Here is a 69,222-nt window from a genome sequence, read left to right on the forward strand (position 1 = left end):
GTTCCCGATGGAAGCTCCTGCTCCCGATGGAAGCTCCTGCTCCCGATGGAAGCTCCCTGTTCCAAATGGAAGCTCCTGCTCCCAATGGAAGCTCCTGTTCCCGATGGAAGCTCCTGTTCCCGATGGAAGCTCCTGCTCCCGATGGAAGCTCCCGGCTCCTGGCGCTGCTGTCACCGGGAATCAGGGCCCAGCCCTAATCTGTCATTAGCGCATTCAGCACTAATTGCTGGCAGGGTGCCACGCGCCTATTTTCCCGTTTTAACAAAACATTTATGCATGGAAGATTTAATGCCAGGTATCAAGCATATCATTGTAAATTTACCACTAATTAAGCCTAATTAAAATAATTAAATGGCTGCCGAGTCACAATGTGAATGGAAATCACATTTCCTCTCGTGCGCTCACCCCTCTCCTCGCTGGCCTCGCTCCGCCTTCCCAACACAAATATTTTCCCGTTTGGATGCGGGAAGAGAGGAGTTTCATCCCGACCATAACGCTGGGATCTGGGGGGAAGTTCTTCAATTCCAGGACCTCTGGAGACTTTCCTTTCTGGGGATGAAGGACGGACAATCTGACAAATGTGTTCCTCCTCGGAGCTTTTGCATATTCATCACTGCTCGGATTTTTAATCAAAGCCTGGGCCATGAATAATGGATGGGGCTGGGATGGGCTGGGATGGGATCCAGGAGCTCCAGAGGATGCTCTGGGCAGAGGCTCCGGGCAAAGCTCTGGCTGGAGATCCAGGAACTCCAGGGAATGCTCTTGGAAGGGCCTCCAGGAGAGACAGGGATTCCAGGGGATGCTCTGGCTGCAGGCTCCAGGAAATCCAGGGGATGCTCTGGGCAGGGATTCCAGGAGCTCCAAGGGAGGGAAGGAGGGAGGGAGGAGGGAGGGAGGAGGGAGGGAGGGAAGGAGGAGCCCACGGCCGGGCCGGTCCCCGTTCCCCGCCGTCCCCTGTGTGGTCCCAGCCCGGGCTCACAATGGCCTCAAAGCCCCTTTGTGCTCCGGCCGCGGCCGAGCTGCATTTCAGGCTCGGCTCATTCAAGGCCGGCCTGGCAAAGCTCCGATTAACCTCTGCTTTCCCAGGCGCGGCCTCATTCTCCCTCGCGGCGGGGTCCCGGCACCCTCAGCCCTCCGGGAAGGGGCTGGGAATGGGAGTGTGGGAATGGGAAGTGTGGGATTTCCTCTCCGTGCCCGCTGGGATCGCAGGAATAGCGGATTGCTGCCTGTTCCTCTCCTCCTCTGTGGATCCCGAGCTGAGGGGACATTCATGCTTCGTTATCCCGGGAGCTAACATCCTCCCACCATGGCACCATCATCATCATCATCATCATCATCATCGTCGTCGTCGTCGTCGTCATCATCATCCTGCTGTGACATCATCATTATCATCATCATCATCATCATCATTATCATCATCATCATTATCATCATCATCATCATCATCTAGCTGTGACATCATCATTATCATCATCATCATCATCATCATCATCATCCTGCTGTGACATCATCATCATCAACATCATCACCATGCTGTGACATCATCATCATCATTGTCATCACTGTCATCATTGTCATCATCATCTTCTTGTTGTGACATCATGACCCTGCCATGACATCATCACCATCATCCTGCCATGAAATCATCCTCCTGCTGTGACATCATCTTCTCACCATGACATCACCCCAACGACATCATTGTATTGTGACATCATCCTCCACATGACATCATCCACTCATCATGACATCATCCTCCCATGACATTCTCTTGCTGTGACATCATCCTCCCACCATGACGTAATCCTACACCACATCATCCTGCCTCTGTGACATCATCCTCCTTCTGTGACATCATCTTTCTGCCATGACATCATCCTACAACACCATCGTAGTGCAACGACATCATCCTCCTGCCATGATGCAATCTGCCCACCATGACATCATCCTCCTGTGACATCATCCTCCTGTGACATCATCCTCCTGCCATGACGCCATCCTTCTGTAACATCATGATCCTGTGACATCATCATCCTGTGATGTCATCCCCTGTGATGTCATCCTTCTGTGACGTCATCCTCCTGCCATGATGTAATCTCCCTGCCATGACATCATCTTTCTGTGACATCATCCTCCTGTGACGTCATCCTCCTGTGTCATCATCCTCCTGCCATGATGCAATCTCCCTGCCATTACATCATCTTTCTGTGACATCATCCTCCTGTGATGTCATCCTCCCACCATGACATCATCGCCGCTTTCCCATCCCTGATTTTCCGGGAATCCCGTCCTTCCCCAGGGGACGCCAGCGCGGGAGCCCCTGCCCGGCCGTGCCCCCTCTTTGTCCTCGTGCCCCCCCGGACCAAACACTGGTTTTTCCAGGGAGGACCATTTTTTTTCTGGGAATTGACCCCCTTGGCATTCCCAGATCCCTGGGCAAACGGAGCTGTTTGTCTCCGTGTTTGCTCATTGCATCCCAAATATTTGCCTGCCAAGCGAACGCCGTCTCCAGGGATGTGCTATTAATGGGATAATTAGGCAGCCGCTAATGAAAAGGATTCCTGGGAATTATGGCAGGATTTGTTTTGGCATTCAGAGGCTGGAGTGCTCCAATCTACCTGAGAGTTAATTAGTTAATTAGTGCTGGTGGAACACACCTGGAAAAACAGGGCAGCCAACGAGCGCTCCGGTTTATTTCCCGGGAGCTGGTGGAATGCCTTTTTCCATGGGACACTGGGGAAGAAAACAAAATCCTCTTTCTTCCAGACATCGGGATCTCTAGGAAAAGCTCAAATCCCGGTGATTTGGGGTGTCCTGATCCTTTTGGGGTTTCTCCGGTGTCGCTTTGCGGGTTTGGCCGAGAGCGGTGGGAATGGCCATGGATTTTCCGGATCTTTCCCGGTTATGTAACCCCTCCCTGGCTCCCGCCGAGCTCCGGGTGCCGCCGCCGGTGACAAACCCGGCGTGGGGCTGGCCCCGCGCTGATTAATTAGGAAATTACATTTATATAACCCCTAATCCCCGGCTGGGCCTCGCCGGGGGCTCGGGAATTACATCCAGATTAGCTCCGAGCCCGAGAAAACCCCAGGCTGGAATTATTGCCCGGGCACGCATCGGCAAATCGGACCGAGCACGGGGAAAACGGCCAAAATTCAGCTTTTTTTGGGTTTTATTTCCCTTAATTCCCTCCTCCCACGGGGCCTGCGAGGGGTGAGAGCTCCGTGCGGCCGCAGCTGATTCCGGCTGAACGTGCCTTCGGTTTTCCCAACAAAATTGCTTTTATCCTTCCCAACATGTGTTCCCAAAGATTACAGGGCTGTAATCCCACATGGCTTAACCGAGGGGGCCGGGGGAGACTTTGGGAACGGCGGCGCTGGAATTCCCCCTCCCCGGGCTGGGAATCCTGGTTACGGAAACAGAAAGAACCTTAAGGGATAAAGGATTGGGAAGGAGGGATTGGAATACTTGGGGGGATTTGGGGGAGCCGGGCGATCACAACAAATCATTTTTAAAGTGTTTTTGTGGATTTGGTTTGTTTTTTGTTTTTTTTTTTTTTTTTTTGTGGAGGGCTGATTGGAAAATAGGTCGTGGCTGCGGATTGATCCGGATCCGATCGTTACAAAGGACGAGTTTTCCCCGCAATTATAGGGACACGTCCAGGAGGGAGCCTTGAGGCTTTGGGAACGCTCCACTAATGGACAAAGAGCCCTGCCTGGGTTCCCTGCTCCCAGGGAGTTTTGGGATTGATCCATCCCGGAAGGCATGGGGAGCATCCTTGGGAACGTCCTTCAGGAGGGGGTGAAATTCCCAAGAGATTCGGGATAGGCCAGAAAGCAAGGAAAGGACTCGAATCCTAGGAATTCCCCCTGCTCCAGGGAGTTTGGGAGGATCCAGTGGGGCTGTAGCTTCACCCTGTTCATCCTGTCCTGGTGATGGGATCTGGCAGGAACGGGGTTCATTCCGGGCTTGGGATTTGCTGGAGGTGGGGATTGCAGATCCTGAGGATCCTGTTTTCTGGATAACTGCTGCTGTCCTGGGATAATTCCTGCTGTCCCAGGATAATTCCCACTGTCCCAGGATAATTCCTGCTGTCCCGGGATAATTTCCCACTGTCCTGGGGTAATTCCCACTGTCCTGGGGTAATTCCCACTGCCCTGGGATAATTCCTGCTCTCCCAGGTTAATTCCCACTGTTCCGGGATAATTCCCGCTGTCCCGCTCCCTAAGAGGATTGTCAGGATTAAATGAAATCACAAGACACAAATTCCAGCCCAAACCTGATTTTCCCCTGGGAATCAGGGGTAAAACTTTGGGAACTGGAAACTTTTCCCGCGGCCACTCCAGAGGGGGAATTCCCAAAAGCCAGGCCTATCCCCAGGTGCAATTCCCAAAAGCCAGGCCTATCCCCAGGTGCAATTCCCAACAGCCAGGCCTGTCCCCAGGTGCAATTCCCAACAGCCAGGCCTGTCCCCAGGTGCAATTCCCAACAGCCAGGCCTGTCCCCAGGTGCTCGGAGCAATTTTGGGATTCCAAACCCCAGCGGGATCAGCAAACCCCCTGGGATGGGTTCCCTGATCCCACCCAGCTGCTCACACGGAGACGGGGCTGGATTTGGGGCTGGTTTTGCCCTGCCAGGACCCAAATCCTTCCAGATTCCCCATAAAACGTGGCTGGAATCTGCCCATGGATGCGGGGACAGCTCCCACCATCCCAGGGATGGAGCAGCCACAGCTTCTCCGGGAATTCCACCCCTCCCCACCCTCCCAGGGAAGGATTCCTTCCCAACATCCCTGGGAAAGGTGGGAATAAACCCCCGGGAGCCTCCGAGACACGGAGCACCCACCATTCCCTTCAATCTCCAGCGTTTTCCCCTCCAGCCCTGGAAAAATGTCATTTTCCGGCCCCGCGTTCCGCAGCGGCGGCGCGGTCTCCGAGCTGGAGCCGTGGTTTTTCCTCCCGCCAAGCAGAGTGAGGAGATTATCCCGCTGCAAATCTGATGGAAAGGATTCCCTGATGGAGCTCAATGGATAACGAGCTGCGGGGCTGATTCCCGCAGGTACGGGAGCAGAAAAAACACCCGGCTGTTGTTGTCGGAAGGGGGAAATAACCCCAAAACTGCCCTGCCTGGGGGGAGAAACCCTGGGGGGCTCTGGGGCTGGGGCAGACCCCGAATTATGGGGGGAGCTTCGTCCCCCTCCTCCTGAGGGTGGACAGAAAAATAAACGGAATTTAGAGAGAGCAGGGGGTGCGTGGGGGAGAGAGAGGAGGAGGAGGAGGAGGAGGAAGAGAAAGAGGAGGAAGAGAAAGAGGAGGAAGAGGACAAAAACAAGGAGGAGGATGAGGAGGAAGAAGAGGATGGAGAAGAGAAGGAAGGGGAAGAGAGGGAAGGGGAAGAAAACAAGGAGGAGGAGGAGGAGGAGGAGGAGGAAGAGGAAGAGGAAGAGGAAGAGGAAGAGGAAGAGGAAGAGGAAGAGGAAGAGGAAGAGGAAGAGGAAGAGGAGGAAGGGGACGAAAATGAGGAGGAGGAGGAAGAGAAAGAGGAGGAAGAGGACGAAAACAAGGAGGGGGAGGAGGAGGAGGATGAGGAAGAGAAGGAAGGGGAAGAGAGGGAAGGGGATGAAAACAAGGAGAAGGAAGAGGAGGAGGAGGAGGAAGAGAAGAAAGGGGAAGGAAGGGGAAGAGAAGGAAGGGGACAAAAACAAGGAGGAGGAGGAGTAACAGGTTCTCAGCAGAATTTGGGATCAGCAGAATTTGGGATCAGCAGAATTTGGGATCTGGAATCTCCCCTCGGAGACCGGGAGAGGCCACGGGGCCAGTGCTGTCCCGGGGCCACCCAGCTCGGGGCCGCCCCCGGATGATCGATCTCCTCCCTCCTTCCGACCTGCAGGAAACGGGGCTCCGGGGAGGCTTTTCCCTTTGTTTTTGCTTTTCCCTCGGCGGGCCGCCGGCGCTGCAGCTCCATTGGAAGCCCGAGGGATTTATGGCCTCTCCAGTTTATTGTTGATACAGATCTTTATCTGCCCCGGGCTTATAACTGACATTTAAATTACACTGCAAACAATGAATCAATATTTATGGATTAGCGCGCCAATACGAGTTGTCCCGGGATTCTGGCTCCCGGCGAACGGGACAATGAGGTCAAGGTCAAGGCTTTGTCTAATGAGGGATCGGCACCGACAGGAGCTGCCAGCCGGGTATTGACTTCCTAATAGGAATGCATTTATGGCCGGCATTTAGCCCCCGCGCCGGGCTCCCGCCTCCATTTCCCGTTCCTGCCCTTTCCCCCTGGTAGCTGCGGATCATTTCCAGCCCCGAGCCCGGAGCGAGACCCCGTGCCTGGAAAACCCGGGAGAAGCGCCCGGCTGCTCCTCACAGCCCCTGCTTCTCCAAGGGGAAAGAGCCCGAGCTCCTTGGAGGGGGATCAGCGCTTGGGAAATCCATCCTGGGCTCTGAGAACCGGGAGGAGTCGGGATCACCCCTGCAGCCCTTAAAAACTCCCTGGCATGGATTTGGGATCACCCTGCACCCCTCAAACCCTTCCTGGGATGGATTTGGGATCACCCTTCACCCCTCAAACCCTTCCCGGGATGGATTTGGGATCACCCTGCACCCCTCAAACCTTCCTGGGATGGATTTGGGATCACCCTGCACCCCTCAAAGCCTTCCTGGGATGGATTTGGGATCATCCCTGCACCCCTCAAACCTTCCCGGGATGGATTTGGGATCATCCCTGCACCCCTCAAACCCTTCCTGGGTTGGATTTGGGATCACCCTTCACCCCTCAAACCCTTCCCGGGATGGATTTGGGATCACCCTGCACCCCTCAAAGCCTTCCTGGGATGGATTTGGGATCACCCTGCACCCCTCAAAGCCTTCCTGGGATGGATTTGGGATCATCCCTGCACCCCTCAAACCCTTCCCGGGTTGGAGTTGGGATCATCCCTGCACCCCTTAAAAACTCCCTGGGATGGATTTGGGATCATCCTGCACCCCTCAAACCCTTCCTGGGATGGGTTTGGGATCATCCCTGCACCCCTCAAACCCTTCCTGGGATGGATTTGGGATCATCCCTGCACCCCTCAAACCCTTCCTGGGATGGATTTGGGATCATCCCTGCACCCCTCAAACCCTTCCTGACTTCCAGCTTCCAATGGGAGCTTGTTCCCTTTTCCTACCTGAAATCAGGAGCCAAGCTGGCCAAAAAAAAAAAAAAAAAAAAAAGAAAATATATATTTTTAATAATTATAATTTCTATTTTAGGGATTTTCCCGGCCCTGTTGCTGTCCAACTCCAGCCGCAGCCCTGTGGATGTGGCGCTTGGGGACGAGCCTTGACAGTGCCGGGGGAACGGCCGGAATCAAGGCTCCCAGAGGACTTTCCCTGCAGGAATAATTCCCCAATTCCATGATTTTGACCATTCCTTACAGCTCCCGGTACCTGCTGCTCGCTGCCTGCCGCGATTCCCGGCCAGTTCCCTCCTGGCAGCGCCGCGGGCGATGCTCCCCGTGGGATTCTTCCCCCAGTCCTGGAGAGCTGCACCCCGAGCGGGAAATGGGGGGAAAAGGAGCCATTTGGGGGGATTTTTTTGGCGCTGTTTTTTTTGAAGCCGCGTTTATCCCCTCGTTAAAACCCAGCTGAAAACTTTCAGGGCTAAACGAGCCCCGTCCTCCTCCCGGCCGCGTTTATTTACATTATAATCATCCCGGGCCCGCGAATTGTGTCAATTATTCTTTCCTCGGGGCGAGCCGAGGATTCTTTGTTCCTCGCTGGTTTACAAAAGTGAAATATAGGTGAGGTTTCGGACCTTTTAATCCCCCGATGTAATTACTGCTCCCCGCAGGCTCGGCCGCGTTTCGGCGGCGCTGCCGGGCTCAGATTAGACGCACAAAGTCCCTGCTCTCCATCAAAGGCTTCCTTATCTGCCCGAGACAGCCAAACAACAAACGAGCCCCAAATCTCGCCGGCCCCGCTGTTTATTTGGCCAGGCCCGAAATAAATAAATCGGCTGCAGCCGAGCAGGCGCTCTGCCCTGAGAACGGGGGCTCGCCGGGCGCCTGGCTGGGAATTTCCAGGAGCGTGAAGAGGGCCCGCGACGGCAGTGGCGCTTTTGAAGTGCTTTTTCCACGTTTTAGGAGCCCAAAATGAGGATGAAACTAAAATGACACGAAGAAATAATCCCCCATTCAGCCCTGAAAGGATTATTCTAATTACTTTGATTATTAAAGATCAGACAGATTTTTTTTTTCCTCCCCTCCTCCTCCTCCTCATCTTTTTTTTTTTTTTTTTTTTTTTCCCTGCCAGCAGAAAGTAAACCAAGCCCCGAAATCCAAATCCTCGCTGGGAATTGAGGAACGTCTTAAGTAAACAGCGGGAACAAACGGGCTGTGTGAGGAGCCGCGGGGTCCGGCAGCCGGCCCGGGGGGGCCCCTTTGTGCGGCCTCAATGGGGGCTAAACGCCCCCCGAGCCCCCCGAGGCCGGGGCCGCGTCTCGCCCCTTTCAGATGCAAATGCGGGGGGCTCGCCTTTATCCCGCTCCGCGCTGCCGGTGTCAAGCTGCGCCCGCCTGAAAGAGCCGGCCCGGGGGCGCGGGGGGCGCTCGGTGCGCCGGGAGGGGCGCGCAGATGGTGCCGCCGGCCCCCCCGCTCCGGCCGGGCCGCGATTCGTTTAAGGAGTCTGTTTGTTTCTGCTGATGAGGGCTGTTAATTTGCGCAGCGGTCTCATTAGGCCTAAACCACCAATTAATTCCTTTTGTTCTCATTAAACGGCTGATTCCGAAACATTTCGGCAGCCACAATGGATGGCTCCGAGCCGCGGCCCCGGCATCCTCCCCGCCGGAGCTGGCAGCGTTCCCGGAGCCCCGGCAGCCGGCCCGGCAGCCCCAAAAATCCCTGGCACCGGCCCCGGATCTGCCCCGAGTACCTCAGCATCCTCCCCAGACCTTCCCCGGGTACCCCGGCATCCACCCCAGCGGCGCCAGCACCTTCCCCGGGCGCTCCAAATCTTCCCCAGGCAGCCCTGCACCCTCCCGACAGCCCTGGCATCTTCCCCCGGCATCCTTTCCAGCCCGGCATCCTCCCCTGGAGCACCAGCGCCTGCCCCCGGTACCCTGGCATCCTCTCCAGGCCCCTGGCCTTGTCCCCGGCCACGCCCTGGGTGCCCCGGCGTCTCTTCCAGGTACGCCAGCATCTTCCCCAGCTGCTCCAGCATCCTCCCAGCGCCTCTGGCACCTTCCCCAGCAGCGCTGGCATCCTCCCTGGCAATGCTGGCATCCTCCCTGGCAAAGCTGGCATCCTCCCTGGCAATGCTGGCATCCTCCCTGGCAGCCCCGGCCTCCCCCCGGCCTCAGCGGAGGCCTCTCCCACCCCCGGGAGCTGCCCCTGCTGTCCAGCCCGATCCCCACCTGCCCCGAGCTCTCCCCTTCATTTCCCCAAATTAAAAAAAAAAAAAGATTTGGGGTGTTTCTTTTGTTTCGGTTTTTTTTTTTTTGGTTTGTTTGTTTGGTTTTTGGGGTTTTTGGGGGGGTTTGTTTGGGGTGGGGTTTTTTGGTGGTTTTTTTTTTTTTGGTTTTTTGGGGTTTTTTTGGGTTTTTTTTTTTTGTTTGTTTTTTTTTTTGTTTGTTTGTTTTTTTTTTTTGTTTTTGTTGTTTTGTTTTTTTGGTTTTTTTTGTTTTTGGTTTGTTTTTTTTTTTCCTCTCCGCTCCATTCTTTTTCCCGGGCCAGGAGGATCCCGTGCTTCTGTGCCCCGTGCGTCTCCCGCCTTGGCCGCACAGCTCGCAGCCGCTTTCAAGAGTCCTTGACTGTCCCCGAGCCTTGTCACGTCCCCGAGTGTCGCCTTTTGTGCGGCAGCGCCGCTGGGGCGAGCCCTTGGCCCCGCTCGCCTTCCCCGATGGGGACTTGAGGGGAGCGGGACTCGCTGGAGACACAGAGGAATCCTGAGGCCGCGTTCACAAGGCTGGGTCATTATATTATTATATATATTATATTAAAAACCACGCTAAAACTGTACTACAAGAACACAAAGATTCATCAGAAGGCGAGACAGGAACAGAAAGGAGTGAATAACAAAATTCTGTGACTCCGGAGAGCCCGAGAGCTGCTGCCCCCTGGATTGGCCCCCAAGCAGAACCATCCCACGCTGACCCGTCGAGGAAGCACCTGCTGCACCCCACAGCAGCAGATAAATCGCTTTCATGTGTTCCCGAGGCCCTCTCAGCTTCCCAGGAGAGGAAAATCCCGACAGAAGGGTTTTCATAAAATGTCACAACTGCACCGCCGGGCTTGGGGACCGAGCGCCCGAGGGGAGGCTGCGGGCCCGGGCTGTCCTGGGCCACCATTCCCAATCCCAGCCCACCCGTCGGGATAGGCGGGGTTTGGGGTTGGTGTCACAGTCGGGGCTGCGCTTTGGGGGGTCCTGAAATGGGGGGAAACAAGGAGGACACGGAGCCAGGCTGGGAGAGCTGGGAATGCTCCCCTGGAGAAGGGAAGGATCCAGGGAGAGCTCAGAGCCTGGAGGGGCTCCAGGAGAGCTGGAGAATGGAGATGGATGGGATGGAGATGGATGGGAAGTGCTCCAAGCTGGGGATGGCACTGCTGCTCCCTGCCCGTGGGAAACCCTTCCTGGTCCATGGAAAACCCTGCATCTGGGAAATGGGGATGTAGGAATGTTCGGGGTGGGGACAGGCAGGGACTGGTGCGTCCCAGCCTGGAGCTGCTCCATCCCCGTGTGTCCCCCAAACCCCTGTGTCCCTGGTGTCCCCAAGGCTCCTAGAGTGTCCCTGGTGTCCCCAAGGTTCCCAGAGTGTCCCTGGTGTCCCCAAGGCTCTCAGAGTGTCCCTGGTGTCACCAAGATTCCCAGAGTGTCCCTGCTGTCCCCAAGGCTCTGAGAGTGTCCCTGGTGTCACCAAGGCTCTCAGAGTGTCCCTGATGTCACCAAGATTCCCAGAGTGTCCCTGGTGTCACCAAGGCTCTCAGAGTGTCCCTGGTGTCCCCAAGGTTCCCAGACTGTCCCTGCTGTCCCCAGCTTCTCTGGCGATTTGCTGCGCTCTGCAAATTCCATGAAAAATTTATGGTCCGGGCAGAGAGGAAGAAGAGGGAGGGATAGAAGAGCCCCAGGCCCCCCCAGCCGAGCCTGGCCGTCAATCCCGGGATTCGCTTCCCGGGGCGGCCCGCGGCGTCCCGGGGGGAGCGCTGGGGAAGGGGAGGGCAGAGCGGCGGATCCGGAGGGCCGGGGGGTCCCTGCGCTGCCGGGGATCCTCTCCCGCTTCCCAGGCGGGGCAAGCCGGCCCCGAGCCCCAGCCTGCCGTGCCCGGAGCCCCAGCCTGCCGTGCCCCGAGCCCCAGCCTGCCGTGCCCCGAGCCCCAGCCTGCCGTGCCCCGAGCCCCAGCCTGCCGTGCCCGGAGCCCCAGCCTGCCGTGCCCCGAGCCCCAGCCTGCCGTGCCCCGAGCCCGCGGCTCAGCCCGGGGGCCGCGGAGCCGCCCGCAGCTCGGGGCCGGCGCTGCGGCGGCGTTCGCGGAGCCCGGCGGGTGCCGAGGAAATCCCAGCCGAGCATCAGCCCCTGCTCTGCTCCTCCGGCATTCCCGGGGTGCCCGGCCCCGCGGAGCGGCTCTGGGGGGCACGGGGGGCTGCCCGTGTGTCCCGCAGGGTCCCCGTCCCCAGCGCGGCTCGGCCCCGTCCGGCTTCAGCGAGGCTTGGGCAATTCCCAGCAGCAGCAGGACCTGCGGCCATTCCAGAGGCCCTGGAGCCGGGCTGGGAGGGCTGGGAATGTTCGCCTGGAGAAGGGGAGGGTCCAGGGAATCCTCGGAGTCCCTTCCAGGGCCTGAAGGGGCTCCAGGGGTGGGGAAGGGGGATGCAGGGCTGGGGTTCTCCGCTCCCTGCCGGCCCTGGCAGCTCCCGAGGGAAGCTCTGCCCTTCCAGCCGGCATTCCCAGCCTCCCCAAACCCCTGGATCCGCTGATCCCGGGGCGCAGGCAGCTGCTCCCTTCTGTCCTGGCCCTTTGCTGCCGGTCTGGAATATTCCACGTCCATCCCTGCAAATCCCAGGGGAAGCAGAGGGGACACGGTGCCAGCCAAGTGCCACCAGCCCCTGCAGCCAGGAGCGCTCTGGGTGCCCTCCCGGCCTGGAAAGGCGCAGGGTTCTATTAAATCGTAAAAACCTCCCGGATCTCATCAGGGCCCTGCAGCCCCAGCGAGGCTTTCGTGCCATTTTTCATCTGTTCTGATTCACACGAAACTGCTCAGCCCCGGGACAAACCCAGCCCTGCCCCCTGGGACCACCCCAAAACCCTGGGGACGCCCCGAGGCTGAGCCCACGGGGTGGACACACCCTTGGGACCACCCCAAAACCCTGGGGACACCCAGGGCTGACCCCACGGGGTGGACACACCCTTGGGACCACCCCAAAACCCTGGGGACACCTGGGGGCTGAGCCCAAGGGGTGGCACAGGCACACACAGCCCTGGGGACACCCTAAAACCCTGGGGACATGTGGGGGCTCAGCCCTGGGACCTCTCCATATTCCTGGGGTTACCTGGGGCTCAGCCCCTCAGGGTGACAGAGGCATCCCCAGGCCTGGGGACACCCCAAAAACCTGGGGACGCCAGGGGGCTCAGTCCCATGGGGTGACACAGCCCTGGGACCACCCCAAAACCCTGGGGACACCCTGGGGCTGACCCCATGGGGTGACAGAGGCACCCCCAGCCCTGGGACCACCCCAAAACCCTGGGGACACCTGGGGACTGACCCCACGGGGTGACAGAGGCATCCCCAGGCTTGGGGACACCCCAAAAACCTGGGGACACCTGGGGGCTGAGCCCCTCAGGGTGACAGAGGCATCCCCAGGCCTGGGGACACCCCAAAAACCTGGGGACGCCAGGGGGCTCAGTCCCATGGGGTGACACAGCCTTGGGACCACCCCAAAACCCTGGGGACACCTGGGGCTGACCCCATGGGGTGACAGAGGCAGCCCCAGCCCCGGGCTGGGTTTCCCAGGCTCAGGGGGTCCCTGCAGCCCCGGGGGCTCGGTGGCATTCCGGGGATTACGAGGGCTCTGTGTGCTCCCGGTCCTTGTTTGGGGCTGGAGCTGGCTCCGCAGGGAGTGCTGTGCGAGGGTGTTGTGGAAAAGCCTCAGCTCCATCTGGGAGCTGTCAGGAAAAGGCTGAGCTCAATCACACGTTGTTATGAATAGCAGCATTTCAGCCTTTAAAACCTTCGCTTTTTATTTTTTTTTCCCCCTCTTTTTTTCCTTCCTTTTTTTAAAATATTTTTCTCCCCCCGGCCGGCCCGAGGTAAATTCCAGCTGGGATCAACACTCCCCAGGAATTCCCCCGGAGGAAGCTGGCTGTTCCCCAACTCATCTTGTAAAAAAAAATTAAAAAAATAATAATAGTTAAAAAAAAGAGATTCATTATTCCTGTTGAGCTGAGATGAAACAATTCCCTGGAATTAACGAGGCTCCTTCTGGCCAGCCAAGGTTCTGCTCCTGTGAAAGTTTTTATGGTCGCCCAGAAAAGCCAAAAAAACCCCAAACTCCCCCCGGGGGTGAGGGCGGGGCTGCACTAGGGGCTCTCCAAGAGGTGCCCCCGAACCCATCCCGGTGCCCCCAGCATTCCCAAATCCTGGGTGGGCACTGCCAGGCAGAAAGCAGGGATGCTCCGGGCTCAGCAGGGTGCGGGGGGCTCGTCCCACGCGGGGGGGGACAGAGGAGAGGATTTCAGGCAAATCCAAGCCCCTGAGCAGGGTGGGCTGCGGGACAAGAGCCTGGGATGTCAGGGGACAGCCTTGGGACAGGAGTGGCAATGACAGGAGCGGGAATCCAGGGAAAAGGGGGGTGTTTGGTGGGTGGATCACGGAATCCTGGAATGGTTTGGGTTGGAAGGGACGTGGAAGGACACCCAGTGCCACGGCAGGGACACCTCCCGCTGTCCCAGGGAGCTCCAAGCTGGCCTTGGGAACTTCCAGGGATCCGCGGGCAGCCACAGCTGCTCTGGGAATTCCATCCGAGGAGCTGGGAGCGATCCCTTCCCGAAATCCCTTCCCGAAATCCCATCCCTCCTGCCCTCTGGGGCGGGAAGCCGTGCCCCGTGTCCTGTCCCCGGTCCCCGGTGTCACCGGCCCCTGCCGCGGGCACCCTGTGCCAGCCCCAGGCCGGATTTTTCCAGCGGGGCCGGGATTGCTCTGCGGGGCTGTTCCGCCTGGGCCCTGCTGGCCGATGGTTTTATTTTGATTTCGGGTTCGGATCGCTCCTGCCGCTCTCCCGCGGGATCCCGGGAAGCCCCAGCTCGGGGAAGAGATGAGGAAGAAGGAGGAGGAGAAGGAGGAGAAGGAGGAGAAGGAGGAGAAGGAGGAGAAGGAGGAGAAGGAGGAGAAGGAGGAGATGAAGAAGAAGAAGATGAAGAAGAAGATGAAGAAGAAGATGATGAAGAAGATGATGAAGAAGATGATGAAGAAGATGAAGAAGAAGATGATGAAGAAGATGAAGATGAAGAAGATGATGAAGAAGATGAAGATGAAGAAGATGATGAAGAAGAAGAAGATGAAGAAGAAGAAGATGAAGATGAAGAAGAAGAAGATGAAGAAGAAGAAGATAAAGATGAAAATGAAAATGAAGATGATGAGGATGAGGATGTGAGGGCAGCCCAGGCCGGGGCGAGCCTTTGCAGGCGCTGCCACCCCGGAGCAGCGAGCAGAGCCGGCGCAGGGGCCGCCCCAGCGCGCAGCCGCTCATTACGGCTCAATTACTGTAATTAAAAGCGCCGCGCCGCAGAGGCAGGGCCGCGAAGGGAGCGCTGCCAGCAGCAGCCGGCAACGGCCCAGGGACCCGAGCGCCGCCGCCATCTGTCCCCAAGCCGGGGGTGGCACCCGGGAAACCGGGATGGGGAGGGACGGGAACGGGAGGGAGGGGATGGAGGGGAAGGGATGGGGAGGGAAGGGATGGGAAGGGGCTGGAATGGTGGGAAGGGATGAGAAATGTTGGGAAAGGGATGGGAAAGGGATGGGAAAGGGATGGGAAAGGGATGGGAAAGGGATGGGAAAGGGATGGGAAAGGGATGGGAAAGGGATGGGATGGGATGGGAAAGGGATGGGAAAGGGATGGGAAAGGGATGGGGATGGAAAGGTGGGAAGGGAGGGGAAGGGATGGGAAAGGATGAGAAAGGTTGAGAAGGGATGGAGAGGGATGGGAAAGGATGGGTATGGGATGGGAATGGGATGGGAATGGGATGGGAATGGGATGGGAATGGGATGGGAATGGGATGGGAATGGGATGGGAATGGGATGGGAATGGGATGGGAATGGGATGGGAATGGGATGGAAGAGTGGGAAGGGGTGGGAAAGGATGAGAATGGGATGGGAAGGGGATAGGAAGGGGATGGGGAGGGCTGGGATGGGGATGGAAGGGTGGGAAGGGATGGAAATGGGATGGGATGGGAAAGGATAGGAAGGGGATGGGGAGGGTATCCCATTATCCCGCATTCCCTGGTGGCAGATTGTGCGGATGTGCCTGGGCACAGCTGGATGTGCGCTCTGCTTTGTTGCTGGGGTGGGGACGGCTCGGCATGGCACAGGGGACACAGCACGGCACAGGACACGGAATGTGGCACAGGACACGGAATGTGGCACGGGGGACACAGCACGGCACAGGACACGGAATGTGGCACAGGACACGGAATGTGGCACGGGGGACACAGCACGGCACAGGACACGGAATGTGGCACAGGACACGGAATGTGGCACGGGGGACACAGCACAGCACAGGACACGGAATGTGACACAGGACACGGAATGTGGCACGGGGGACACAGCACGGCACAGGACACGGAATGTGACACAGGACACGGAATGTGGCACGGGGGACACAGCACGGCACAGGACACGGAACGTGGCACAGGACACGGAATGTGGCACGGGGGACACAGCGCAGCACAGGACACGGAACGTGGCACAGGACACGGAACGTGACATGGGCTGGGACACAGAGCACGGCACAGGACACAAAACATGGCATGGGGGACACAGAACATGGAACGGGACACAGAACACGGCATGGGGGACAGAGGATGGCACGGGATGGGACACAGAATGTGGCACAGGGGACACAGCATGGCATGGCATGGGACACAGAACATGGAATGGGACACAGAACGTGGCACAGGGTACAGAATGTGGCATGGCCCAGCACAGCTCTGCCACCCCTGCCCCCCTTCAGGGACACAGCCCCAGCCTGGGAAAAGCAGTTTTGATACTCCAGGATCATTCCCTGCCCGCCTCCACGCTCACACAAGGAAATCTCAAACAAGAGGAGGGCAGTGCCACCCAAAAATGCCGCGTGCCTGGCTGCCACCGTCACATCCTCAGCATCCTGGGGAATCCCTTCCCACGCAGTGTCCTGGCCGTTTCCAGCTCTGCCTTTCCTGGCCAAGCCTGGCCTGCGAGCACCTTTAAAAAGCCCTCATGGATTTATGATTTAAAATTCCAGCGTGGCAAGGGGCGGGTGGGAATAATTGAATTATAAAACCTGGGAGCTGACAGCACAAAGGGGACTGGGAGAGCCCAACAGCTCCTCCCCAGCGCTGGGAAGAGCCGAGCCCACCCCCATGGAGCGCCGAGGGCGGCTGGGGAAGCCCTCCCTTTGCTGGGCAGGGCTGGAAGCACAGCCGGAGCCGCTCAGGGGTCCCTTCCCCTGCCCTGCCCGGGCGCTCCCCATCTCCCAACAAAGGATTCCTCGCCATTCCGACCTTTTAACGTCCCGCCGTGCCAGCCCCCAGCCTGCCGGGGGATGGAAACGCACTGCCGAGCCCTCCCCTGCCCGTCAGGCAGAGCGCTGCTCCTGCCCCCATCCCTCCCCGGCAGGTCCTGTCACCTCCGATCCATCACGGCAGCTCCAGCTGGCCCCGCTCGTGGAAAGGCTTTGTCCGCATCGGGGAGCGGGGCCGGCAGCTCGGGAACGGGCTGGGGACGGAGCTGCCGGGATCCCGGGCGCTGGGAGCCGCCGATGCGGGCCCGAGGCATCCGACCCCCGATCCCGGCCCTCTCCCTGCATCCCCAAAGCCTGGCAGGAGCGCCAGGGTGCTGAAAGGGAGGGATGGGGTTTGGGATGCCCCGGGAGGAGCCCAGCCCTCGGCAGCACATCCCACGGGATGGGGGAGATGCCGAGGGCTGGGAATTCCTCCCCTCCATCCTGGGCTCATCCCACCTCCAGCACCATCCCCAAACTCGGGGGTCCCTGCCAGGGCCGTCCTGTGCCCCCCAAACTCGGGGGTCCCTGCCAGGGCTATCCTGAGATCCCCAAACTCAGGGGTCCCTGTCAAGGCCGTCCTGAGACCCCCAAACTCGGGGGTCCCTGTCAAAGCTGTCCTGCACCCCCCAAACTCGGGGGTCCCTGCCAGGGCCGTCCTGCACCCCCCAAACTCGGGGGTCTCTACCAGGGCCATCCTGCGCCCCCCAACCCTCCCCTCTCCTGCCTTTCCCCCCACCTCCGTGAAATTCCATGGATCAGAGGGTTTAGAGACACTTTGCTTGTGGTCGAGCTTCAGTACATTGACTTTTTATTCTTTTTTTTTTTTTTTTTTTCTCTTTTTGGCCCTTTTTTACAAAAAACCAGTGGTAGTTATTAACAGCTGTACAGATTCTGCTACATACTTTGGTGTGAAGTCGAGAGCCTGGCTCCGGAACGCGCGATTCCCGCCTTCCACTCCTGCCCTTTCGGGGAGAAAAACCAAGCAGCCGAGCTGCAAACCCCCCCGGGAGCCCGGGGGACGCCAGCTGGGGGTGACCCCGCGGCCAGGGGGGCGCTGGGCACCGGGCAGAGCCCCCCAGCCCTTCCCAGCCCTTCCAGCGGGGCAGAGCGCGGCGCTCCGGAGCCCAGGAGCCGGGAATGCTGCGCCCGGGGGGGCAGAAAGGGGCAGAGCTGCCCCCACAGCTCCCAAAAACCCACCCCAACGCAGCCCGGGACCCCTCCCAGGCTCTGCTGGCCCCAGTGGCCAATCTGAGCCAAACCACCCCAAAATGCCGTTACCCAAAAGCAGCTTTAAGGAACTTCTCCTTCTCCTTGGATCCTCAGCGCCCCAAACCGATCCCAGCCTCCCACGGAGCCGCCCGCGTTCCGGAACATTCCCTCGGTTCAGCTCAGAGCCCTCCATTCCCATGGGAACGCCAGGAGGGCTCTCCTCCTTCCCAGCCCCTCTGTCCAGCCCGGGAGCAGCCGGAGGGACGGGAGGGATCCCGCAGAGGGATGGGATGGGATGGGATGGGATGGGATGGGGGCTCCTGGGAGGGCTGCAATTCCAGCTCCCACCTCCCCATCCTCCTCCCCAAACCGGTCTCCCCTCAACCCCCCTCAACAAAAAACATTTGCTTTTTTTACCTTCTGGACCAGATCCAACTCGCCAAAAATAATCCATAAAAATGCGGTATAAAAATCCTCTGCGTGTGCTGCGATACAGGGGAGCACTTCTGCTACACAAATACTTTTATTTTCCCGTTAGGTCTTCGTTTGCCTTTTTTTTTTTTTTTTTTTTGTCTTTTTTTTTGTGGTTTTTTTTTTTTGTCCTTTTTGGAACCCTTTAGTACAAAAGGCCTGTGGGGGGAGGGAGTTGCTCCATAAAACCAGAAGACACAAGACCATAAAGCCCACAAGGACCACGAACAGCCCCCCACCACACACAAACCCTACTTGTTAGTAAACTTTTCGCTTTTAAAAAAAAACTGTATTTTTTTTTGTCTTTTTTTTTTTTTTTTCAAGGTTATCAATTCTAATTCTTTACTTTCATTTGAATACAAAACACATAAGTTTGCTATTATCTTTCGTGGCTCCCTGAGCTGAATTTTCTAAGCTTTCTTTGAAATCACTCCTCATTTGCTTCTGTCCGAAGACCAAGAAGGGCTTGCGTGGGCTTCCCCTTTTCTTCAAACATCCAAGCACGGGAAGGGGAAAAAAAAAAAAAAAAAAAAAAAAAAAAAGAGGATAAATCCATAAATCCATCTATAAAAAACAAACCCCAAGGTGATTGTGTTGATGTCCCGTCAGTAGCTGAGGATCCGAGCGATTCCCCACCATCACTAACACACGACGCACGACAGGAGGAACAACTTTTCACCAGTGGACATCTCTGCTCAGCCTGGATGGCAAAGTCCCCACGGACGCTTCCGGAGGGGGGGGGAAGAGGAAAAAGGGGGGGAAAAACCCCAAAAAACAAAACAAAAAAACAACAACAAAAAAAAAACCAACCAAAAAAACCCCCAGAATAAAATTGCCACCACCAAAACCATCAGTGGAATACAATTACAGCAGACAAAAATACACAGCTAAGTGTACTGGGAGGGTCCCCCCTTCCCACGCTATTTCCTAGTCCAGTATTTACATTTTTCACAAGTCTTATGCAGGATGCACAAAAAAAAAAGTCCCAATAAAAAAAGGAGTCCTTTATAGTGCCACCAAAGCCAGACGGAAAGAACCGGAAAACCAAAAAAAAAAAAAAAAAATTCAAAAGGAACCCCAAAACCTTAAAACCAAATAAAAATCCGTTTAGGGCTTCCATGTGTGCCAGAGTTGCAGATCTCCAAATAAATCCGAGCGTGGCGGGCGCCGGGCGGAGCGGGGCCGGGCCCGGGGCCTCCCCTCGGCATTCCCGGAGCATTCCCGAGGGCTGGAAATCCCAGGCTCAGTAGATGACCTCGTAGACCGTGGCCTTCTTGTCCCCAGAGCCCGTGACGATGTACTTGTCATCCGCGGAGATGTCGCAGCTCAGCACGGACGAGGATTCCTTGGACTGGGAAAAGCAGGAGGGGAGAGAAACCGTCAGGGTGGGGGAGAAAACCCAGCAGGGTGGGGAGAACCCAGCAAGGCTGGGGAGAGAGAACCCAGCAGGGTTGGTGGGGGAGAGAAAACCCAGCAGGGATGGGGGAGGAAGAACCCAGCAGGGTTGGTGGGGGACAGAAAACCCAGCAGGGATGGGGGAGGAAGAACCCAGCAGGGTGGGAGAGAGAACCCAGAAGGCTGGGAGAAAACCCAGGAGGGTGGGAGACAAAACCCATCAGGGTTGGGGAGAGAGAACCCAGAAGGGTGGAGGGGAGAGAGAACCCAGCAGGGTGGGGGAAAACCCAGCAGGGTTGGGGAGAGAAAACCCATGAGGGTGGGACAGAGAGAACCCATGAGGGTTGGGGAGAGAGAACCCAGCAGGGTTAGGGGAGAGAGAGAACCCAGCAGGGTTAGGGGAGAGAGAGAACCCAGCAGGGTTAGGGGAGAGAGAGAACCCAGCAGGGTTAGGGGAGAGAGAACCCAGTAGGGTGGGGGAAAACCCATCAGGGTTGGGGAGAGAGAACCCAGCAGGGTTGGGGAGAGAGAACCCAGCAGGGTGGGGGAAAACCCATCAGGGTTGGGGAGAGAGAGAACCCAGCAGGGTTGGGGAGAGAGAACCCAGCAGGCTGGGATGGATGCTCCATGCTCCCAGCAGCATCCATGCTGAGGGCAGCACCACATCCCTCACCCTGACACCCCTCCAGCCACCCCAAAGGATCTCCTTCCTCTCTCCAGGATAACTGGGAATGGGAATCTGGGAGCAGCCCGTGCCCTTCCCCTCTCTCCTACCTGGAAGATGCTGGCTCCGTAGGGCGTCCTCCAGGCGTTGAGCAGGTTGTCCTTCCCAGTGCTCACAAACCACTTCCCTGCATTGGGAATCTGGGATCAGCAGCTGAACCTCACTGGTGTCACCTCCCCAACCCTTCCCTGTCCCCACAGTCTGCCTGAGCCCAGAGATTCGGAGAAATGGGAAAACCTGGAGATTCCCTGGGGAGTCCTGCCCAGCCCGACTCTGCTGGGACAATCCAAGTGCTGCTTCCCACCTGCAGCAGGGCTCTGTGGCTGTTTGCAGCCACAGCCAGGATGGGTTATGGGAAAAACCCCTGCCAGAACCAGGATGGGTTATGGGAATAACCCCTGCCAGAACCAGGATGGGGTTATGGGGATAAACCCCACCACAGCCAGGATGGGTTATGGGGATAAACCCTGCCAGAACCAGGATGGGTTATGGGGATAACCCCTGCCACAGCCAGGATGGGTTATGGGGATAACCCCTGCCACAGCCAGGATGGGTTATGGGGATAACCCCTGCCACAGCCAGGATGGGTTATGGGGATAACCCCTGCCAGAACCAGGATGGGGTTATGGGGATAACCCCTGCCAGAACCAGGATGGGTTATGGGGATAACCCCTGCCAGAACCAGGATGGGGTTATGGGGATAACCCCTGCCAGAACCAGGATGGGTTATGGGGATAACCCCTGCCAAAACCAGGATGGGTTATGGGGATAACCCACTGCAAAAAACAGGATGGGTTATGGGGATAAACCCTGCCACAGCCAGGATGGGTTATGGGGATAAACCCCGCCAGAACCAGGATGGGTTATGGGGATAACCCCTGCCAAAACCAGGATGGGGTTATGGGGATAAACCCTGCCAAAACCAGGATGGAGTTATGGGAATAACCCCTGCCAAAACCAGGATGGGGTTATGGGGAATAAACCCCGCCAAAACCAGGATGGGTTATGGGGATAACCCCCACCACAACCGGGATGGGTTCATGGGAATAAACCCCAAGTGCAGCATGCATGGGATGGATCCTTCTGGAAACATCCGTGCTCAGGCCCCCTCGCTGTGTTGAGCACTGTCCCTTCCTGCAGCTCACGGCCATCCCTGTTTCCCAATCCCTGGAAGTGTCCATGGCCAGACTGGATGGGGCTTGGAGCACCCTGACATAGAGGGAGGTATCCCAATTTAAGGTTCCTTCCAACCCCAAACATTCCATGATTCCACAATCCCCACCCATGAGGACATCCCAGGGTGGGGTCAGGTGGAAGGTGCCCCAGAGACGAGCTTGAAGGTCTCTCCCAACCCAAGGCATTCCATGATTCCACAATCCCCATCCATGAGGATGTCCCGGGGTGGGGACAGGAGGAAGGTGCCCCAGAGACGAGCTTTAATGTCTCTCCCAACCCAAGGCATTCCACGACTCCAGGATGCCCATCCCCGCCCTGCTCACCGCAGTAGGCGAATTTGAGGGAGAGGACGCAGCTCTCGTGCAGGTGCAGCTGGTACTTGTCGGGCTTGGTGTGGTGCAGCACCTCCACGTTGCTGCTCTCCATGCCCACCGCCAGCCACTCGCCCGTCGGGCAGTACCCCAGAGAGAAGATCTGCAGACACAAGTGGGATATGGGGAGATCAGCGGGAATGCCCGGCCCCCCACGGAAGGGTGGGATGAGAGATCCTCACGGTGCCTCTCCCAACTCAACCGCTGTGGGATCTGTGGCACTGCTGGAGCTGCTGGCCAGCCCCAGATGGATGGAGCAGGTGGGGAGAGGCAGATCCCTGGGCTGGGATCCATCCCTATGGATACTGCCGCCCTTGCCAATGGGACACGAGGTGCCAGCTCTGCCCCTCTGGATCAGGGCTGTGGCAGGCTCTGCTGCAGGAGGCAGGATCCTGATCCCTGCTCTCATCCCACCCCCAGGGCACCCAGAGAACGCTGTTACATCCACAGGCACCCCACGAGAAGAGCTGCTTCCTCAACAGCAGCCTCCTTCCGCAAGGATGGAGAAGAGGAGCTGGCACAAGATCCAGGGAGCCCCACGGCTCCAGCACTCCGGGGCCACCCCGAAACCAGCGGGAACAGCCACGCTCGGAGCTCCCAGGGGCGTTTTCCCAGCAGGAAAAGCCCCTCCCAGGAGCCAGAGGCCGAGCAGGACCCCCCATTTCCCGCGGGGAAGGGTCCCTGGGCCCTGCGCCCTACCTGGGAGGTGAAGTCGTGCTGCTGGAGCTGCCGCCCTTCCCGCAGGTCCCAGGAGCGCACCGTGTTGTCCAGGCCCCCCGTCCACAGCTTCGTACCGTCGTGGGAGATGTCTATGCAGCTGGCCCCGTCCGTGTGCCCTTGGAATTGCCTTGGGAGCAGAAAAAAACCCACGGAATTCTGCAAGGGCGGCGCTAGGAAAAGCATGGAGCTGCGCTCAAGGTGCTCAGACGACCTTTGAGGGGCTCGTCCACACCTGATATTCCTGGAAAAGCATCCAGGAGCATCCTGGGCCAAGGATGGGGCTGGTGCAGGGATGAGCACCAGGAGATGGTGCAGCAGCACCAGAGGGTGCTCCTGGCTCCAGCCCAGAGAGGGTGGGGGACTCCCCATCCCTGGAATTTCAAGGCCAGGTTGGACAGGGCTTGGAGCAAGCTGAGACAGTGGAAGGGGTTTCTGCCCGAGGAAAAGAGGATAGGGATATCGATGGGATAATGAGGAAAGGAATCATGGGGGAAGGGGAAAAGGGACCGTGATGGGGAGAAGAGCAAGGAGACGGCAATGGGGTGGGGAAAGAGGGAAAGACACACTGGTGGAAGGAGAAGGAAAAGGGATGTTGACAAAAGGAAAAGGGACACTGACAAGAGGAAAAGGGACACTGATGGAAGGAAAAGGGATGTTGACAGAAAAAGAGGAAAAGGGACATTGAAAAAAGAAGAGAAATAGAGACAATGAGGGAAGGAAGAAGAAAAGAGACATTGACAAAAGGAAAAGGAAGACTGAAAAAAGAAAGAGGAAAAGGGACACTGACAAAAGGAAAAGGGACACCGAAAAAAGGAAGAGGAAAAGGGACATTGTGGAGGAAGGGGTAAAGGAACACTGACAAAAAGAGAAGAAAAAGGACGTTGTGGGGGAAGAGGAAAAGGGACATTGACAAGAGGAAGAGGAAAAGGGATATTGACAAAAGAAGAGGAAAAGGAACATTGACATGAGGAAGAGGAAAAGGAACACTGAAAAAAGGAAGAGGAAAAGGGACATTGTGGGGGAAGAGGAAAAGGGACACCGACAGAAGACAAAAAGGAAGGTGACGAGATAAAAACAGCCTTTAAGGTCCTTCCCACCCCAGCCAGGCCAGGCTCCCCGAGCAGCAGGACGCCGGCGGGGGCTCACCTGACGAGGGTCTGGTTGTGCAGGTCCCAGACGGCGATGTTGCCGTCGCTGCAGCACGAGAAGCACACCTTGGCGTCGGGGCTGATGGCCAGCGCGTAGCAGGCGGGCGCCGAGGACGTCAGCTCGGCCTTGATGCGCGGCGTGGGCGACGCCAGGTCCCAGATGGTCAGAGTGCTGGCCTCGCCCCCCACGATCAGCGTGCGGCCGTCCGGCAGCAGCTTGCAGGAGCGGATGTAGTTATCCCTGTTCTGGGGACACAAGGGACCGTCAGGGACGGCCTGGGCACGGGGCAGGCGGTGATGGGAGGGAAAGGGGGTGGAGAGGAAAAGGGATGTGGAGAGGGGAGAGGAAAGGGAGTGTGAAGGGGTGGGGAAAGAGGAACGGGGACGTTGATGGGGACAAGAGGGACATTGATGGGAAAAGAGGAAAAGGGACGTTGATGGGGAAAGAGGAAAAGGGACGTTGATGGGGAGAAGAAGAGGGACATTGATGGGGAAAGAGGAAGGGGGATGTTGATGGGGAAAGAGGAAAAGGATGTTGATGGGGAGGAGAGAAAAAGGGATGTTTGATGGAGAAAGAGAAAAAGGGAAATTTAGAAGGGTTAGAGAGATAACGGGAAGAGGAATAAGACAGTAACAGAAGACAAGGAGTTGGTAATGGGGAAGAGCAACAGGATGTTAAGGGGGGAAGAGGAAAGGGAGAGCAGAAGGGGAAAGAGGAAACGTAGATGGCAATGTGGGGAAGAGATGCCGACGTTAACGGGGCGAAGATGACTAACAACATCAGAGGTGGGAGAAGGCAGGGGACAGAGCCCTGGGGGCAGCAGCAGCCCCACCGCGGGGACTCCAGCCCTCACCAGGCAGTCCAGCTGGGAGATGGGGCTCTTGCTGCCGGGCTGGCTGATGTCCCAGATCTTGACGCAGCCCTTGCCGCCGGTGTAGACGTGGCGGGTGGGGTTGCTGATGGTGACGGCGCACACCACCTCACCGTGGCTCAGCGTGTTGATCTGCCGCGCGTGCCGCGGGATGCCGGGCCCCGCCAGCGCGTCGTGCGGGAACGGCACCGGCTGCATCTGCCCGTCCGCGCTCACGTGGAACGAGTAGGCCCTGCCGGGGGGGTGGGGAAGGGCTCAGCTCCAGGCACGGAGCTCGTGGGGACCGTCACACCGCGTCCGCAGCGCCAGCCCTGCGGGAAGGCCGCCCTCGTCTCCCTCCCGGCCACTCGTCCCCTCTGATCCCACAAAAATCCAAGCGGGCTTACGGTTTCCCTCCGGGGATGGACGCCAGGCTGGAGGGCAGGCCCGGGGCTCGCATGGGTGGGTGAGGGTCAAAGCCGACCTGCCAAGAGATGCAGGGACACGGGTGAGACCAGGAATGCCACACAGCTTCCCATCCACGACCCCTGGGGACACGGGGCAGCTGCTGCTTTTCCCCTGCTGCTCAAAGCTAACTGGCACTTCCCCCTGGCTGGAAGGGGAACCAGCCAAAGGTTTTGGGTCTGCAAGAACCAGGTGGGACACGCTCCCTCTCCCTGTGCTGTTCCCAAGCCCCCGGGGATGGGATCACCCACATTGTGCCTAGCACCCCGAGGGCAGAGACCCCCAACCTCTGCTTTAACGGCAATGTTTTACTCTTTCTTCTGCCTTAAAACAGGAGTTTAGTGAGAGGAACAGGACAAGGGGCCGAGGAACGGGATAAGAACCCAAGGAAAGGGATAAGAACCCAAGGAAAGGGATAAGGGGCCAAGGAACGGGAAGGAGAAACCCCAATCCAGCGGCACACACACGTCACCCCACCAAGCAGCATCTCCCTCCCCACCCCTTCAACCCAAAGCACGGCTGGCTTTGAGGAGCAGCCCCAACCTGCCAGCCCCCAGCAGCCCCCCCAGCCCTCCCCCCAGGGAGAAAGGAGCTAAAAGTGCTACGTACAGCTCCAAAGCTCACCATTGGCGACCGGCCGTAGGCGGCGGCGGCGGCGGCGGCCGCGCTCATCTGCGGGGGCAGGTTGTGCAGCCCCGCGTAGGCGCCGGGGCTCGTCAGCGACCCGTTCATCTCGTGGTGCCCCATCATGGCAAAGGGCGCCGCGTAGGAGCCCGCGATGGAGATGGGCGTCCGCAGGGCCGAGGCTGCGAGGGGGGACAGCGTCAGGGCAGGGACACGGGCATGGCGGGGACACACGGGCACAGCTGGGGACACCATCAGGGCAGGGACACGGGCACGGTGGGGACACGGGCACGGCTGGGGACATGGACATGGGCATGGCTGGGGACATGGACATGGGCACAGCTGGGACACCAGCAGGGATGGGGACACAAGGGCATGGCTGGGACACACGGACATGGCTGGGAACATGGACATGGGCACAGCTGGGACTCTGTCACGGCTGGGACACCAGCAGGGATGGGGACACAATCAGGGCTGGGGACACCAGCAGGGAGCAGAGCAGAGCACAACCACAGAAAAACCCAACACCCTGGAGTCCAACCCCTGGCCTGACACCACCCTCCTCCCAGCCCAGGGCACCGAGTGCCACATCCCTGGATGCCTCCAGGGACGGGTCTCCACCGCCTCTCCCTGGGCACACTTTTCTCAAAGAAACTCCTTCCGAGTCCAACCTGAACTCCTTCTGGCGCAGCCTGAGGCTGTGTCCCCTCATCCCAACCCTGCTCACTCCATGACCACACCTCCCTCCTCTCCCCATCGGATTAGGTCCCCCAAAAACCCCCATCCCCCATAAATGCAAACCCCCCAGAGCTGCCGCTCCCCGTTGACAGGGACGAGCCGAAGCTGTGCTGGGGACAATGGTGACACCGTGGTACCCACCCAGGGGGTCCATGCCGCTGGGCTTGCCGGGCATGGGCCGCAGCCCCGGGGTGCTGCTGGTGCCCGGGGTGGGAGCGTCGTTCCTGGGCGTCGGAGTGTTGGACTTGAGGCCGGGCGTGGAGGATTTGTCGTTCTGGGGGGAGAAGGGATGGAGAAGGAGGGATGAGCCCCAGCTGCGGGACCCGCAGCCCCGCCCCAGCGACCCCCAGAAGGGACGTACGTGGCCCAGGTCCTTGGTCTTGGAGGAGGGAGTGCTGCTGGAGGAGGCCACCGAGGCCGGGCTGTTGGGAGCGTCCCCCTTCTTCAGCCCGCGGGCTTTGTCCAGGCCGTTCTCCGGGGGGGAATGGGCCGGGCTCACCCGGGGGGTGGCAGGGTCCTGGGAGGTGGGAAAAGCCTTGGAATTCCCAGCGGGAAGGAAGGGCTCCCTCTGGCTTCTCCTGGGAGTTCCCTAAGGAATCACCTCCCACAGCCCAAACCCAGAGCTCACCTCATTGGAGACATCGACCACCAGGTCATCGCTCTTGTCACCATCGCTGTCCTGGAACACAAAACGTGTCACACCCTGCAGAGAGCTCCGAAAACTGGGGGGGATCAGCCCCCCCCCCGAGGAGCCAAAGCACCCCCAAGAGCAGCAGGACGCCGGGGCTGGAGATCAGGGGAAATTCTTCCATGGAAAAGACGGTCAGGTGTTGGAAGGGGCTGCCCAGGGCAGGGGTGCAGTCAGCCAGGGGAGCGGACGTGGCACTCGGGGACACGGATTAGGGTGGCCTCAGTGCCGGGGGATGGTTGAACCCCACGGTCTCCAAGGCCTTTTCCAGCCTGAACGATCCCATGGCTCTGTGTCCCAGCTCGCCCACATCCCACCCGGAGAGCACCACCCCAATCCCGCTTCCTGCCCCCGGGTGCTGCCGCCGGTGTCCCCGAGGCTGTCCCCGTCACTCACATATCGGCTCATGCTGTCCTTCTCCTCCGCTTTCCGCTTCTTGGAGTCGATGCTGTAGTCCGTGGAGCTCCGGTGCTTCTCGCTGGCCCGCAGGCTCTCCGAGGGGGACACGGAATTATTCTGTGGGGACGGGAGAAGCTTTGGAGGGGAAGCAGAAGGAAACGAGGCTCCACGAGCAGCACAGCAGGGATGAGACCCCCCTGTCCCCCCATGCCACAGGATCCAGGGACAGATCAACAGCAGCCGCACTGGGAATGCTGTGAGGAATGCCATGGACGCCTGAGCTCCTTTGCTGCAATAGCAGGAAAATGCAGGAGGAGGTTGTTGATAAAAACACCTGGGAAAAGCCACACGGGCAGGAACGGCAGAGCCCAGCACCCACGGCACAGCTCTGCTCATTGGGAATTCTGCCCTTGCCTCAAGCAGCAAAGCCCAGGACACGCTGGAATTCCCAGGAGTTCTCTCTCTGGCAGAGCTGGGAGCCTCAGCCAGAAGGAGCCAAGGTACGGCTGCATCCCGGCCCTGGAGCCAAAGGACATCCACAAAATGTCCTGGGAAACCCACGCGACCAGGAGTGCCAGCGGCACAGGGGGAATTCTGCCCTTGCTCCACGCAGCAAAGCCCAGGAGATGCCGGCATTCCCAGGGAATGCTGGAGGCAAACACGGCAGCACAATGAGGAGGATGCTAGGCCCTGATCCTGCATTCCCTCCCTCAGTCCCTGGGATCAGCAGGATCCATCCCCGTTCTCTCCCCACACATTCCCTGGGAGCAGCAGGATCCATCCCTGCTCTCTCCCCACACATTCCCTGGGCTCAGCAGGATCCATCCCCATTCTCTCCCTGCATATTGCCTCCCTCAATCCCTGGGATCAGCAGGATCTATCCCTGCTCTCTCCCTGCACATTCCCTGGGCTCAGCAGGATCTATCCCCATTCTCTCCTCAGTTCCTGGGCTCAGCAGGATCCATCCCCGTTCTCTCCCCACACGTTCCCTGGGATCAGCAGGATCCATCATCCCCGTTCTCTCCTCGGTCCCTAGGATCAGCAGGATCTATCCTGGTTCTCTCCCCGCACATTCCCTGGGATCAGCAGGATCCATCCCCATTCTCTCCCTGCACATTTCCTGGGATCAGCAGGATCCATCCCCGCTCCCCCAGCCTGCCAGCCCCGCCGAGCAGCGCCGTTCCCGAGCCGTGCCCGCCTTTCTTCCCCGGCTGAAAGGGAGAACCAAAGCAGTTCATGTTTCTCCTCGGTCCCCACTAAGCAGCTTTGGATAACACGGAGCTCTTTCTTCCCAGGCAGTCATGCTGAAAACCCTCGCAGCTCCCAGAGAATCATGTCAGGCATTTAGAGGCATCGATCCATTCAGCCCCGCTCCTGGCCCGCCGCCAAGGAACTAAATATTTTTTATTGCACAGGCAAAGGCTGGGGAAAATATGAATGACTAACGCTGATTATCGCACACATTAAACCTCCACGGGGAATACCCCGGCTCGCAGTTTATGAATTGGGAAGCTGCCCGGCTCCGACGGCCCCCTGCCCGCCCGAGGAGCGGGTTAATGATGCCCAATTCCCCTCTGCCTCTCCCCCCTCGCAGCGCGCTTCCCTTCCCCGCTCTCCAAAGGGCCGTTTGTGGGCTCGGGGCTGGCAGGAAATCGCTGCCAAGCCGCAGCTCAGCCGGGCTTTGTGTCCTGGCAGCTTCCCACACGGAACGCTGGGCTCGGCGACGAGCTCCGGCATCGCCGAGCCCGACCGGGACCCGGCCCCGCCTTGTCACCGGCACCGAGAGCTCGGGGACACGCCCCGGGACACCTGTGCTGCCCCTTCCGATGTCTCACGGCCCTTTCCGTGCAGGAGTTCCTCCTGATGTCCCGTTTTCCCTGAGCACCGGGGTGGGAGGCGCTGGCTCAGCCCCATTCCGGGAGCAGGGCAGCCCCCACCTGGCTCCTGCCTCCCTCCACATCCTCCCCATCCCTGCTCCCAGGGAATCCATCCCCAGGGCAGCCTCTGAGGTGTCTCCAAAATCAATCCAGGGATTTCCCTGGGTAGGAGCTGCTTGAGCTTCCACGTCCTGCGTGATGCAGAGAAATAACCAACCCCATCCCAGATCAGGCGAGCCCAGGGAACGGGGGAATGATCCAGGGATCAGGAATGAAGCGGCTCCCCTGACCACCCAGGGGCTCCAGCTCTGACCACGCTCACCCAGCCAAAATGATGGAATTTCCTGACGTTCTGCCACAAGCAGAGGGGATTTAAATCACATTTCCAAACCACCACCACGGAGAAGGTGACTCCTCTCGTCCCAGCACAGCTCTTCCAGGCAGGATGAGGGATTTTATTGCCTGGTTTATTATTTAATAAGACCTGTGCCAAAGGCAGCCCTGCAGCTCCCAGCCACCAGGTGGGTTTTTAAGGGATAAATCAAACTCAGCCGTGCAGCCTCCAAAAAGTGGGAGCGAAAGGAAGGAATGGGACTTACTGCACTTGAGTCTCGCTCTTCAGGAGATGCCAGGGCAGAGGGGAGGGCACGGCCAAAACAGAGACAGGAAAACAAAGCAAGTTAGGACAAGTCTTAAACCAGAAAAATAAACCCAAACCCTTAAACTCAAGCCCTGTGTGGGCTCTCTCCAGATTCAGAATCTCCCTCCATCCATCTCCCCCACGCAATCCCTGCCCCCTTTTCGCCCGTGTGATTCATCTGGCCAAACACAGCTGGAAATGCCCCGGATCCAAAGGGAACGGCAGCAGCCCCGGGCGTCTGCCCCTGGAGTCACCACTCCACACCCAGGAGGTGGTTCAGCCCTTCCTTTGTACCAAATCTGTACATTTTCCCTGGAATCTCTGGCAGTCTGAATCCACGCAGGAAAAGGAACGGGGCAGGAGCGCTGCCACCAGTAGTTTTGCCTCACTGCCTTTTTTTCCACCCCAAATCCTCCAGCAGAGCCCAACAGCTCGGGGAGGCTGTGGGAACCTGCCCTGCCAACGGGAGGGTGGAAATATCCCAAACCCTCCTGCGCTGCCAGGACAATCCTGAGCACTGCTGGCTTGCCGCTGGATCCACAGAGCCTTCCATCTGCTAACAAACGCTCAGACCCCAAAAAATGGGAAAAAGCACTGAGCTCCAGCTGCACGGAGCTGGATCCCTGAGCTTGGCACGGCTCTGGTGGTGTTGGAGAGGAGGGGAGGAAGAGGAAGGCGAAGGCTGCTTTCCCGTTAAGGCACAGCACAGGAATGGCAGCCAGGCTCCACCAAAGGCTGAGCGTCATTTTAGGGAATTCTGCATCCCTAAAAGGGCAATCCCATGATCCCCACACGAGGGACGGGGTGGTGGGAAATGAGTCACGACAGGACCAGCGAGTTCCCCCAGCATCAGAGGAACCTGGAGCAACTCCTGAGGAGGCCACAGAGCTACTCCAAGGGCTGGGAGAGCTGGGAATGTCCACCCGGGGAAGAGAAGGCTCCATGGCGAGCTCAGAGCCCCTCGCAGGGCCTCAAGGAGAGCTGGAGAGGGACTGGAAAAAGGGACAGGAGACCAGGAATGGCTTCATAGTGGAAAAGTGGAGATTTGGGTGGGGTACTGGGAATGAATGAGGGTGGTGAGACCCTGGCACAGGCGGCACAGAGCAGCCAGATCCCTGGAAGTGTCCAAATCCAGCTCAGAGCACCCTGGCACAGCGGGAAGCGTCATTTTTAACCTTCCCCTCCCTTCCATCGACCCAGCCCAGGACCGTGGCAGCGCCAGCAGCCCCTCTCACCTCTGTGGTCCAGGTCGTGGTGGTTCTTCTCGTCCTTGACGGCCAGGTGTGCCTGGCTGCCCAGGGCGCCGAGCGCCAGCAGCCCCGAGCTGGTGCCGGTGACCGGCGGGATCCCGGGCGGCTGGAGCCCCGAGGGGTGCGGCGGCAGCTGGACCGGGGGGCCGTGCGCGGCGTGGGAGAGGTGCTGGGCCTGGAGCTGCTGCTGCTGCAACGAAAGCACCAGTGAGCTGGGAGGGAGCAGGGGACGGGGCGCGGGAAGGGACGGTGGCGGCCGCGCCCGGAGCGGCCCCGCTGGATACGCCTGGAAGGAGAAGCCCCTGGAAGGAGAAGCCCCGTTAGCAGGAGGTGCCCGGGGATGCCCCCAGGACGCAGCGCACACAGCCTGCTCCCTGGGACATGGTTAGTTTGGCTTTTCCAGCAGTAAAAGGGATAAAAAAAACCCCCCCCCCAGGAATCCCAGGAGGCAGAGAGACGCCATGGCTGGAGGGCAGCAGCTAAACCAGGCAGAGGGAGAAAATTCCAGCACCCAGGAGCCTCCCGGCCGGCTCAGCACGGGGAAGTTCTGCTCATTTGGTCCAGGTGCTTCACGGGGAGAGGAAAATTCCACAAAATGGCCTGGTCCCATCAGGATCCTGCCGCTCCTGGCCCCTTCCAACACCGGATAAATCCTGCAGGGATCCTCCAGGCCCACCATAACCCCCCACACTCCCTGAAGCTGCAGCCCAGCCACCATGGCACAGGGCCCCCAGCTGCTCCCAGGGGTTTTCTGGGAGTGAATCCCAGCCATCCCAGCACTCCTCCAGCCATGGAGACTCACTGCCTGCTCCAGCTGAGCTGGAAAAAGCTGAACTGCAGCTCTGGGGAGAGAAGGGAAAACCAGACACATTCCCTGCTTCAAACACAATCATGGCAGAAAACCAGCTGAAGCCCAAGGAGGCGCTTGTGAGAGCCCCCAGGCCTGCCCTGGTGCAGCCAGGAGGGTCTTGGAGCTGGTGCTCCTGCCTGGGACCCTCCTGCCTGCACCCACAGCCCCTGCAGCAGCACCCCAGGGAACGACATTGGGGCATCTGGGCACAACGGGAATCACGGGCTGGGGGCACCCGGAGTGAGGGGACACCCGGGCTGCACCCCAGCCCACTGCAGGTCCCCACAGCCAGCCTGGAGCAGGGCTTGTCCTGGGCCACTCTGAGGGGCAGGGACAGACAGCAGGACCTGCTGGCACGGGGGCCAGCCCAATGGACACCCCCAGGAACACACCAAAAACACCCCCAGGATGGAGGGCTCCCCAAACAACATCCCCAGGGATGGAGGGCTCCCCAAAACAGCACCCCAGGGATGGAGGGCTCCCCAAAACAGCACCAAAAACACCCCCGGGGATGGAGGGCTCCCCAAAAACAGCACCCCCGGGGATGGAGGGCTCCCCAAAACAACCCTGGGGATGGAGGGCTCCCCAAAACAGCACCAAAAACACCCCCAGGGATGGAGGGCTCCCCAAAACAACATCCCTGGGGATGGAGGGCTCTGCCCGTGCTCCTTCCAGTTGCATCAAGGAATTTCCAGCACACCTTGCCCAGAGCTGCAGAAGGTGCCCCCAGGTGCCCCTGGATCCCTGGCAGTGCCAAGGCCAGGCTGGACAGGGCTGGAGCAGCCTGAGACAGTGGGAGGTGTCCCTGCCACGGCAGGGGTGGCACTGGGTGGGCTTTAACCCCAAACAATTCCATGATTCCATGGCATCCCCACATCAAGTCCAAGTCTGGGGGAGCAGCTCTGGCCCGTTCCTGATGGAGGGACTCGTTTTGGGCAGCAGAAGGTGACGTCCTGTCCCACTCCAGGGACACGGCAGGATGCAGCAGGCCCTGGCTGGGTCACCCACCCCTTGCAGAGCTGCCTTCTCATCCCTGTGGGATGGAGAGGGAAATGCCCGTCCAGGAGAAGATTCCAGGTGGGAGCTGAGGGTTGAGGCTGCAGCCCCAGGCACAGGAGATCCACAGAAGCAGCTCCAATGTCCCAGCTGCAGCAGGAGCCACACGGAGAAGGCCACCAGGCCTCTGCTGCGGGAAATCCATAAATCCCTGAGCCCTCCAAAAGCAGCATGGGAAGCATCCTCAGGATGGACATTCCAGAGCGGCCCCAAACCAGGACACGGAGCAGAGCTGGGGGGCACAAGGTCGGTCCCTGGGCAGCTCCTCGGTGCCAGGATCAATCCTCTGGCACCAAAACAAACGGAACAGATCCCTGGGGCTCTTCCCAGCCCCCATTTCACAGCACGTCCACCCATCTGAGGGAGAGGCAGGCTGGCTGTTGGAGCAGAGCACCATCCCAGAGAACGGCCCCGGTGGTTTTCCAGCACCTCCAAGCATTCCCACATTCCTCTCCTGGGAGCTCTGCATTGGTATTTCCATATTCCATCCCTGGAGCACACCAAGGCCCCGTGGTTTATCCTCAGCAATCTCCAGCTTCCAGAAACATCTGCCCACTGTAACTCATCCCAGCAGCTTTCCACCCGGAAAGGGGACGTGGAACCGCAGCGCACACTCCGACTCCCAGGGTGTGGGAGGCAATTCCAGCCCTGGAACAGCCCAGGGGACAGCACAGCCCCACCACGGGGAGAGGAACCAGCAGCTGGAGCTGCTCCAGCAGAGAATCAAAACCTGGGATTTCTTCCTGGTTTTCAGGCTGCCAACAGATAAATCCACGCGCGGGCTCGGCGAGCTGCAGGAACAGCCCCTGGCAGGATGGGGAAGCGAGGGCAGGACGCAGCATCCCTGGTGACCTCCGGGTGGGTCTGGCTTCCTCCCCTCTGGCAGCGGAGAGCAGAATCCGTGTGGGACGTCCTGGAGCCTCGTCCCCGCGTCCTGGGGTAGCCAAGGTGCCACGGCAGGGCCGCAGAGCTCCATCCGTGTCCCAGGCAGGCCATTCCCGTGGCAAGGAGAGCAGGACGAGCCGAGGAGCCCGCGGCGGTGCTGCAGAATTCCCAGGTTCCCAGGGCACCATCCTGCTGCACATCCCTGCGGAGCCACGTCCTGGAGACTGCGAGGAGGGGCACAGAGCCCGCCCGGCACCGGGTGGCACAGAGGTGCTGCTGGCCCCGAGTGTCCCCTGCTGGAAAGGCCCCTTCCCTCCCATCCCTCATCCCAACCCCGGGAACGCCACGTTCCAGCAGCGCCGCGGGGCGAGGGCTTGCTGCAGCATTCCAGGGATGGGCAGGAGCTTTGGGAACCCCAAATCACCCTGCCCAGGGACCGAGGTCCTGCTGGACAAGTGGCACACACAGGACGAGGGTTTGGAGCAGCGCTCCAGCACCGTGGGGTGACTGAGCCCATCCACAGCACGCATCCCTCAGGATGCTGCACTGGGGCTCCAGCTGAATTCCAGCACCAGTTTGGGCTCCTCCTGTGCTGCAGGACCCCGGCAGGGAGGGATGTCCCCAGGGATAACAATCCCACGCACCCAGCCCGGGGCAGCGCCCACGCAGCTCTCGGGGTCCCTGAGAGGTGCCCCACAGAGATGGGGACACGGGAACAGGTTCCAAATTTGGGAGGAAGGCTGGCAAGGAGTGTCTGCGGGTGGAGTGGCTTTAATTGGATTATGTCCATCACGCTCCATGCCTTTGTTCCCGATTTAATGGTTCAGCACTTCAGTTCAGCGCCGGCGTTAAATTTAGTGACGGAGTTTAATCATTTCCAGGGCAATCATTTCCAGGGCTACAACCAAATCAAGGCTCCATTTCAGCCCAGCCTCGAGCGCAGGAGCTGCGAGACAATGGCCCAGATGCATAAAATTAACAGTTCTTGACCTCAAAAGGGGCAAAAAAAGGGCTTTGCACCATTTGTGGGGGGGGGTTTGGGTGTTGTAGCACCTGCACCGGGGTGTTGGGGCAGGCTGGGGACAGTGGGGGACACCAGGAACACCCCAGTGCTGAGCAAACCAGGCCAGGGGTGTGGCCATGAGGGCAGCCCTACAAAAACAACCTGCTGAGGGCAGGGCAAAACACCAAACCCTCTGCGTCGGGGGACTCGGGCTGCAGCTGCCACCCAAAGCAGCCCCACGCTCCAGGAGGGGCCTGGAACCATCTCTAAAAGCCACGGGAGGCCGTGGCATCACCATCCCCTCAAGCCGTGGGAGGCCGTGGCATCCCCATCCCCTCCTGCCAGCAGCAAGCCTACAATAACAAACCACTCCATGCAAAGGGAGGAGGGAAAAAACCACCAAACCCCTTGGATTTTGTGTCTTTGCGGGCACCAGAGCAGCTGCAGGAGCACAAATCCTCCACCCAAACCCGTGCCATGCTCTGGGATGAGCCTGGAGTCACCATCCCCTCCTGCCAGCAGCAGCCTGACAGCAACCAACCCCTCCCTGCGCAGAGGGGAGGGAAAAAGGCAAAACCCTGTGGAATTCCTGCTCTGGGAAGCTCTGGAGCAGGTGCAGGAGCACGGACCCAGCAGCCAAAGCTGCTCCCTGTCTCTGGGCCATGGCAGGCGTGGGGTCACTGAGCAGCAGCGTGTCCCTCCCTGCTGGGCCAGCCCAGAGGAGATGCTCGTCAGGGAGGTGATTAAAGGGCTGGGCTGGCTGTTAATGACAGCAGGGCCTCGCCGGGGCCCAGGGAAGCAATTATCCAGGGAATGTGGGGGCCACGGGTCCCCTCATCCACCCGAATTCAACTCCAGAACCTGCCACTTCCCGCAGCTCCTGCTCCACGCCCAGCCCGCCCCGGCAGGGTGAGGGGCAGCAGGAGGGTGCAGAGTCACCCCAAAACTCAGCTCCCATTCCCGGGGCACTTCCCAAGTGGCACCAGCCCCACCACGGGGGATCCAGCCGCTTCCTCATTCCCAAAAATTGCAGCAGCCCCGAGCACGATTCCACAGTGGGCGGCACCCGTGAAGCACAGGAGAATGGATGGAAGAGCAAGCTAGACACAGAATTACAAAGGTCCTTGAAGCCTACGAAGTGTAAACAGTTATTAAAGAATAAAAATCATTACAAATGAGTATTTTCTGGGAAACAAAGCCAGAGGAGCTCTGGAGCCACCTGCCCAGGACGTGGAGTGGGAATTCCGACGTCCTGGGGTTTGCTGCAGGACCAAGGCAGTGACAGCAGTTACAGAAACGATCAGAATGGTTAATTTTCTGATCAGAATGGTTAATTTTCAGTCAGAACCCCTCAATCTGTGCGGGGAAAGGGTCAATGCATGGAACAACAACTCTGCCGAGGGCACATTCCACACCAACAGCCCGGCAGAGACAAGCCTGGCCTCAGGGGCTGGGGAGGCTCCCATCCCAAATCTCCCCAGGAACATGCCACTGGCATCCTGGAGCTGCCAGGGAGGCAGCAGCTCCCAGCCCTGTCCTGCTGGGGGCCGGACTGGGGCAGTTTTGGGGTTTGGGGACAGCCAGGAGTGTGGGATTGGGGCAGTTTTGGGGTTTGGGGACAGCCAGGAGTGTGGGACTGGGGCAGTTTTGGGGTTTTGGGAGAGCCAGGAGCTGTAGGACTGGGGCAGTTTTGGGGTTTTGGGATGGCTGGGGACCGGGAGCCGCCCTGAGTGCCCTCCTGAGCGCAGGGTTGCCTCTGGATATGGTAAATGATAGGAATAAAAGGGGAATACACACGGTGAGAGGCAGATTGGGAAGTCCACGTACCCCGATGATAGCATTCAACTCCGTCATTGTCACTTGCTTGGCACGTTCAACAGCCTGGGCCACCTGCTGTTGGTGCTGCGGGGACAAGGGCCTGGGTCAGCCACAGCCCAGGTGCAGGACACCCCCCAGGCATGGTTCTCCTTCTTTTAGGCCCTATTTTGCCCGTTTTTCCCTATTTTTTCCCCTATTTTGGGTGCAGCAGCCCGGGGGCACCTCCCAGCTGCTCAGGGAAAAGGGGAAGCCCCTCGCAGCCTTTTGGGCTCAGAGCAGCCCCCCAAGCTGAGCAGAGCCCCTGCAGGGCCCAGCTCTGCCCATCCCAAGGGCTCTCCAGCACTCAGGAAGGATTTAAATCCCATTTCTTACATCTCCCCCACCCAGGGACCCAGCACCGCCTGCAAGGGAGGGGAACCCCTGGGAGAAGCCACATGCCCCAGAGAGGGTGTGGAAAAGTCCTTACCTCTTGTGACAGAAAAGGCATGATCTGGGCTAAAATCGTGTTCAGTCTTTTAGCAATTTCTGTCTGAAAAAAGGGAAGAAGGAAAAGCAGCAGTCAGCACCCGGCAGCAGCCTCCCACGGGTGGCACGAGGCTTCCTGGCAGCAGCGCTGTGTCCCCTCCCTGTCCCTTCCAAAAATCCCCTCCCTGTCCCCTGCCACAGATCCCCTCCCTGTCCCTTCCCGAAATCCCCTCTCTGTCCCCTCTCCCTGTCCCTTCCCGAAATCCCCTCTCTGTCCCCTCTCCCTGTCCCTTCCCAAAATCCCCTCTCTGTCCCCTCTCCCTGTCTCTTCCCAAAATCCTCTCCCTGTCCCTCTCCCTGTCCCTTCCTGAAATCCCCTCCCTGTCCCCTGCCACAGATCCCCTCCCTGTCCCTTCCCAAAATCCCCTCTCCCTGTCCCTTCCCAAAATCCCCTCTCTGTCCCCTTCTCCCTGTCCCTTCCCAAAACTCCCTTTCCTTGTCCCCTCTCCCCGTCCCTTCCCAAAATCCCCTCTCTGTCCTCTCTCCCTTCCCAAAACTCCCTTTCCCTGTCCCCTCTCCCTTCCTAAAACTCCCTTTCCTTGTCCCCTTTCCCTGTGTCTTCCCAAAATCCCCTCTGTCCCCTCTCCTTGTCCCTTCCCAAAATCTCCTCTGTCCCTTCCCAAAATCCCCTCCCAGCAGAGGCAGCGGGAGCCCCCTCGAGCTCTCCAGCCCAGACAGGGTCAGTGCCATCCCCTGGGACGCTGCCACCCCCTTCCAGCACGGGATGGGTGTCCCGGAGCAGCCCGGCAGTGCCACGCCAGCCCGGGCTGCCCTGCTCATCCTGGGAGCAGCCGCTGATCCCAGCAAACGCGGGGTCTGGGGGCCCCCCATCCCTCCCAGGGCTGCAGGGGGGCTGGGTCTCTCCTGAGCACACCTTGGCCAGGCCCCCTGCCCCGCGCGGGGAGCAGAGTCCCCGGCAGGGTGAGGCTCTCGGGGTGGTTGGGACGGGGGAAGAGGGGAATATTCCATTTAAAATGTTACACTAAAATCACACTGAGAGAACGGAGAGAAGGGAATTACCAGAAGGCTGGATAGGAATAGACTGGAATGAATAACCAAGTTTTGTGACTCCCAGAGAATCTGACCCGGCTGATAACTAGGTCAGATTAATAACCAATAATTAATAACCAATTAATAACCAATTCTTGATTGGTTGTTAAGCAGAAACACCCAGCACAGCCCAGCCAAGGAAACTCCTATTGTACTCCGCAGCAGCAGGCAGTTATTGTTCACATTTTGAAGCTGGAGCCTCTCAGCTTCTCAAGAAAAGAAAATCCCAGCAAAAGGATTTTCATAAATGATGACAGCTGCACGCCAGGGCTGGGGGCTCTGCTCTGCTGCCTGCCCACGGGCGGGATTCCCTTTGCCAGCCCCACATCCCGCTCTGGAAACGGCCTGGATGCACCAACGCTGCCAGCTGCACCCCGAGGGAGCTTTATGGGAGCAAAAACCCCAAAGGACACCCAGCCCCTGCTGGGGATGGCTGGGACACACTGCACAAAGCACCCAACAAGCACCATGAGCAAGGAGACACCGGGAAAATCCTGACCTGCCCCGGCCCGGAGTCACCCCTGTGCAGGGAACAACCCCGCAGAGCCCAGAGCTGCGGGTCCTGCTCCAAGGGGTCCCCACAGAGCTCCCCGGGGCTGCAAAGCCACAGGAACGCTCCCGGCCATCCTCTCCTCCAGAGGCACTCCTGGAGATTGGGTTACACCTGATGCTTTCCTCAGGAATTAGCTCTGTGGGAGCTGCCAGGGATGCTCCTGGTGGGATGGCCGTGTCCCTCTCCAGGGATGCTCCTGGTGGGATGGCCGTGTCCCTCTCCAGGGATGCTCCTGGTGGGATGGCCGTGTCCCTCTCCAGGGATGCTCCTGGTGGGATGGCCGTGTCCCTCTCCAGGGATGCTCCTGGTGGGATGGCCGTGTCCCTCCCCAGGGACGCTCCCAGCAGGACGGCCGTGTCCTGGCTCCCAGGGGTTCTCCCAGCAGGACGGCCGTGTCCTGGCTCCCAGGGGTTAACTGTGGCTGCTCCTGGCCGAGGCAGCTGTGAAAACAGCTCCAGCTCCAAGTCAAACACGGCCGAGCGGCCGCGCGGACCCAGCGCCACAACAATGGCCGGAGCCGAGCGCTGGCAGGGAATCAAACGCCCGAAATTCCTTCCGCCAGCCCCAGCAGCTCCTTATCAACAGCACAAGTGATTAACCGGGAGAGCTCCGGCCTCCTGCTGGCAAGGAGCCTCCTTCCCAGGACTGCCACAGCCAGCCCTGCTCCCCACACCGCCCCAAATCCACCCCGAGGCCTCACCCTGCTGATCCCACAGCTCGGCTCCCGGGGACGGGTCCTGCAGCACCTCTGGGATTCAAGCCCAGCCAAACCAAAGGAGCCCTCAGCTCCAGCTGCTCTCAAGCTCCCCAAGGAAGATCCCCAAATATCCTAATCTGGGGGAGAAACCCCAAAGGACACCCAGCCCCTGCTGGGCATGGCTGGGACACGCTGCTCCTGCTGCACAAAGCACCCAACAAGCACCACGAGCAAGGAGACACCGGGAAAATCCTGACCTGCCCCAGCTTGGAGTCACCCCTGTGCAGGGAACAACCCCGCAGAGCCCAGAGCTGCGGGTGCTGCTCCGAGGGGTCCCCACAGAGCTCCCCGGGGCTGCAAAGCCACAGGAACGCTCCCGGCCATCCTCTCCTCCAGAGGCACTCCTGGAGATTGGGTTACACCTGATGCTTTTCTTAGCAATTCCAGAGGCAGGGAACGTGCTGGCACACCGTGCCAAGGCAGGGACGGCTGGAAGTGACCACGGCTTGGACTCAGGTACCCCGGCCACAGCCACCAAGTCACCGGGATCATCGTGGCCCTGAGCGTGAGGATGCACGGATCCAGCAGGCAGCCGGGGGATCATGGAATCCTGGAACAGTTTGGTCAGAAGGGACTTCAAAGCTCATCCAGTTCCCCTCCCTGCACCTTCTAGGAGCCCAGGTTGCTCCAGCCTGGCTTTGGACACTTCCAGGAATGGGGCAGCCACAGACCCCAGTGTCCCAGACCACTTTCAGGGAAGGATTCCTTCCCAGTATCCCGCCTGTCCCTGCCCTCAGCAGGGGAAGCCACTCCCCATCACTGCAGGGACACTTTGCCACGGTGACCCCTGTCCCCAGCGCCAGGCTCTGGCCAGCCCAGGGTTTTCAGCACCCAACACTCCCACAACACCCAGGCTGGAAGTGCCAAACCCAAGCCCAGCCCCGGCGCCGTGGCCGGAGCAGCCAGGCCGGCACCACGAGTGCCACCAGCCCCCGCGGTGCCACCGCCGTGCCCTGCCACGGGAAAAGCTCCTTCCAGGCTTTTTGGCACTGGCACTTTGATCAGATTATATTTAGCTGCAGCTCCATTAAAGATTTATTCCTCCAGCTCCAGCCCTTGGAGTGGGGACGCAGCGAGCACGGCTGCTGCTCCAGGAGCTCTGCCCTGGCAGCTCCCGGCTTCTAGAACAAATCTGATCCACCTCGGAGAGGAGAACACCCTGGAAAAACACAGCATCCAGCCAGGCTGGTCCCATGGAGCAGGAAGGGCAGGAGCTGGGTTTTCCCCGGACAGCCCTGGCCGGCAGCACGCGCGATGCTTCCACCTTTAAATGCAAAAAAACTTCCAAGCCAGACGTGAAGCCAAGCTCCCCGTTCCACACAGAGAGAGACCTCCCACGTGGGATGCAGCACGGAGATATTGGATGTCCAAAATATTATGTTTACAACCGTGAGGCTTCCTGTGAACACGAGATTCAGCGGTCTTTCAGTATTTGCTCACTCTCCCTCTTCCCATTCCCTGGCACGTTAAACTCCAGTTGTCCCCATCAAAACTTCAACCAGGAGGGAAAGGGGCTCTCTGGAACGCCGGGAACAGGGGAGGGCTCCCTGCCTGACACCTTCCCCTTCGCAGGGCTCATCCATCACCTCGCCCAGAGCCCCCGAGCCCCACCTCGGGCTGCTCCTGCCAAGCAAAGCCTCCATTCCCAGCGCGGGTTGCCATGGCAATCCCAGCTCCGCATCCCCTTCCGCTGCCCTGCATCTTCCCTGGACCGGGGCGGATCCAACACCCGGGGGGGGCGCGGGGAGAGGCTCCCGGGAGCCGATCCCGGGGTACTCCTGCCTGTTAAAAAAGGGCAAGGAGTCGGGAGAAGCTGAAATCCCAGCTAATCCCCCCTCGCTCTGTGCCCCTGCCAGGAATCTGCCCTGCTCCCTGCCCGGAGCCTCCCGGCGTGGGGTTTCAGTGAAACCAGAGAAAACATCTGCACCGGTGATAAATCAACACCGGGAGCACTTGGCCCCGGCCGAGGCTCCTGTCACCTGCTCTTAAAATGGCCAGAGCCACCAGCAGCATCCGAAGCACTTGGGGACACGGGGAGCTGCTGGTGGCACTGCTGGGAGAGGTGGCAGCTCGGTGTTAAATAGCTGGGGCTGGCTCTGCCCTGCAGCTCCCATCCTTACACCTGGATGGGGCAGAGGGGATTTAAAAATATCCCCCCGGACATCAGTCATGGGAGAGGCAGAGCAGCCTTAAAACTGACCCAAAAGCTGGGAGAGCAGAGCTCCAGGCATGTGGGGACACCCCAGACAGGCTCTGGGCACTGGGGACGCTCCTTGTGTCAAACTGTCTCAGCTTTGGATGTCCCAGAGGCAAACGGGAGCTGCAGGGATGTGCCAGACCCGGGGTGACCCCCCCAGACAGGTCCCAGCATCCCCCCATGGCACAGGACAGGACACAGATCCCTCCTGGGCTCCCTGCTCCTGGGACATTGCAGCTGCCTGCAGGGACCAGCACAGGACACCCCAAAAAACCCTGCACACAGAACCCCAAAAACCCCAAAGAGCAACCCCAAACCTGCAGAGAACACCCCACAACACCCCGCACAGGACAACCCCAAAAAACCCCAAACAGCAACCCCAAACCTGCAGAGAACACCCCACAACACCCTGCACAGGACAACCCCAAAACCCCCTGCACACGTCACACAGCCCTCAAGCTGTCCCCCAAATGGAAAAGTGCAGGAAATGGAGACAGAAGCTTGCACAGCCATTCCCCGTGGGGCAGGGAATCCCCCCAGGCTGTGGCAGGTGGAGCCCCAGCACAGATTTTGGGTGCCAAGTCCAGCCTGCCCTTGCTGCCGGGTTTATGCTGCGGGATGAAGGATGGGGAGAAGGTGCTGAACAGAGAACACTGCAAAACACCCCAAAACATCCCTGCTCACACCCCCAAACGCAGGAATCTGCAGAGGTGGGAGGGAACAGTCACCCCACCCATCCCACCCCGCGCCCCAGAGCGCTGTCCAAACGCTCCCGGAGCTCTGACAGCCTTGGGAACGGGACCGTTCCCTGGGGAAGAACAACTCCATCCAACACGCACCCGCAGGGCACCCCAAAACCCTGCAGATGCAGGGGCTGCAGCCCCAGCAGCAAGCTGCCAACCTTCCCCCCATCTGCAAAGCACAGCTCCCTCCGCACGCCCCGCCGTGACTCTCCGAAGGCCCTGCACCCCACAGCCCCCTCCGGAGCCCCCCCAAAGCCTCCTCCCCGGCAGAAGGAGGAGTAAATCACACCAGGCGTGAAGCACCAGCAGCATTTGTTGAAACCAGGATATTGTCTCTTTAAGCACATGAAAATCAGGCCCTTGAGCAGTGTGGTTCTCACTCGGGCGCACAATTATGGGTACTTTCAGCTGTCTACCACTATTTCAAGTGCTCTCTCCAAGCGGGCTGTCAATGGCATGTTGAAAGCTATTTGTGGCTGCTATCGTTATTAGCAAAGTGGAGAGCCTGGCTGATGAGAATTAAATTCAGGGCGGGGGTGTGGAGGGGCAGGACACAGCCCCTCATTAGGGAATTACCACCAGCAACGGGGTGAAGCTGGCAGAGACCCCCAAAACTCAGCCTGGAGCCCCCAAAACTCAGCGAGAATCCAGCCAGGGAAGACAGGATTCCCCTCTGCCTTGGGAGCGCCGAGAGCACAGCTCACAAATTACTCGGCTTCTGAAGTATTTAGCAAATTATTACCTGGCACTCCTTGCTAACGAGCGCGACAGAAAGGATATTGTGTTCCCAGAATATTCTAGAAACACGCACACAAAAAGCTGCCTCTCTCCCCTGGAAGTGTTGGGGGGTTTAGGTTTGTTCCAAGCACCAGGCAGGAAAACAAGAAGTGCTTCTGTGGAGCGTTCTCAGCCATAACGAGAAAGCAAAGGCAGCACAAAGGTTCTGTCCTCCGAGGTGTCCCGTTTCCCCACGCAAAATGAGTTTTCCTTTTGGAATGGTTATTGCCCTCGGCGATTATCCACGGAGATCTGCACAGAAACAATGCGCGGCCGACAGGGGAAGGGAAGTTTCTTTTGGAAAAATCAATTAACCCGACCGAAAAAAAAGAAAAGAAAAAAAAAAAAAAAGGAAAAAAAAAGTTTTGTCGGGGTTTCAAAAGAAAACTCCTGATTGGAGCCGGGTTTAGAGGAAAGCTGAGCCCCGGGAAGGAGTGGAGTTCAGCAGGAAGACTGATGTAAGGAGCAACTCACTGCAACCGACTGGGGAATCACTTCCTAAATATTTCCTTGCATATGGAGTTGTTTATGAAACTCCATTTTTTTTCTTAACGAGAAACAAAACGAGAAGAAAAAGGGGTGGGGGGGGAGAGGCAAAAAAAAGAACCCCAACCCCACACGCAGCCACATATGCACACACTTAATATTCAGCGTGGAAGAGATAATCTGTTATATAAGCCCACAGACAGACAATCCCCTTTTGCTTAAAGATGAAGTATCCATCAATGTTTGTCTGGAGCAGATGTAATCACAAGCAGTCAAGTCTGGAGGGCAGGACACCGCATGAATAATTCAAGCACTTCAGTCTACTTGATTGTGTGCAGATAAACACAAGTCAACCGCTAAACAGGTCAGCTGATAAACTTGTTTGTTCAGGACCAGCCACCCTCAGCCAGATGCCGGCAGGACCACGCCGCAATTAGCGGGATGCCTTGCGGGATGCCTGGCGGGGGGATGCTGCCCAGGGATGCCTTTCGGGGGATGCTGCGGCCCCAGAGAGGGGGGAAAACCCTGCCCGGGCTCCGGCTGCGGTCCGGCGCTCCCCGCTCGCCCCATTTTCGCCTGGAAGCGCGGCCCAGCCCCGGCCGCTTTGTTCGCTCCGAGCTGCTGTCAATTAAAGAAGGAGACGGCTCCAGCTTCCCCAAGTTCCCGGCAGCGGGCACGCAGCAGATGTCACCGGGGAGAGCCCGGGCAGGCGCGGGGTGCGGCTGGAACCGCTCGCACGGCTCCCAGCAAAGCCGGGCCTCCTGGGCTGCCGGCACCGGGAACCACCGGGACCCAGCCAAACCGGGAATTCTGAGCCCGCCCCGCCAGCCCCGAGACCCCCACGGCACACGGAGGAGGGGCTGCTCCATCCGGACCGGGGAAAACACTTGGGAACGGCATCTCCCAGCGAGGGAGCCAACCCGGCATCCTGGGGCATCATTCCAGCATCTCCCAGCGAGGGAATCGGCATCCTGGGGCATCATCCCAGCATCTCCTAGAGAGGGAACCAACCTGGCATCTCCCAGAGAGGGAATCAACATCCTGGGGCATCATTCCAGCATCTCCTAGAGAGGGAACCAACCCGGCATCTCCCAGAGAGGGAGCCAACTCAGCATCCTGGGGTGTCATTCCAGCATCTCCCAGCCAGGGAACCAACCTGGCACCCTGGGGTGTCATTCCAGCATCTCCTAGAGAGGGAAGCAACCCGGCATCTCCCAGAGAGGGAGCCAACTCAGCATCCTGGGGTGTCATTCCAGCATCTCCCAGCCACGGAACCAACCCGGCATCTCCCAGCACCGAGCAGAGCCGTCCAACGCCCAGCAGCCAGGTAGGAAGAGGGCTGGCAGAGGAGACCCTCTGCCCCACGAGCCTGGGCTGGGGTCCCTCCAGGTCACCCCGGAGTCCCCCGGGCGCTGCTGAGGTGGCCGCAGGCTCCGTGTCCCTCTGGCCACACCAACGCCGTCCCGTGCTCGCAGGAGGCCAGCCTAGCCCACCATCCCGGATTCTGGGGTGTTCCCGAGCACCCCGGCACCAAGCCCGGCTCGGGGGTCCCCGCAGCCCCCGCACGGGGCCGGGCAGCGCCCCCGAGCCGGGACGATCTGCGCGGAAGGAGATATTTATACAAAACTGAAGACTAAGCAGGAATTATTTTCGCTGCCCCGTGACTACGGCGCAGAAAGGCGAGGGGAGGAAGAGAGAGGCGCATTCAGAGACGCTGCTTTGCATCTCATCAGCGCCCTGCGAGCCTCCTCCTCACAGGAGGAGGAGGAGGAGGAGGAGGGCCATGCCGCTATTAAGCCAAACCACTCTGGAGCTGAATGGGGCTGATTTGCGAGCGGCAAAGTTGATGTCAACTTCTATCTGCCCTAAGTTCTTAATTAGAACTCCTTCTAAAACCAGTAAGCAGCAGCAGCACAAATAATCAGGTCTAATCTCAATAATAACTTTATTCCTTTAAGTTTTACCATCATGTGCGCAGCCTTTAGGCTCTTTACCGATAATCTTATCAAGGTAGCACACCACATTCTGCTGGGGCCTTCTCTATTTTTTTCCTTCGGGCGAGTTACACATTAGAGAAGACTGGAAGGGAGGGGAGGGTAAGGAAAAACAAAACCAAACCAACAAAACCAAAACCCCAACCAGCCCCAAACATTGCTTCACTTCCCAGATGCAAAGACAACTCCGTGACATTGAGCAACACACGGTGAGCTCTGGAGATAATTCCCGGCTCGGTCTCACGCTCCGGCAGGGCCGGAGCAGGGATGACCTTACAAACAGCCCTGCTGTACCCACAACACGAGCGGAGGCCGGCGCAGCAGTCCCTATCGCTGTTTTCCAAGCCTTGGGAACGCGCTATTCCAGGTATTGACCTCCCAGCACGGGAGGCGAGGCTGTTCTCACCTCTTTGCATAAACACTCTGCCTAAAACCCAAATTCCTCGTGAATATCGACAAAATAACCCCACCGAGCGCCATCAACCCGCGGCTGCCAATTTAACAGCCGGGCCGCGGGATCCCACCTGGAGTCACATCCCTGCCTCCAGCACTTATTCCCTATTTAGTGCAATCAGGGCCGATTTTACCTCAGGTGGAGGAAAAGGGCAACAGGAGATCAATCAATCACAACTTCCCCCCTCGGAATTACTCACCTGTTTGTGCATTTCAATATTCAAACCGTACGACATTTCGTAGTACTGGGGAAGGAGAGGGAAAAAAAAAAACAACCAGAAATAAATTCAATTAAACGCGAGAGCCAGGGAGAATTTGAATTCAGTTCACAGAAGGTATTTGCATAAGGTCATTACCAAAAAGCATCCTGGGCAAAACTGGGCTTAAAGCACGGGTAGCCAAGGAAATTACACCTTATAATAAGCAGATGTTTATGGGTTTAACTGGCAGGCACTTAACGAGGGGACACTCCTTTTGACTCCTGTTTTCTCCTCCTAAGCTACTTAGAAAAACAAAGAGGCGCAGAGCTGGGTGACAGGCGTCTGCTCAGCCCTGGCAGAACAGGTACAGCCCGGAGTCTGGCCAAAAATCCAGCTTCTCACCGGGGGGGGGGGAGGGAGGATTTGCTCCCCCCCAGGGACCAGGGGAGCCGCCGGGAGCGGCCGGGAAAGGGGGTGCAGGCTGCTGCCAAACCCATCAGCAACCCCAACGAGCCCACCCGGCGGCCCGCCATGCTAATTTAGCTTTAAAAAGAGCGTTTTGTGGCAACAAAAGTGCCCATTTCCCTCGGGAAGGATGAACGGGAGCGGGGGGGAGGAGCTGCGATGGCTCCCGGGTGGCCTCGGGGCGAGCAAGGGGGGGACCCCCACCGGCACCAGCGATGCCCCCCCGAGATGGGGGTCGCCGCTCCAGCCCCCCCCCCGACCGCAGGACCGCTGCAAAGGGGTTAACAGGAAACTTGGGACGGCGCTCGCAGCCGTCGGGGGCTCGGAACGCCCGGCACCGCCGCCCCCCCGGCCCGGGGGTCCCCGGGCGGGCAGTGCCCGTGCCGGTGGGGGGGTCCCCCGGTCCCCCCCGTGGGCAGGCTCGCAGCTAATGACATTTGCAGGCTGATCCGAAATCTGATTAAAGTCTCTCACCATAACGTAATGGCGCTGCATTTCGGTCTTCTCGTTCGCCAGCTTGTCATACTCCACTTTGAGGCTGGGGAGGGGGGGGAGAGCGCACGGTGAGACCCCGCGGAACCGGGGGGGCTCGGGGCGGGGAGGGGGCGCTGCCGGGGGTCCCCCCGGGCTCACCTGTGGTACTGGGCCTGCAGGAACTGGAACTCGTCCTTGATCCGGTCGCAGGACTCGGCCACGGTGAATTTGAAGCCCGGTTGGCCCGGCTGGTGCGGAGCCTGCGGGAAGCGCCCGCGGGGGTTACCGGGGGGCACCGGGGGGTACCGGGAGGGGGGGGCGGACGGAGGGAGGGGAGCGGGGGGAGCGGGCAGGGGGTACCGGGACTCACCGGGTGCCGGCCCTGGGGGTACATGGCCGGGCTGGGGCGCGGTCACTGGAAGCAGCCGCGCCGAGCCTCGCTACGGCGATCGCGACGTGCGGAGCTGCCGCTGCTGCCCGCCGGCCTCGGAGCGCTCCCGGAGAGGCCGAGAACTGAACAAAGGGACGAGAGGAAAGTCCGTGCGGGGGGCGGAGGAGGGAGGGCGGAGGGGGTGGTTGGGGGGGGGGGGGGGGGAGCGGGCCCGGCCGGTTCCCCCCCGCACGTTCCCCCCCCCCCAGCCCGGCCCGGCCCGGCCCGGCCCCGCACCGCCGGGGAGGCGCCCGCGGAGCCGAGCCCAGCCCCGCAGCGCCGGGGCCAGGTGCCGACCCCCCCCGGCCGCCGCGCTCCGCGGGCCTCCGCTTCCTCACCCCCCCCTCCTCCTTCCGGCACTCGCTGGCGGAAAAAAAAAAAAAAAAAAAAAAAAAAAAAAAAGAGAAAAAAATCAACCCCCCCCCCCCCGACAAAAAAAAAAAAAAAAAAAAAAGGATAAAAAAATAGATCAAAAAGCCACAGCGACAACAACAACAACGCGGCGGCGGGAGGAGGGTCCCGCGGTATTCCTGCGGCCGGGAGAAGGGGAAGCAAAGCCAGGAACTAACGCCGGAGCACGACGGCCATGGAGGAGAGGAGGAGGGGGAGGAAGGCCGTACACATCCGACTTCCCGGGCGCCGCGGACATGCGAGGTGCGAGCGGGTCCCCCGCCCGGGGGCGGCCGTTCAGCTGCGTCCAGCCGGGATCGCCGTAACTCCGGGAGCCATCGCGGAGCGGGCGCGGAGCGGGGCAGCGGCGCCCGAGCACGCGGTGCCGCCACAGCGCCCGGGCGGAGCGGGGCGGCGGGCGGGGGACAAAACCCGGGCGGCCTCGCCGCCGCCGGCCAATCACAGAGCGCCGCGCCCACGTGGGGCCGCCGAAGAAGCGCGCTGATTGGGCGGCCCTGGCGTAACGTCACAATGGCAGCTTGTGTCTGACGGAGGGGAGGCCGAGAGCCACGCCCACCGCGGGCCCCGCCCCGCGCAGGCCCCGCCCCGCCCCGCGCCCCCCGGCCCGGCCGTGACTGGGGCCCGGCGGTGCCGTAACCCCGCTCGGGCGGCCCGGTTCGGCCGGTAGAACAAACACAGGCTCGTTGGCACCGGAACGCCCCCGCTCCGCACCGCGAAAGCGCTCGGTACGAGCCCCCCCGCACCGGCGGGCGGCGGCAAGGCCGCTCGGCCTCCCCCGGCGGCCGCGCGGCCCCTTTGATGTGTGGTGAGGGCCGCGCTGCTCCCCCTCCGCGCCTCCCCTCACGCCTGAGGGGCTTTAACGAGGAACACGGGTAATGGCGTTAACGTCACACCCTCCCGCCGCGCCCCGGGACACCCGGCTGCGGCCCCGGCGGGGACTCCGCGCCCGCCGCGGCGTAGCGGGAGCAGCCGCGGTCCCGGCGGGCCGGAGGGAGCGGGGCCGCAGCACCGGCGGCCCCACGGGCGGGCCGGGCCCGGCGCAGCGCACAAAATGGCCGCTCGCCCGCGCGTCAGACGGAGCCTCCGCCCCACGTGGGGCCGCGCGCCGCTCAGCGCCGCCCGGCCAATCACGGCGCGGAGCCGGCCGCCGCCCCGACGCGATTGGCCGCGGGGAGCGGCGCTGTCAATCAAAGCCACGCGGGGCCGCCGGCGCGCAGCCCCCGCCCGCCGCCCGCCCGCCATGGCGGCGTAATTAGCCCGGGCCGGCGCTTCCTCCAGCTCAAACAATCTGTCACCGCCGAGCCGGGCGGGCCGCGGCACCGCCGCGATCTCTGCGGCAACGCCGCGCCTCGGCGCTTCCTCCGCGAGAATGAAACGCCGCCGCTTGAACAACAGAACGGGAGGCGAAGCGCCCCCCCCCGAAACGCCGCCCCGCTCCCGGCCGCCCGGCGCGGGGGGTGCGAGCGGCCCGCTGACCCCCGGGCTGCGGGACAGGGGGGTGCCCCGGGCCCCCCCGCCCCGCCCGCCGCTAATTGGGCGCGTTCCGGTTGTTGACGTGACGAGCGCTGTCAGCGCCCGGCGCTGCCCATTGGCTGCCGCCGCCCGGCCACGCCCCTGCCCCACGTGGGGCGCGGCCGGGGCGCGGGAAAACGCGGCGCGGAGCCGAGCGGAGCGGAGCCTCCTCCGCCATTCACGGCTCCTCGCGATTCCCTCGGTTTGCCGCCTTTCGGGGGTTTTTTTTGGGGGTGTTTTCCTCTCCCCAGGCGGCAGCTCCTTGTGAATCCCCTGCACTGGGCGGGGTATGGCGGGGTGATGCTGGGGGATCCATTGGGGTATCCGCAGGAGCGCTCATTGGGATGGACATTGGGGTGTCCATCCCTTGGGGTATCCACAGGGGCACCCATCGAGATGGTCATTGGGGTGTTCATCCCTTGGGGTAACCACAGGGGCACCCATCGAGATGGTCATTGGGGTGTCCATCCCTTGGGGTATCCACAGGAGTGCTCATTGGGATGGACATTGGGGTGTCCATCGCTTGGGGTATCCACAGGAGCGCTCATTGGGATGAACATTTTGGGGTGTCCATCCCTTGGGGTATCCACAGGAGTGCTCATTGGGATGGACATTGGGGTGTCCATCGCTTGGGGTATCCACAGGAGCGCTCATTGGGATGAACATTTTGGGGTGTCCATCCCTTGGGGTATCTATTGGAGCAGCCATCAGGATGGACATTGGGGTGTCCATCCCTTGGGCTACCCATCAGGATGGGCATTGGGGTGTCCATCCTTGGGGTATCCATCAGAACACCCATCAGAATGGGCATTGGGGTGTCCATCCTTGGGGTATCCATCAGAACACCCATCAGGATGGGCATTGGGGTGTCCATCCTTGGGGTATCCATCAGAACACCCATCAGGATGGGCATTGGGGTGTCCATCCTTGGGGTATCCATCAGAACACCCATCAGGATGGGCATTGGGGTGTCCATCCCTTGGGGTATCCATTGGAGCACCCATCAGGATGGACTCTGGGTGCCCACTGTGGTGTCCAACGGGATGTCCACTGCAGTCCCCCTGAGGTGTCCCCCTGAGGTGTCCCCCATCATGGTGCCCAGCCCCCTGTCAGGCAGATGGCAGGCGTTGGGAGCTGGGATAATGTGGGAGCACAGCTCCCCGAAGCAGGAGCAGCTCCCGGAGCCGCCAGTGCCAGAGAAACAACAAAAATTAACAGCAAGGAGCTCGCCTGGAAACCTCTGTGGTCCTTATTCCTCCTGCCAAGTGCTCTCTCCAGGGGCGCCCAAGGTGACAGGGATTCAGTGGAGGGACGTGGCCGGGCTCCCGGTGTCACGCACTGCCATCGCTCCCAGGAGATCCCAAAGCACAGGGATCAGCACCTGGGAATGCTCCCCTTGGGCAGGCCCGGGACCGGGACACGCTGCCCTTCCTCAGCACTCTGCCTTCTCCCGGGCTCATTCCTGCCAGGAGAGGGGGGATTGTCCCCCCTCTGCCCCCCAGACCCCTGGAGAAGGGAAGGATCCAGGGGGAGCTCAGAGCCCTGCCAGGGCCTGCAGGGGCTCCAGGAGAGCTGGAGAGGGACTGGGGACAAGGGACAGGACACAGGGAATGGCCGCCAGTGCCAGAGGGCAGGAATGGGTGGGATGTTGGGAAGAAATTCCTGTCTGGGCTGGAATTGCCCCTGGATCCCTGGCAGTGCCCCAGGCCAGGCTGGACACTGGGACAGTGGCGGTGTCCCTGCCCTGGCAGGGGTGGCGCTGGATGGCCTTTATGTCCCTTCCCAACAGCTCCAGGAGTCGAGGATTCTCCCCAGACCTCACTCGGTACCCACGGAGCTGGAAAATGTGGGGAAGGGGGTGATTCCCGTGGTGGGGCTGAGCCAGACTCGCTGTCCCAGGGACTTTCCGGGGCCAGACTCGGGGGACGTGAGGCCACTGGGAGAGGAACAGAAAGCGGCGATTTTGCGCTGAAAATTCGCTTTATCGCTCAAAATAGAAGCCATTAGCTGGGCTGTGCCCCTCCCCCTGTGGTACTTATGGACAAATTCTGATTTTTACTTAATGGTTTCCCTGAAAAGGTTGTAATTTTCTTCCCATTCCCATCGAGCCGCAGCTCCAGCGCTGTTGTGGCGAGCTCCAAGGGCCGAGGACGGCTCTGTTAATTGATATTCCTCATGCTGGGTCTGCGCTGGAAGAGGAGATGTTTTATTTTAGCTTATTAAAACTCACCTGGTCGGGGGGGGAAAAAAAAATCAAAAGAACGATTAGGGGTGAAAGGAAACGTTCTGGTTCGTATTGATTTAAGGTCTGCTTAAATTGATATTTGCACATCCCAATTAGAAACCCGTGATCTTTTCCCAGAACTTATTTTTCTTTTTCCGAGTTGGGTTTTCTTTTCCTGAAGGATCTTGGGAGACGCCTCGGAGGGAGAAGCTGCTGTCCCCTCTCCCAGCTGGCCTGGAGTGGGGACATCAGCGGGGACATCAGCGGGGACACGGTGTCCCTCCTGTCCCGAGCATGGAGCCCCCTCCAGGTGGGGATGAGGATGAGGATGAAGGCTTTGAGGACATTTGGCAGCGCTCGGTGTCACCATCCCAGTGACAAAGGGGGACGGTGTCCCCATGGACAGCGGGAGCGCTGGGGTTGTTGGGGACCATGTGGGCACGTCGCAGCTCCGAGGGTGGCTTTGTCTCGTTCCTGGTGCCCTGTGAGGTGGCACAGCCGGGAAGGGAAGCTGGAGATGTTCCCACCTCTGGGGAGAAACCTCGGGTTCAGCTTCTGGCCACGGGGTGTTGTGACACTCGGTGACGCCGTCCCGTCCCCCGCAGCCTTTCGGGGAAACCGTCCGAGCTGCCCTTCCTTCCCCTTCCCCTTCCCGAAACTCCTCTGCGGGATCAGCCACCGTCCCCATCCCCCCGGGCCCGCTGACCCCTCGGGGGCGTCCACAGCCCCCCCCAAAGCCCCGGGAGGGACACAAATCCCTCAGGATGAGGGCAGGGACTTCGGGAAAGGTCCGAGCATCCGCACAGCCACCCCCAGCCTCGAGCGGGACACGGCTCAGCACGGCACCCCCGGAATGTCCCCGTGCCACGGCACCCCCGGAATGTCACCGTGCCACGGGACCCCCGGAATGTCCCCGCGGCTCTGGAAGGGGCCGCAGCTCCCGGGGGCGACGCGGATTCGCTGCGAGGCCGCGGGAGAAGGCGGCGGGGCCGGAGGAGCGCACACGTGTGCGCACAGCCGCCGCACACACCCGCACCCACGTGTGTCCCTTGCGTCCCCTCCTCCCCGGCGGAGCAGCCCGGCGTGACGGGAGCCGCCCCAGAGGTGACTTTATCGCTGACAAGGCGGTGCCAGCCCCGGTCACTGGTGTGTGTTTACACTGCAGGTGACATTATCTGCCCTCCGCGCAGGGCAGGACCCTGCCTGCCAAATTCCCCTCAGCTTTCAGCTCTGTCTAAACAAGGATTGCGGAGCGGGGAGGCAGCGCGGCCTCGGCAGGCGGCGAGCCCGGTATTTGGATACCCGGGCAGTTGGACATTTGGATATTTGGGCATTTGGACATTTGGACATTTGGATATTTGGGCATTTGAGCATTTGGACATTTGGATATTTGGTTATTTAGGCATTTGGATATTTCGGTATTTTGGCATTTGGATATTTGAGTATTTGGTTATTTGGATATTTGGGTATTTGGATATTTGAGTATTTGGTTATTTGGATATTTGGACATTTGGGTATTTGGGCATTTGGTTATTTGGGTATTTGGATATTTGAGTATTTGGTTATTTGGATATTTGGGCATTTGGATATTTGTGCATTTGGGTATTTGGCCTTGCGGGGAACTGGGCTGTCTCTGCTCTCGGCAGCCAGGTTTTCCAGCGCCCCTGGCAGGAGCGGGCTCAGCCCTGCGCCCCTCTGGCCCCGGGGCTCGGTGGCGGTGGCCACGAGAACCCGCAGGCAGCGGCACCGGGGTGGGGCAGGAGCAGCACGCTCTGAGGGCGGTGTGGCAGGGGCCGGCTGAGCCCGTTGGGGTCCCTTCCCCCCAGGAGCATTCCGCGGCGGTGACATCTCCGGGCGGTTGTCGCTGTTGCCACAACAGGCCCCGGTGGCCGCGGCCTTTCACAAGCCCAGCTCCCCTGACCTCGCCCTCAGCCGCGGATTTGCTTGAGCAACGCCAGCGCCCGGCCCGGCCCGGCGCCTCCGGCTGCTGCCGCGCGGCCGGGGGAGCCCTGGGGGCTGCAGCCCGGCTCGGGACCCCCCAGAACCCCCCGGGCCCCCGGCACGCTCCCAGCATCAAACCCGACACCGCTCCGCCTGGGTTCGGGAGCGGGGGGCGAGGTGCACCCTGGGGTGCTGGGGCAGGGAGAGCCCCAGAACCTTCCCGGCAGCACAGCCGGCTCCAAAGAGCTGGAATTGCAGAGTTCTGCCCAGGAAGCGGGGACAGCAGGAAGGGGGATCGTGCCCAGGACTCACACTGCAGCCCAGGCCCCGGGCAGGTCCAGTTTGGGTTGGAAGAGACACTAAAGCCCATCCAGTGCCACCCCTGCCAGGGCAGGGACACCTCCCACTGTCCCAGGGTGCTGCGAGCCCCGGCCAGCCTGGCCTGGGACATTCCAGGGATGGGAATGTCCAAGGAGGTCCAAAAAATGTCCAAAATGTCCAAAATCCTCTGGAGGATGTGGGAGAGGAAGGCAGGCTCAGCTGCACCCTGCACATCCTGCTCACGTCCCCTGGCTGCGGCCAGGCCACTCTGGGATCCTCATGGATGCTCTGGGAGGCTCCTGGGATCCTCCTGGCTGCTCCTGGACCATCCTGGATGTTCCTGGACATTCCTGAATGCTCCCGGGTGATTCTGGACCATCCTGGGTGCTCCTGGGAGCTCCTGGATGCTTCTGGATGGTCCTGAATGCTCCTGGCTGTTCCTGGGTGCTCCTGGATGTTCTTGGACTCTCCTGGGTGTTCCAGGACATTCCTGAGTGCTCCTGGATATTCCTGGACCCTCCTGGGTGCTCCTGGACCCTCCTGGATGTTCCTGACTGCTCCTGGATGTTCCTGAATGCTCCTGGATCTTCCTGGCTGCTCCTGGGTGATCCTGGCTGCTCCTGGCTGCTCCTGGCTGCTCCTGGATCCTCCTGGCTGCTCCTGGATTCTCCTGGCTGCTCCAGGATCCTCCTGGCTGCTCCTGGCTGCTCCTGGGTGATCCTGGCTGTTCCAGGATCCTCCTGGCTGCTCCTGGCTGCTCCTGGGTGATCCTGGCTGCTCCAGGATCCTCCTGGCTGCTCCTGGCTGCTCCTGGGTGATCCTGGCTGCTCCAGGATCCTCCTGGCTGCTCCTGGGTGCTGTCCCGTGCCCGCCGCCCCCGGATCCCGGCCTGCGCTCCCGCGGGCTCACCTGCCCTCCCCTGCCGGGGCAAACAGCTCAGCCCCGGCTTTTGCTGAGCCCTGTCTAATTATAGATATTATATTGCAAATGGCTTTTGGGCCTGCTAATGGTATTACTGGTGTTATTCTTCTCCTTGTTAATTATAACCAATTTGTTTGGGATGCCTTCCCAGTTTTCGGCTGTAATTGCTCTCCCCATTCCCTGATGGCTGTGACTCAGCAGAAACTCCGCAGTTTCGCTCAGGGATGAGGTTTCTCTTTGTCTCTCCTGCCAAGCGTGGCTGCAGACGCTGCCCGAGCGGCGTGGCTCCTGCTCCCGCCCCGCCGGTGGCCACGGGAGGGGCCGGCCGGGCCGCGGGACGGCGGCGCCGGTACCCGCGCGGGGCTGGGGGCGGCCCCGCGGCAGCTCCGCGACCCCCGGGCGGCCGGGCGCGGGTTTGGGATGCTCCGGAGGAGCCGGATCGGGGCTGCGACCCGTGAGCCGTCCCAGGATCCCGCCCGAGAAATCCCAGCGAGCTCCGTGCGGCCAAAGGCTTAGCCCGGGGAAGGGGGGGAATATTAAAGGGATTGTTTTCTTTTTCTTATTGCTAAATTCTTAAGAAGTTTGCTCTTCTCCTCCGGCCGGCGTTAACTGCAGATAAGTTATTTGGAAAGCGAGTATTTCGGCAGAACAGCCGCTCAAGTAGCCTAATACACACATTAGAGTCTATTTGCACTTAAAAGAAGTGGGAGGTATTAAATCAGCCCCTGGCCAGATAGGCATTGTATAAACAAGAGCTGTTAACTCCTACTTGATAGCGATGATAGCGAGGGAAAGCAAAACAGCCCTGCAGTGTCACCGCCGGCCTGACCCGGCTTGTTGTAGGTCTGGGCAGGGAAGGAAAACAAACCCCTGGCAGTTCGGGGCAGCGGGAGGGCGGCGGGCGGTCCCGAACCCCTCCCGGCCCGGGAGCGGCTCCGGACAAGAGGCGGACACGCGGTGGACCCGCTCCCGGACCCGCGGAGGCCACCGGGGGGTCGGGACAGGGGGGTCGGGACAGGGGGGTCGTGCCTCGGCCTGGGGGGGTTTCCATCCTGGATCCCGCTCCGGCTGCGCGCAGGGCCGGGGGGGGGGGGGATGCTGCTGGCCGGGTATTAATGAAATTTATGAGTCAGAGCGAGCAGAAGAAACTGTTTTCAGCTGACTTCACTCACCACTTCCTCTCCTCGCCTTCGCCTCTCCCGGCAGCCCACTTATCTTGGCCTGGAGCCGTGCCCACCGCCCCTGCCCGGTGCCGCTCCCGGGAAAGGCCGGAGCGCTCGGCCCCGCTCCCCGCTCCCTCCTCCCCTCCCTCCCTCCCTCAGTCACTCAAGCACTCTCAAGTTGTTCTCTGTGGCTAATCAAATGTCAAAACAAGCTGCCCCTGTGATTTGGAGAGCTTTTAAGCAGGAAGACATTCACCGCCGGGACACGAGAGTGCCGGCAGCGGCAGCGGCCCGGGCTCAGCGCCGCTCCCGGGGCTGCTGGGCTCCTCGGGGTCTCTCTTTGCCCTCCCCGGAGCTGCTGGGCTCCTCGGGGTCTCTCTTTGCCAATCCCGGAGCTGCTGGGCTCCTCGGGGTCTCTCTTTGCCCTCCCCGGAGCTGCTGGGCTCCTCGGGGTCTCTCTCTCTTGGGGGATTGTCACTGTGGAGCTGGTAGCTCTGATCCCATGGCTCGCCCAAAGCCAGCACTGCTGGGATTGGGGCTTCTTCCTGCCATCCTTCCATCCATCCATCCATCCATCCCTCTTTTGGGGCATCATGTCATCCATCACTCCAAATCATGGAGCATCCTCCCTCCACCCATTTTCAGGGAACTGCTCCAAATCGTGGAGCATCATCCATCCGTGGATCCATCCATGGTTCCATCCATGGATCCCTCCATCTATAACGTTTTGCCCGGGGGTTTCGAGCCGATCTGATGAGCTCTCAACACCCCAACGTTACACCCCAGAATCGCTCAGCATTCCTTGGGAGGCATAAAAGGAGCAGGAGGCTGATGTGACAGCGTCAGGAACAAAAACGGTTTAATAAAGGCAAAATAACAAACTCAAAGCGATCCAGGTGCCACAGGCTTGTGCTCCTGGTAAAGACACCTCACAAAAGCGATTTGGTTTCTTTGTTCTGTGCTTTTCTACTCAATGGCCCAGGCGGGACCTTTTGGCTCATGGCCAATTAGCTGTCCCCAAACTTGAGGTGAAGTCCCCAAGGTCCCATCAGTGACTTTTCTACCTGATCACCGGGAGAAAGTTCTGGGCTCTTTCCTTTTTGGGGACAGAGGAAGGTTCTGTCACTCTGTCCGTAGGGGGCACATTCCTACATCCACCCATCCTGGTGGGCAGCAGCACACCCCCATCCCCGTGTCCCGTTCCTCGGTTCTGAGCCACGCTTTGCAGTCTGACCCCAATCCAGGTGCTCTGGGGCCAAAGCAGCGCCCGCAGCTCTGCCCTGGCTCCGCAGCACGGGGGACAGAGGGGACCAGAGCTCAGGCCACGGCCCCAGCCTCGCGCCCCACCCCAAATCCTTCCCGAGCTCTGCTTTGCCACACCAAACCCCAGAGGGGCTGTGCCACCCCCCGGTGCCGCCGTGGGGAGGACAGCGGGAGCAGCCAGGGGGTGGCTTTGTCCCCACACGGGACGAGGAGAGCCCTGTGGGTTTGTTTTTGGACAAATGGATGGATTTCAGCGTCTGACCGACGCTGCGGGGAATGCCAGCCCCGGGGATTTGGCAGCACGGCTGGCACTTGTCAGCTGCAGGAGGGAGCAGCCCGCTCTGCCCTCTGTGCTCCCCTCTGTCCCCTCTGTCCCCTCGCTCCGGGGGGCAGTGACACGCGGGGCCGTTCTGGGAAGATCCATCAAATCCCCGGGAGCACCGCATCCCAGAGAGCTTTGTCAGCCAGCCGGGAAGTTTGGGAAGGGCTTCACACTCCGGAGGCAGCCGGGGCACTGCGGGGAACGGGTTTGGGAGGAGCAGGGCAACCCCTGTGGCATCCCCGAGGAGCCTGGGGGCCGCCGTGCCAGCGCCAGCCCCACGGGAGCCCCGCGCCAGGAGCTTTCCATGGGGGCTCTGGCCCTTCCCTGCTCTGCTGCCCGGGCCAGCCTGGATGGGAATTCCCAGGGCAAGAGCCGAGGGAATGCCAGCCCGGGAGAGGGCAGGGCCGGAGCTGCCCCGGGGCCCGCGGGTGATGCTGCGGCAGGAGCCGAGCCCAGCCTGCGGAGCAGCCCCGACCCGAGGGCCCAGCCCAGCTGGCCGTGAATCATCCCGGCCACGGAGGCCATCCCCACCTCGGGGAGGGCAGCGGCTGCCTTTCCCTGCCGCGCTTGGGAGCAGCTCTACGGGAGTCAGGGCTTTCCGGCCCGTGTCAGCCCACAGGATCATGGAATTCCGGATGGGTTGGGTGGAAAAGGACACTAAAGCTTGTCCCATCCCTGCCCTGCCATGGCAGGGACGCCTTCCACCATCCCAGGCTGCTCCAAGCTTCATCCAGCCTGGCCTTGGGCGCTGCCAGGGATCCAGGGGCAGCCCAGCTGTGCCAGGGCCTGCTCACCCTCCCAGGGAACAATTCCTAATTCCCAGTACCCACCTCATGTGCCTGGGCTGTGCTCCCACAGCTCCTGCTGCCCCTCAGCCCAGCTCCAGGCCTGGCATGTGGGTTTGGGAGGCAGCAGCCAGCACCCGAGGGGTGTTTGCTGCTCTGTGGGCAGCCCGTGCTCGGTGTCTGGCCCAGTCCGGGGTGGATAAAAGAGCTGCAGCCCGTGCTCTGTGTCTGGCCCAGTGTGGGATGGATAAGGGAGCTGCAGCCTGTGCTCTGTGCTCGGTGTCTGGCCCAGTCTGGGGTGGATAAGGGAGCTGCAGCCCGTGCTCGGTGTCTGGCCCAGTGTGGGATGGACAAGGGAGCTGCAGCCTGTGCTCTGTGCTCGGTGTCTGGCCCAGTGTGGGATGGATAAAAGAGCTGCAGCCCGTGCTCTGTGTCTGGCCCAGTCCGGGGTGGATAAGGGAGCTGCAGCCTGTGCTCTGTGCTCAGTGTCTGGCCCAGTCTGGGATGGACAAGGGAGCTGCAGCCCAGCTCGGTGTCTGGCCCAGTGTGGGATGGATAAGGGAGCTGCAGCCTGTGCTCTGTGCTCAGTGTCTGGCCCAGTCCGGGGTGGATAAGGGAGCTGCAGCCCGTGCTCAGTGTCTGGCCCAGTCCGGGGTGGATAAGGGAGCTGCAGCCTGTGCTCTGTGCTCAGTGTCTGGCCCAGTCCGGGGTGGATAAGGGAGCTGCAGCCCAGCTCGGGGGGTGAGGGAGCTGTTCATGGGCAGCTCCTGGGCCCTGCCCCGCTGGCACTCCCGGGCAGCCCCGGCAATCCCGGCTCCCTGCGGGTGCTCTGCGCTCCCAGCTCCCGGCCCAGCCGGGCGGGACAGCCCCGGCTCTGCTGCGCTTGTGCAACGAGCCCGGGGCTGAGCCGGGAGCCAAACCCACGCTCCTGACCCGGCCACCGCTCGCCCACGGCGGGCACAGGCTGGGACATGCCCCGCTCCGAGCTGCCGGGTGCTGCCCCGCGCAGGGAGCGCGGGAACGGGTCCGTGGGGCTCCCTCTGCTCGGGACACCTTGGATCCCAGCCCTGCGGCTGCCTGGCCTCGTGCCCCGGGGGCACGGAGCGGGACGAGGATCCGGCTCTGGTTGGTGGAATCCCAGGATGGTTTGCAGGGCAAGGAGAGCATTAAAGCTGATCCCATTCCACCCCTGCCATGGCGGGGACACCTTCCACCATCCCAGGCTGCTCCAAGCCCCGTCCAGCCTGGCCTGGAACATTTCCGTGGGTGGGCAGTCACAGCCTGGGCTGGCGGAAGGAGTCCCTGGGTGCACTGGAAGGCCTCTGAAGGTCCCTTCCAACCCAAACCACCCCGGGATTCTGGGATTCCTGCTCCTCCCCGGGGCCAAGGTGGCTGCTCCGAGGGCTCTGGGCTCACTGGAGCTGCCGGGCTCTTTGGGGTCTCCCTTTTGGCCCCATCACCCTCGCGCTGTGGCACCATCAGCCCCTCCAACAGCTCTGTCTCCTCGGTTCCAGCTCATTGAGGGGTTTGGGACCCAACCTGCACAGCCCCCAAACCCGAGGGAAAGGATAAACCATCAAATGCTGCCTCTGGAGCACGATGAATCCCTGCTTAGATGGTGAACGTTCCTATTCCTTGCTTTAGGAGAGCAGTGAAAGCTGCCCGAGCCAGCATTCATCAGGGGCGCCTGCAAAGGGGCACCGGACAGCCCCAAATAAACCCCAAAATAAACGGGATTACGGCCCTGCTGTTCCACCTTCGGACGCTCCCTCACCTCGTCCTCCTGGGCGAGCTCCAGTGACCGTGAGGAGCCTCCCCGGGTCCCTCTCAGCTCCTTCATCGGGGACATCCCAGCCCGCTTGGCAAACCCTTCCCGGAGGAGCCCGGTCTGGCCATCAGAGAGGCCCTGTTCCCGCGCTGTTATTGCATTCAGCCATTAAAAGACACTTCTTTAATAGCTCCAGAAATACCAATTCCTTTTTCTTTTTTTTTTTTTTTTTTCATGTGGCTGGGGCTGCTCCCACCTGGAACCGGCGCAATTCCTCCGGCAGGTTCAAAGCTGTCTGGCTTCTGCCGCTCCGCCGGGAATTGGGGATAATTGGGACGAGCGCCTTCAAAGGAGAGCGAGGTCGGCGGAGCTGACACGGCTCGGTCCCTCCCGGCCCGGTGCGGGGGAGAAATGACTGCCCGAGCCCCGGCGAGGCCCGGGAGCCGGGCCAGGCTGCCCCGGAGCCCGCAGCCTGCCCGGACACGCCGCTCTGGCTGCGGGAGATGATGAAAGGCTCCGGCTCGGCAGCGGGGAGATGCAAATGCCGCTGGAACGAGCTGGAAATTGTTAAACCGCAGCGTTCGGGGGGGAATCGTGCCCGGAACGCCCCGAGCGGCTCCCAGCAGGCCCGGGGCTCCCCGGGAATGGGCTCGGGAGAGGAGGATGCGCCTCGTTTGCGGCTGCGGCGGATGCAAAGGAGCGGGGAGGGATGTGGGAATGCGGAGGGAAAGGGAAACGGGAGGAGGGGGAAAGGAGAGGGCCGGGGGGCAGCTCTGCTGGCCGTGGCTCAGGTGATCCCACGGGAAGGGGGACCCCCCGATGGAGCGGGAGATGGGGCGGCTGGAGAGCTCCGGTCCCATTGGGAATGGCCCCGGGGGTGGCGCGGAGGCTCCGGCGCCTCCTCCCGAGGCCAGGGCTGTTCCCAGCTCGGTGTCGCCTCGTCCAGCCACCGCTGTCCCCGCCCCGGGGCTCCGAGGTCCCAGCCCCGGTGATTCCTACCCGAAAGGGGAGCGAGAGGCGGCCCGACCCAGCGAGAAGAGCCCCCAAATCCCCCAGAAGGGCGGCCCCGGCCCCGCACCTGGAGGTGCCTGCGTGAGGAGCGCGCTCCAGAGCACCGGGATAATTTTTTCCCCTGGCTTTGGGAAGACGGAGAACCCCCCGGGCGGAGAGCGGCTCCTTCAGAGCCGGGTTTCGACGACCAGGAACTCGTGTGTGTCTTGGACTGCGAGCCGGTGCGGCTGGGGCCATGCGCAAGGTGTAATTTAAGCTCCAGCTCCGGGCCCGAGTGTTCTCCAAGTGCGGAGGTTTTGGCACCGAGGGTTTGGTTTGGTCCCAGCTTTCACGGCAAATTGAATAATCGCAGGAGGGGGAGGAACGCGGGGAGAGCAGGAGGAGAAAAAAACCAAAAACCCAACAACACCCGGCAGCTCTTCCAAAAGTGGAAAGAACCAAAACACATTTTGGCTTGCTCAGCCCTGAGCCGGAGTTATTTCCCTCTAGATCTAGAGCAGCTTTCCCAACAACCTTTTTTCAATTTAGCTTTTTATTAAAATCAAGCCGTGCCCTGGCAAATCCGCGCGGAGCTGCCTCCCGCCGCGGCCGTGCCCGGCTCCGCAGCTCCCGCCGGTGCTGCTGGCACCCCGAGCAACCCTCCCCGCTCCCGGGGCCTGGGGGGCCCGGCCAGAGAGCCCCGGGCACGTCTGTGCCTCACCCAGCCGTGCGCTGCCTTCCCGGCCCGCTCTGCCCGGTGATGGCTCCCGTTTTTGGGGTTGCTGCTCCTCACAGGGTTTTTCCCTGCCATGCCGTTTCCCTGCTGGCTGGAGCAGCAGGGATCGGGGCACGGAGCTCAGCAGCGCAGCCCGCAGCTCCCTGCCGGCTGCAGCCAGCCCCAGCTCACCCCGGGAGCAGCGTCGGGCTCACCCCGGGCTCGGGTTAGGGCGGGCTTGGAGCACCTGGGACGCCGCCCGGTGTCCCTGCCACGGCAGGGGTGGCGCTGGGTGGCTTTCAGGTGCCTTCCCACGCCGACCATCCCGGAATTCCATGATCCCTCCCCAGCGCTCGCCTGCCGCCTCGGTTCCAGTTCCCACCCGGGAAGCTGCACCTGAGGCCCCGCAGGGAGGATTTTGGGGTGCCGGGGGTCCCAGCAGAGAGCCCTCCGGCTGCAGACACCCCGGTTCCGATCCCCACCTCTGAAGCTGCACCTGAGGCCCTGCAGGGAGGATTTTGGGGTGCCGGGGGTCCCAGCAGTGAGCTCTCCAGCTGCGGACACCCCGGTTCCAGTCCCCACCCGTGAAGCCACACCTGAGGCCCTGCAGGGAGGATTTTGGGGTGCAGGGTGGTCCCAGCAGAGACCCCTCCAGCTGCAGACACCCCGGTTTGGATCCCCACTTCTGAAGCCACACCTGAGGCCCTGCAGGGAGGATTTTGGGGTGCCGGGGATCCCAGCAGAGAGCCCTTCAGCTGGAGACACCCCAGTTTGGATCCCCACCTGTGAAGCCAGACCTGAGGCCCCACAGGGAGGATTTTGGGGTGCCGGGGGTCCCAGCTGAGCCCCCTGCACCCCTCGTTAGGCAGCGCTTGTCCGGAATGAGGGGGCGGTCGCTGTTAATCAGCTACAAACGATTAAGTCATTGGCCCCGGCGCTTGGCTGCTGCTTTGGCGGGGAATTAGGCCTCCATAAAATCAAGCAGCATGAATCTCCGAGATTTACACGCTGCTTTCTTAACAGTTTTCAGTATATTTCAGTAGTTAATAAAACTAAATGCTGCTTTGTGTAAAAGGTAATAGATTACGATCGGGGGGGTTTTACTGGCACTCAGTGTGCTCAGCCGACACCTCATACGTTCACCTCGGAATCCACGGAAAGCACTTCGCGCAGATTAAAAGCAGATTTATCACAGATGTGCCTCAACATTATGCTTGGCTTGAACCATTAGACTCCTGGAGTTTAAAGGTTAGGCTTTAATGACTTCAAGGAAGTCGGGTGCTTTTTAAAGCTTTGAATAAGCAGCTCGGATACTCCTGGCATTCCCGAACAGGGCAGACTGGTTACGGGCTGCTCCAGGGATGCAGGATTCCCACTCCGGAGTCTGCTGGGCACAGCCCTTTGAAGCAGGCCCGGCTCGGGGCTTTAACCCCGATGCAAATCCACAATAAATTGTTTCCCAGATGAAAGCGCTGCCCTGGGAGCTTCGGTGGCGGAGCAGCTTGGCATGGCCGCGGATGGCATGGGAGAGGCGGGTCCTGCCGGAACGGGACATGGAATCGTGTCCTGTCCCACGCCAAAGGACACCTCCCCCTGTCCCCGCCGCTCCAGCCTGGCCTGGGGCACTGCCAGCGAGCCAGGGCAGCCACAGCCGCTCTGGGAATTCCGGCCCAGCCTGGAATTCCTTCCCAAAATCCCACCCATCCCTCCCTCAGGCAGTGGGAGCCATTCCCTGTGTCCTGTCCCTCCGTCCCTTGTCCCCAGTCCCTCTCCAGCTCTCCTGGAGCCCCTGCAGGCCCCGGCAGGGCTCCGAGCTCTTGGGTGCGTGTCCAGCCTCTCCCGGTACCCTCAGGAAGATGCTCCAACAGCAAAACGCCCCCAAAGGAAGCAGCACGAACTTTCTCCCCCCGCTCCCAGGAGGACGCAGCCGGAGCCGCCCCGGGGCAGCGGGAACCGGGAGACGCCCGGGGGTGACAAAAGGGGCGGCTGGGGGTGACAGAGCCAGCCCCGAGCCCTGGGTCGCCGGGGGGCCAAGGGAGGAGCGGTTTGTGCTGGAAAGCGCTGGAAAGCTCCGGCTCCCGCAGGAACGGTGCGGGATGGAGAGGGATCAGAGGACTGCGGGGCCGCAGGGAGGGGAAGGGACCTTAAAACTCATCCAGTGCCACCCCTGCCAGGGCAGGGACAGCTGTCCAGCCCGGCCTGGGACACCGCAGGGATGGCGCAGCCACCACCTCTCTGGACTGCTAACTCCAGCGCAGTCGCCGTGGGAGAGGCGGGAGCAGCGGCGGGGATGGGAGATGCCAGGGAAAGGATTCGGCCTTGCTGGGCACAGCCAGGGGGCCCTCGCCCCCCTCTGCCCCACACTGGGAGCCCGGGGTGCCAGGGGTGTCCAGAGAGTGTCCAGAGGTGCTGGGATGCTCAGAGGAGACACCTGGATGAGGGGACACCTGGATGAGCAGACACCTGGATGAGCAGACACCTGGATGAGGGGACACCTGGATGAGCAGACACCTGGATGAGGGGACACCTGGATGAGAGGACACCTGGATGAGCAGACACCTGGATGAGGGGACACCTGGATGAGGGGACACCTGGATGAGGGGACACCTGGATGAGCAGACACCTGGATGAGCAGACACCTGGATGAGGGGACACCTGGATGAGGAGACACCTGGATGAGGGGACACCTGGATGAGGAGACACCTGGATGAGCAGATGCCTGGATAAGCGGACACATGGATGAGGGGACACCTGGATGAGGGGACACTTGGCTGAGCAGACCCCTGGATGAGGGGACACCTGGATGAGGGGACACCTGCATGAGGGTACACCTGGATGAGGGGACACTTGGCTGAGCAGACACCTGGATGAGCAGACACCCAGATCAGGGAACACCTGGACGAGCTCCCAAGGCGCTGCACAGATTTTCTATCGGCGCTCCATGGATTTCACCCCGATGCTCCAGGACCTCTCCGTGCTCCTCTGCGCAGATTTTTGGGTTCCCCCATCCCTGTCCTGGCCCTCCCCCGTGCTGGGAGAGCTCCCGGGCCCCGCCTGCGGCCGGAGCACCCCGGAGCTGCTGGCGCTGGGGGAGGATTCCGGCAGAGCAGCCGAGCGTGTTTGATGTGGTTTAAATTAACCTCGATTGCTGTCTAATATTTTAAAAAGACACTTTTTCTAACATGCGGGAATAATGTAGGAGAACTAATGTTCCCTCCTGAAATGCCTTTCAGGGTGTGATAAAAGTGCACTTTAATCTGCTGTGAGAAGGCTCCGGGAGGGAGAGACGTCACCCGGACAGGTGGAATCGCGGCATAAACACAATCCTTAATGAGAAGGAAGAATTTGCATCTCCCGACTTTTCCACAACACCTGCTGGTTGGTTTTTTTGCTGTTGGGTTGTTTTTTTTCCCTCCGAGCAGCTTCATTTTGCTTCCTGCGGGTCAGGAGGAGGCCGGGCTTGGGGATTGTGGCCGTCACGGAGCGACACTCCCAAAGGCTGTCAAACGGCAGGAAGCAGCGCCCGGGAGCCCAGCGCTCCACTGAGTTTTCCCTGTGAAATTAAGCACCTTTATTGCCTGGAATGAGACTTACAGCCTGATGACGGCCCCGCGCAAACCCAGCGCTGCCGAGCCCAGCGCTGCTTCTCGGCAGATATTTGGGGGTGACAAGGAGCTGCGGGAGCAGAGGGGTGCGGGGTGCCGGGAGGGGGGGGTCTGCCTGTCCCCAGCCCCCACAGCACGAGGGATCCCAGGGGAGGGGACAAATCCCGGTCCTGGGTCCCCATCCCAGTTTCCCACTGAGGTTTCGGTGGCTGGGATGGTTCCCAGCTTCCCCCGTGGATGGTGGCTGCTATGGGCACTGCCAGCAAGCTGTAGCCACAGCCGTGTCACCCCCAAACATCAGCATCACCCCCAAATATCTGCATCACCCCCAAATATCAGCATCACCCCCAAATATCGGCGTCATTCCCATATATCAGCATCATCCCCAAATATCAGCATCACCCCAAACATCTGCATGATCCCCAAATATCAGCATCATCCCCAAATATCTGCATCACCCCCAAATATCATCATCACCCCCAAACATCTGCATCACCCCCAAATATCGGCGTCATTCCCATATATCAACATCATCCCCAAATATCAGCATCACCCCAAACATCTGCATGATCCCCAAATATCAGCATCATCCCCAAATATCAGCATCACCCCCAAACATCTGCATCATCCCCAAATACCAGCATCATCCCCAAATATCAGCATCACCCCCAAACATCTGCATCATCCCCAAATATCAGCATCACCCCCAAACATCTGCATCATCCCCAAATATCAGCATCACCCCCAAACATCTGCATCATCCCCAAATATCAGCATCATTCCTAAACATCAACATCGCCCCCAAATATCAACATCACCCCTAAATATCAGGTCCTGAAGAGGGTTCCCTGTCAGAGATGCCAGGTTCTGGACTGGGGTCCCAGGTCCCTGTCAGGGGTTCCAGGTCCTGGAGAGGGCTCCCTGTCAGGGGTCCCGGGCAGGGGTCCCGGGTCCCGGGCAGGAGCTCCCTGTCTCAGATCGGGGTCCCAGCGGCTCTCCCCGTGCCCGGGAGCCCACGGGCCGCTCAGAGCGGGCGTGGAGCGGGCCCAGCGGCGCCGCCCGGGGCTCCCTGGAAGTTCCCTCGATGTTTTCCCGAGCCCGGGAGGAGAAGCGAGCGGTAAAAGCGGGGAGTTTTCCTTGGAAGCGCTGACGAAGCTGGCGCTGGCGGCGCGCAGCGGGAGGGGCAGCGCTCCGTGCCGAGCCTCTCCCGCCCGACCAGGCTCGGCTTTAACGGGCTCGGTACCGACCAGGCTCGGCTTTAACGGGCTCGGTACCGACGAGGCTCGGCTTTAACGGGCTCGGTACCGACCAGGCTCGGCTTTAACGGGCTCGGTACCGACCAGGCTCGGCTTTCATGGGCTCGGCACCGACCAGGCTCGGCTTTAACGGGCTCGGTACCGACCAGGCTCGGCTTTAACGGGCTCGGTACCGACGAGGCTCGGCACCGACGAGGCTCGGCTTTAACGGGCTCGGTACCGACGAGGCGCAGCTGCCAACAGAGATGTTCCGCTAAAGCTAACACGAGAGGGAAACAGCTCCGGCGCGCAGCGAGTAATTAGAATCTAATTAATTTGCATTTCACAAGAGAGGCAGGGATGTCAGAGGGAAAGGAGAAATCCCCTCCTCCCCGAGATTAAAGGGCTGGCGGAGGGGAGCGAGGGGTGGCGCGGAACGCTCCCCGCCGAGCAGGATTAAACGGGAGCAGGTGGGAAGATGACAGCTCTGGGAGCTGCGGCCAGCCGAGGTGTCTGCGGGTCAGCAGAACCGTGCCGAAAATACCCAAACAGCGACTTTTCCCGGGGAACGGCATCCCCGGCCCGGCGGGCTCCTTCCTCCCGCTGCTCCGCCTCGGGAGCCGGGGACAAAATGACAAAAGGCGACGCTGTGGGGTCGGGAGCCGCGGGGAGGGGCAGCCCCGGGCCCAGGCAGCTCCTTCCCGAAATGGGAGCTTGGGATGCGTCAATCCCGCTGTTCCCCAGCCATTTCCGAACGCCGGCTGCTCCCGAAGCATCCCGGAGCTGCAGAGCATCGGGGGAAGATTTACAGCTCCTTTCCACGATGGTGACACCAGGCAGGAGACCTCGCTGTCAGAGCTGCCGGCGCAGCCACGGGAGCCCTGCGGGTGGGAAAACAGCCCTCACACCCCGGAGTGCTCTGGGGACGGGAAACAGCCCTCACACCCCGGAGTGCTCTGTGATTGTCATCCCTGCCCCATCCCCTCTCCATCCCTGCTTCATCCCTGCCCCATCCCTGTTCCATCCCTGCTCCATCCCTGTCCCATCCCTGCTCCATCCCTGTCCCATCCACACTCCATCCCTGCTCCATCCACACTCCATCCCTGCTCCATCCCTGCTCCATCCCTGCTCCATCCCTGCTCCATCCCTGTTCCATCCCTGCTCCATCCCTGCTCCATCCCTGCTCCATCCACACTCCATCCCTGCTCCATCCCTGCTCCATCCCTGTCCCATCCCTGCTCCATCCCTGCTCCATCCCTGTTCCATCCCTGCTCCATCCCTGCTCCATCCCTGCTCCATCCACACTCCATCCCTGCTCCATCCCTGCTCCATCCCTGCTCCATCCACACTCCATCCCTGCTCCATCCCTGTTCCATCCCTGCTCCATCCACACTCCATCCCTGCTCCATTCCTGCCCCATCCCTGCTCCATCCCTGCCCCATCCCCTCTCCATCCCTGTTCCATCCCTGCTCCATCCCTGTTCCATCCCTGCTCCATCCCTGTTCCATCCCTGCTCCATCACTGTTCCATCCCTGCTCCATCCCTGCTCCATCCCTGCCCCATCCCTGCTCCATCCCTGCTCCATCCCTGTTCCATCCCTGATCCATCTCTACTCCATCCCTGCTCCATCCACACTCAATCCTTGCTCCATCCCTGCCCCATCCCTGCTCCATCCCTGCTCCATCCCTGCTCCATCCCTGCTCCCAGCCCCATCCAGCCTGGCCTGGGACATTCCAGGGATGCAGGGGCAGCCCCAGCTGCTCTGGGCACCTGTGCCAGGGCTGCCCACCCTGCCAGCCAGGAATTCCCTCCCAACATTCCCCGAGGCCATTCCCTGTGTCCTGTCCCTCCATCCCTT

General features: G+C 60.4%; 1 protein-coding gene across 11 annotated transcripts; it reads right to left on the minus strand.

Moving 5' to 3' along the window:
* Nucleotides 1-18,522: 18,522 nt before the first annotated feature.
* Nucleotides 18,523-48,989, minus strand: TLE3 (TLE family member 3, transcriptional corepressor). Of its 11 annotated transcripts, none has more exons than XM_038147122.1 (21): nt 48,809-48,987; nt 48,129-48,271; nt 47,918-48,018; nt 47,759-47,822; nt 46,820-46,864; nt 37,551-37,613; nt 37,094-37,168; nt 31,458-31,659; nt 30,182-30,198; nt 27,703-27,822; nt 27,247-27,297; nt 26,980-27,135; nt 26,760-26,892; nt 25,881-26,062; nt 25,199-25,275; nt 24,795-25,044; nt 23,939-24,186; nt 22,772-22,919; nt 22,025-22,175; nt 20,576-20,652; nt 18,523-19,757 (listed from the first exon to the last, which is right to left on the minus strand). In XM_038147122.1, exons 2-21 carry the CDS (start codon nt 48,150-48,152, stop codon nt 19,650-19,652), a joined length of 2,292 nt encoding a protein of 763 aa, XP_038003050.1. In that variant the 5' UTR covers nt 48,153-48,271; nt 48,809-48,987; the 3' UTR covers nt 18,523-19,649. The 11 variants fall into 11 exon arrangements, with proteins under 11 accessions (XP_038003050.1, XP_038003048.1, XP_038003049.1 ...); XM_038147120.1 differs by having other exon boundaries at nt 25,866-26,062; XM_038147121.1 differs by having other exon boundaries at nt 31,458-31,662.
* Between the last annotated feature and the right edge of the window lie 20,233 nt (nt 48,990-69,222).

This window comes from Motacilla alba, chromosome 10 (genome assembly GCF_015832195.1).
Source record: "Motacilla alba alba isolate MOTALB_02 chromosome 10, Motacilla_alba_V1.0_pri, whole genome shotgun sequence".
In the NCBI taxonomy this organism is placed as follows: domain Eukaryota; kingdom Metazoa; phylum Chordata; class Aves; order Passeriformes; family Motacillidae; genus Motacilla; species Motacilla alba.

Bases quoted from the DNA above. Each gene is read 5' to 3' on its own strand.
- TLE3 (XM_038147111.1), bottom strand. From the start codon at position 48,152: ATGTACCCCCAGGGCCGGCACCCG. The intron at 46,865-47,758 runs GTGAGAGACTTT...CTCCTTCCCCAG, and splicing joins TGCAGCGCCATTACGTTATG to TACTACGAAATGTCGTACGG. The intron at 37,614-46,819 runs GTGAGTAATTCC...CCCTTTTTTCAG, and splicing joins ATATTGAAATGCACAAACAG to ACAGAAATTGCTAAAAGACT.